The following is a 72089-nucleotide window of genomic DNA, read 5'->3' on the forward strand; positions in this document are numbered from 1 at the left end:
CCGGTTCTTTCATCTCGAAGAAGCACCCGAAATGCCCCGCCTCCATGAGTGTCCTCACTCTTTCAGCAAGCCTGAGTCTTTTCAATGTATCCCAGCACACGGTTCTGATTGGCCCAAACTCAAGCTGAGGAAGATCATCATAATATTTTTGTGTGGCGGCGTCCTTGAACTGGGAGAGCTTCTTTACTAATTTCTCGTCGGGAACAAATGCAACCATGCTTGTGCCCATCATTTTGCTCTTCCCCTTTTCTTTCTTTGTGCCCTCGATTTTAACTTGCTTTCCAGATCCTCGAGTCCTCATCCTGTGCTCAAGTCTAAATAGGGTTTCCCAACGATAACAATCACATAACATGTGGGGAACAGTGTGAAAGAGATGTGTGAAGGAAATTCGAATAAGGGTCCGTAATGTGGTCGGTCTCCTTAAGTAGGGAGAAGAATGAAACGGCCTGTTGCCTACCCATCATTATGACAGCGCTTAAATGAACGCCACCTGTACGAGTGGTTGGCAACAGGCGCGTTCAGTCGAAGAGACTCCTGGGTGGCGAACGGTCACTTTTCTAAATTTGAATTCACTACTCTCCTATCCATTTGGTTTTATCGAGAAAGGAGAAGTAGTAGAATATAATAAGTACTGAGTGACAGATGATTAGATGTTTACTTTTTTCTGTCCACAGTTCGCCTCCTTTTTCCCAAGGAACTCTTAAATAAAAATTTATTTCATTCTCCTACTTAGAACAAGTAAAACTGTAAAACTTGGCCCATATGGAAGGGTAAAAGTTTTACGTCTTTGCTTGCACAGGAATTACCGAAATCACGGACCATCATATGACACGAAATTGATCTTAACTACTCTAAATATTATTTGACAAAACTGGAAATGTAAACTATTTAAAATGCAATGTTACTTGTGCTACAATTGGTGTTTGTAGCGAACACCCTGTTTGTGCTTCTATTGGCTTGGGGGATCTTGGAAGTGGATTGTGTCGATCTTCCTTGTGTGATCATTCTCTAGATAGGATTTCAATCTTTGCCCGTTCACTTTAAAAGGTTCCTGACCCTCCTTGCCAATTTCGACTGCTCCATGACCAAACACCTTGTGTACCAGATACGGCCCCGACCATCTTGATTTCAACTTTCCAGGAAACAACATGAGTCTTGAATTGGACAAGAGAACTCTCTGTCCTTCGTGAAACGTCTTCGTCTAGATTTTTCTATCGTGCCACATCTTGGTCTTGTCCTTGTAATTTACAGCGTTTTCATACGAAAACAGCCTGAACTCTTCCATATCACAAAGTTGCAGTCTTCTCTGGTCTCCCACAGCCTGTTGCTCAAAATTTAAGAAGGTTAATGCCCAAAAGGCCCTATGTTCCATTTCAACCGGCAAATGACAGGACTTGCCGTACAATAATCTAAACGGGGACATTCCAATTGGTGTCTTATAAGCCGTCCTATACGCCCAAAGAGCATCGTCAAGCTTGTTTGCCGAGTCTCTCCTAGAATTTCCAACAGCTTTCTCTAAAATTCTTTTGATTTCTCGATTCGAAATCTCAACCTGTCCACTTGTTTGTGGATGGTAAGGTGTGGCAATTCTGTGAGAGACTCCAAGCTTGCCCATCAGCTTCTCAAATTTGGCGTTGCAAAAATGGGTTCCTTGATCACTAATGATCACTCGTGGGACCCCGAATCGGGCAAACAGCCTTTTCAGGAATTTGACAACCACACGAGCGTCATTGGTGGGACTAGCCATTGCTTCAACCCACTTGCTTACATAGTCGACAGCCATTAAGATATATTTATGCCCAAAAGATGTAGGGAATGGTCCCATGAAATCAATTCCCCATATATCAAAAATTTCACAAACAACAATGTTATTGAGGGGCATGGCATTCCTAGCTGAAATATTACCTGTTCGTTGGCACTCATTGCAAGTGCGCACAAACGAATTGGCATCTTTAAAAAGTGATGGCCAGAAAAAACCTGATTGGAGTACTTTGGCTGCAGTCCTGCTGGCGCTATGATGTCTTCCCGCTTCTCTGTCATGACAATGGCTCAAAACAGCCTATCCTTCCTCGTGAGATATGCATTTGCGAATAATTTGATCGGCGCACAACCTGAAAAGATAGGGTTCGTCCCAAAAAATAATATTTAATTTCTGTATAGAACTTCCTCCTTTGGTTAGTGGACAGGCTATGAGGTTTAAGAGAACTGGCTAGATAATTGGCGATGTCGGCAAACCATGGAGCAGGCTGTATGGTATACATATGCTCGTCAGGAAAATTTTCCAAAATCTCTTGTTGTTCCTGGCTGCTTTGGTGAGAAATTCTTGACAAGTGATCAGCTGCTACATTTTTCGTGCCCTTCTTATCCTTAATTTCGAGATCAAACTCTTGAAGCAATAGTAACCACCGTATCAATCTTGGCTTTGCATCCTTCTTTGCGAACAAGTAGCGTAGTGCAGCGTGGTCTTTGTGAACAATGACTTTTGACAAAACCAAGTAGGGGCGAAATTTGTCGAAAGCATACACTACTTCAAGGAGCTCCTTCTCGGTAGTGGTATAATTCTGTTGGGTCTCGGTCAATGTTTTTCTTGCATAATATATAGGCCTGAACTTCTTCTCAATCCTCTGCCCAAGAACAGCTCCCACACACGTATCGCTAGCATCACACATCATCTCAAACGGCTGTTCCCAGTCGGGACCTGCCAGTATGGGCGAGTTGATCAGCTTGCCTTTCAACAATTCAAAGGCTTTAAGACAACTTGTGTCGAATGAGAATTCTGCGTCTTTATGTAGTAAAGCTGACAAAGGCAGCGCGATCTTTGAAAAATCCTTGATAAATCTTCTGTAGAACCCGGCGTGTCTAAGGAAACTTCTCACATCCTTCACATTAGTTGGAACAACCAGTTTCTCTATCACTTCCACCTTAGCTTTATCTACTTCCATCCCCTTTTCCGAAACTTTATGCCCAAGAACGATTCCACCAGTAACCATGAAGTGGCATTTTTCCCAATTCAAGACTAAGTGGGTCTCCTTGCATCGCACGAGCACAGCCTCTAGGTTGTTCAGACAGTTCCCAAAAGAGTTTCCATAAACAGAGAAGTCGTCCATGAAGATTTCTAGAGTGCGCTCCACCATATCATGAAATATAGACATCATGCATCTTTGAAACGTGGCTGGAGCATTGCACAATCCAAACGGCATGCGCCTGTAGGCATATGTCCCATACGGACATGTAAAAGTTGTCTTCTCTTGATCTTCACTGTGGATTGCAATCTGATTGTACCTCGAGTATCCGTCAAGGAAGCAATAAAATGCATACCCTGCTAATCGTTCTAACATCTGATCAATGAATGGCAAAGGGAAGTGATCCTTCCTTGTAGCTTCGTTGAGCTTCCGGTAATCCACACAAACTCACCATCCTGTTATGGTTCTCGTGGGGACCAACTCGTCTTTCTCGCTGAGCACCACTGTGGTTCCTCCCTTCTTTGGCACAACATGAACAGGGCTTGTCCACACGCTATCGGAGATTTGGTAAATAATTTCGGCATCCAGTAGCTTGATCACCTCTTTTCGCACTACCTCCTTCATGTGGGGGTTCAATCTGCGTTGTGGCTGGATAGATGGCTTGTGATCCTTTTCCATCAAAATTCTGTGAACACAGACTGTTGGACTAATACCTTTGATATCATCAATTTTCCATGCTATTGCATCCTTGTTTCTTCGCAGTACCTCCATGAGTTGAGCTTTCTGATCAGGAGTTAACTTTGAAGATATAATCACTGGGCTCCCGCTAGGTGGTTCCAGGAAGGCATACTCGAGATGTGAGGGTAAAGGTTTTAGTTCGGGTTTAGACAATGGTACAGTGGGTATTTCAGGTGGTTCTTGATGAGTGGGAATAGTAGGATCTGGAGGAAGTGTAGGCAAGTTGGTTTCAATGGAACAGCCTGTTCCTTCACATAGGTTCACCTCTTCTCCCAAGAGAGTCTCTAGAGTGTCCTGTTCCTGTTCCTGCAAAGTGGAAAGACTTTGGAAATCATCTAAGAAACAACATGTGTCATCAATAGTGTTAGCTCGTCTCATCGCCTCATTCATTTTGAAAATGATTTCTTCTCCATTAATTCTCAAAAATAGTTCTCCCTCTCCCACATCGATCAATGCTTTACCCGTTGCTAAAAACGGTCTACCTAGGATAATAGGAACATGCAAGTCCTCATCTATGTCCATTATGATAAAATCAATAGGTAATATGAATTTTCCTACTTTGACCAACACATCTTCCACAACTCCCCTAGGGTAACATACTGATCGATCGGCCAACTGAATAGACATTCTGGTTGGTTGTGGTTCCCCTAATCCTAGCTTAGCATACACAGAATATGGCATAAGGTTTATGCTAGCTCCTAGGTCACATAGTGCATTTTCAATATTTAACTTGCCAATCGAACAGGGAATAGAAAAACTCCCTGGATCTTTTAGCTTTTTCGGAAGTTGCTGCTTATTCTGGAGTATTGAAGAACAATCCCTGTTGAGTTGGATCATTGAGATGTTTTCCAGCTTTTTCTTGTTTGACAAGATGTCTTTCAGGAATTTTTCATACGTCGACATCTGGGCAAGTGCTTCCACGAAGGGAATGTTGATATGCAACTTCCTTAAGGTGTCGAGCACCTTAGAATTTTGTTCTTCCAGCTTCTTGTTAATTAACCTCGTTGGATAAGGTACAGGTGGAACATAGGGTGGAGGTGGCTTGTACATCTTTCCTCGTTCCTCTTGATCTTGATCACTGGTGGATTTAATCCCGACGGTTTCTTCTTGACTAGGAACAGTTTGTTCCTGCTCTCCTTCAACTTGAGTTTGCTTACCAGATCTCAAAGTGATGGCCATGACATCGCCCTTGGGGTTTGGCTCTGTGTTGCTTTGCATTATTCCCTTTCCTTTTGACGTAGATGCAGCTAGTTGATGGACCTGTGTTTCCAGATTTTTATATCTTGGTTGTTCTTGCTGATTAGGCTGGCCTGTCCATCCGAAATTTGGATGATTTCTTGTTGCGGGGTTGTAGGTGTTTGAGTATGGATTTGGTGGATTTCTTTGATTATACCCGACATAATCACATTCTCCCTGCTCACATTTCCCTTGTTTAACTCCAGGGCAGTTGATGTTGAAATGACGCCCTCCACAAAAATCACATATGTCATTGAACGGCGGTTCGTTGTGAATTGACGACACATTTATCTTGCCGAGCTGTCTGGCAAGCTGTTCCACCTGGCTGGTCAATTTTGACACAACATCATCATTTCTCGTTCTTTTTCCTTCACTCCTGGCGGAGTGCCAGTTATAACTCGTGCTCACTACTCTCTCAATAAGGTCATACAAGGCTTGTGGTTCAAGATCTTCAGGGTTTCCATTGGCAATGGATTCGATCTGGATTTTATAAATGTTGGTGACTCCATTGTAAAAGTTCTGCACTTGCATCCATATGGGGATGCCATGATTGGGTACCCTTCTTAGTAGTTCCTTGTATCTTTCCCATGCCTCGGCTAAGGATTCATCCTCTTCTTGCACGAAATGGGATACCTCGTTTCTGAGTTTAATGGCATGTCTTGGTGGAAAATATTTCATCAGAAATGCGCTGGCCATTTCTTCCCAAGTGGTGATCGTCCTTGGTTGCAAGTTTTTCAACCAGTTCTTTGCTTTATCTTTTAGAGAAAAGGGAAACAACTTTAGCCTGATCACATCGTCAGAAACTCCTCGGTTTGATCTGAAAGTGTTGCACAGTGTTATGAACTCCTGGATATGCCCATTTGGATCTTCCGACTGGTATCCATTAAACTGTATTGCTGCCTGCAATATTTGTATCATAGATTCTTTCACCTCAAACATGTTGTTTCCTTCGTTGGGCAACACAATGCACGACGAATGTCCTTCCGTGGTTGGCCTCGAATAGTCTCTGATTCTCATAACAGGAGGATTGTTATTCTCTCCTTCTTCCTCTTGATTTGGTTGAACTGGTTGTTCCGGTGGTACCCTTCCAGCCATCCTTCTTTCTCTTTGTCGATCTCTCTGTCTTGCGCGTCGAGCTCCCACTCGGTTTCGTCTACACGTTCTCTCTAACTCGAGATCGATAGGAAAAACAGGAGGTCCAGCTCTGCGCATAAACAGTTAAAGAACTCCTTCTGGCTGCACTATTTAGCAAATAGATTAAAAACACCTTGTTTCACAGAAAATTTCGTATAAAATTTGTTGCTTTCAATCCCCGGCAACGGCGCCAAAAACTTGTTGTCTCCTAAATGGACTCTAGCAAGTGCACTAGATACAAGTAATAAAGTGATAAGTCAAGTATCGTATCCACAGGGATTGAGGACCAAAGTTTACAAGAAATACGTTGTAGAATAGGGTGTTCGTGGTGTGTGACTCTTTTATATTGATAGATGTTGAGAAATGTGAAGACTTGTGATTACACAAATGATTTCACGTATAAAAATAACTACTTGATAACGATAAACAAGTAGAACAGACTAAGCACAGCGGAACAAGTTACCGTAAGCTTCTAAACAACCTAATAAGTCATAAATGGTGCAACTGAAGTCAAGGTTTCTTCTTTAACTCTCACTTAAGTCAACTCTCGTGTGTTCTTAAGATTCTAAGACTTACTAAAACCAATAGCGTCCTAAAGGTTCATTTTTTCTTGCATTAAGATTGAAGCAGCATTTCAAATGAGAAAACCCTTGATAAAACCACCTAACATTTCTGCTTCGGGGTTAGATGTTTGATTGAGAGTTCGGTGAAGATGAAAGCAGTGTCCTAACATTCATCTAACACATGCATAAATGCATAAGCACTGAAATATAAAACCTCATCAAACACTTCATACATTAACACCATTCATTCATTGATAGACTTAGAAAGCTTACATTACCGGCCCCGACTGGCCGCGCCTATTCAAAAGGATTACTCACTCATACTGGCGAGTGAGTAATCTGCTAGTTCAAAGCTCTGAAACTCCATCTATGGAGCTTTCTTTCTTTCGGTTAAAGTCTATGTTTTTCTTTTACAAAAGATCTGATCCCCTATCTTTCCTTACTACATCTATTTAAAGGAAAGGCCAAGGTCAAAACGGTACCAGAAAAGTATCCGATCAAAATATATTATAATACAAAGTCAATTGTTCAGAAATCTAAAATTGCTAAAAGTAGTGAAGATCATTTTGTCCCTTGAACACTCAAGGGTCGAGCTTTCCTTTCATCATGTTGCTTTACGCCTGCACTTATCCGCCTCTCTGCCTGCAGCTACTGCCGTACCTACATCCCGTCTAGTCGCTGTCCATCATCAGAAGTTCCGGCGTTTGACCGCTGGATCAAAGAATGGCTCAATCCCCTCTTGGCATGTGCGAACAGGCTGCTTCCAGTCTGTTCGGCTCAAACTTTCCTTATCTGCATAAAAACACCTATAAGACCTTCCTTTTTGCAATAAAACACAACAAACGCCCTTAATTCATTATAATTAATACGTTAAAATGTAGTCAATTTCATGCCTAACAGTGGTTGAATACATAACATCCCGCAAGAAGGCGGTGTCCTCGGATGCACATAGGATGACTTTCCTTCTGATACATGGAGAAATTCCTTTCAAGATTGATCACATTCAACTTTAAAGTGATTAGTTAAGAGTTATTGTGCCAATCTTGTTCTGTACCATGAGACACATCCATCCCAAAAAGTCTGGACTTCCATTTCTCATCCCAAAAGGTATGGACTTCCAATATAGTGAGAAATTTCCGTCCAGATTCATCACGTTCACTTTAAAATGATTTGTTAGGAGTTTATTGTGGCAATCTTGCTGTAAATTTTGAAAAAGTTATGATTTTAATGTTAGAATCCCTTGTTGTTGTGCCTTTTTGTTGTTATATACCACTTCGCAAAAACACGTTCGGACTTCGCATATTGAGAAATCTGCGAATTGAAATCATCTAATAACCCAAACATTATCTTCGCAGACTTCGCATATCATGAAATCTGCGAAGTCAGACGGGAGGGAGACAGACGCGGCGTAAAATTACAAACATATTAAGGGTATTTTGGAAAAGTCATACAAACATAGTCTAGATATGTATAGTAGGTTGAGTAAATGGGTTAAATATATAAATGGGTCTCCTATTTGACCCAATTTTGTAATTTTCCCTTAAATGAAAAAGAATTGAGTTTGATCTATGAAAATTAACTTAAATTAATTAAGTAAAGATAATAATTTAAACTAATGAGTTAATGGGGAAATGGAAATTACACTTAACTAAATTAGTTATTTTCATTGAAACAAAATTAGACAGAAATTGAGTTAAACTAATTAGAAAAAAAGAAACTAAATTATACTATAGTCAGAATATAAACTAAAGATAAATTAATCTAAAACAACAACAAAAAAAAAAAACCTTCAGACGAAAAGCTTCAGTCTCTCCTCCTATGGCTATCGAACTTATCACAGCGGCAACCTCGACTGGGATCGTTTCTGTAACACCCATTTTCACAAACCATAAATATATAGACAATAATAAATTTATATTCAACGTATCATCAAATTGATGCGCACAAACCAAATAACATCATTTATGAAATAAAAGCAAACACTTAAGGACTGATGACTCCATATACTGGCCGATCCAAACGAGCATCGCTAAGCATTTAATGACATTAACCTGAAAAGAAAACTGGTGGAGAGTGTGGTGAGCTTGGGGGGCTTAGTAAGATAGCTAACTATATAAATAGCACAACCACACGCGCATACAATTCAGTTTACATGCACTTAATATTTATTAGTTATCAAGCAAAACGTTTATCAATTTACAATTTAATAGTCATTTTATTAAAGGGCACTGCTTATCCTAGTCTAGTAATACTCAATGGTTGCATGACCATAATCTCTATATCATGGGCATACCCTAACAAATACCCGATAGCCCAATAATATACCTCTAGGTACCCTATCGTAACAAATACCCGGTGTCAATATTTCATGTAATCACAATATTCACTTTTCTTATTTCAATTGCAACCATTGAATATAATATCCTAGTTTAAGCTCTTATTCTCATATCTCTGACCTTTTCTATAATCAAATTTACATTTACCATATATATTTCTCATTCTCATGTCATCATCGTCAATATTATTCTCAAATATTTTTCTACCAACATGATCATCATCAATGTATCATATATACATGTCAAACACATAGATCAAACCAATTAAACAATTTATATCAATTATTCAATATAGCAACAAACATACAATCAAAGTACCGTACATTTAATTAACTACTCACATTCATTACAAATATAACAGTCAATTACGATAGACATACAAACAAGCAAACAAGAAACTATACATAATTAATTACTTACCTCTAACATCAAAATCTAACCATACAATTTTCTGTAGTCTATTTTCTGTTTCATCCCCGATCTTGAAAGTTGAATGATCAAACCCTAAGAATTTTTTTGATATAGCCGGCCTGTAAGTTGAGGGAGGAGAAGAAAAATAAATAGAGTTTCTATGTATATAAAGTAAAAGAGTTTTAAATTGTAATTTTTTAAAACAGTTATTAATTATTGTGCCAAAATAATTAGAATTTTTTTTTTTAAGTTTTTCACTAGAGCACGAATTTATAAATTCAATAAATAAAAACTAATATTTTAATGAAATTTAACTGAAGAAGGGAGAGAGTATAGATAATGGAAGACTTTTAAACCAACACAATATTTATAACTAATTTTTATAATCTTTATCTATTAATTCCACATTTTCAAAGCACAAATTAAATAAAAGAAAATACGTTTTTTTTTTTCATTAATAGAGATTATCATCTTTAAAAACAGCTATTATACTCTTTTTAATTATTTTTTTTCTTATTGTTATTATTATTATTTCAAGAAAATACACCATTTAAAAGTAAAAATAATAAACAATAAAATATAATAGTTTTTTTATACGATAAAATGAAAGCATATGAAAAATGATTAAATAATTATATGATTTTTTTTACGGACGTTACAGTTTCTCCTTCTCACAACGGCGACGATGAACGATGTCTTATGTAGCGGTAACGCTGGTAGCAGTCATCTTCCGATTTCAACATGGTATTTCTTGTTTTCATTTTCTCCTCGTTTTTATTTCTTTCTCGATTAGAGCTATTGTTCTAACATTTTGGGCTTTCTCTTTTCCAGACCCTGTGGCAGGCATAGATAGACTGAGATCCTTAGATGAAGATTTCCGGGGTAACCCGAGTACGAAGGAGGACGGAGGATTTGGAAGTGCAAAATGGGAAGGAAATATGCCTATATTTATATATATTTAGATTTTAGGTTAGATTAGATTAGTTTTAAATAATTGTTAGCTTTTGTTATTTTTATAATCTGTCTGTAAAAAAAAATATAATGAAAAGAGATGTGACTGATCCGTGAAAGATCGGTGAAGGAGCTCGGTTGAACTTAGCCTAGGATAATATCTTTAAAATGATTTTAAAGAAATTAACCTTTTATAAAGTAAAAACTGTTTAAAAAAAACAAAATAATTTGTTAACTACTCTTTATAAAACAGGCTTTATAAAAACAAACCCAATAATTACAAACTCACTGTTTTTTACAGTAAAGCATTGCCCTAAAAGTTTTTATGAACTGAAATGTAAATTACAATTATTTAAATTTCATAAAGTAAAGACTACTTACATAATAAGTAAAAGCAGGTATTCCTAAACTAGAAGTAAAAAAAATGATAGAAATGGAAGAAGAATAGAGTTGGTATTGATGTTTAAGAAATACACTCTTAAAAAGAAACTTGCCCCCCTCTAAAGCTTAAAGCTTAAATCTTTCTAAAATTGGGGACTTTGCAAGTGAAGTGGGACTCTCTTTTTATACTAAAAATGAAAGCAAATGAGTGAATCTAAAGGTTGTTGGATTGAGTAAATTGTCTTTTTTGGTCCCTGTGGTTTAATTTGTTTGTCGAATAGGTTTGGACTGAATTCTGACCTGAAATTGATGTGAATTTGGATTGAATTTTGAATTATTTTTTTCCCAAACAGACTGTTGGACTTGTACAGACAGAACTCCGAGTTTTGGAATTTATTGACTTAGAACAGACAATACTTAGAGTTTTGGAATTCGTCAGAGTTTTGGAATTTATTGACTTAGAACAGACAATACTTAGAGTTTTGGAATTCGTCAGACTTATACGGATAATTCCCCGAGCCTTGGAATTTGTTGGTCTTGTACAAATAATACCTTAAGCTTACGTATTTGTTGGATTTGCATTGAAATAGGATAACTTGGTCATTTGAATATGATTTGATCACCTTATAGAATATTCGCGAGTCGAATGTGCATCACTATTTTGCTTTTGTCCTCAATTTTAAAGTGAGAATTTTTGGTATCTTTGGATATTGATGGGCCGACTTTCAGGTCTGCCAAAATTATTCAAAAATAGAAATAATTATAGTAATAATATAATATTTATTTATTAACAAATTTCATTTTTAAACGTTCAATTTTCATTAATTCGTTTATTTTTCCATTTTTTAATTCATTTGTCATAATTTATTATTTAGAAATCAAATATGTTTATACGTTTAATTATAATACGTTCTAAATTGTAAATCATAATGTAATATCACATAAAACTCATTATGATTTACAATTTAGATAATAAGTGTTTGCAAATATAATTTACGATAAATTAATAAAATTTGAGATATTAATCTGATTGGTTGATATTTAAACTTTAATTAATAAATCATAACTCAGATTCAATTTTATTCAAAATGCGAGGAACATATCTCGAATAAAATTCATAATATGTTAAAATTATACATTAAAGTCACATTTTGAATATAATTCAGTATTTTTACAGATTTATATCAAAATATGACAAATTAGCTTTAGTAGCACAATTTTTCAAAGGTAAGAACAAAAGCAATCCTCTTTGTGGTCAGATAGAGCACCATCTTCTGTTTCCAACAACGAAAATGAGCCCCCTCAAATGGAAATTGTTTGTTGACATCAACCATCTCATTGGTCTGTTCGGTAGTCAAAGCAGTAAAGAATGTCTTAAAATTGTTGAAGCACGAACAGAGAAAAAAGAAAGTTATCGAACATAGTATAATATGGGATGAGTCACGGACGAGGTCACTCTTTTTACGACGTTCATTAAGACTGCCTCTGAATTGTTCAATCAGTTAAAAATATGGGCCACCTTTAAAATAAAACATCTAAGAAAATACAAAAATTGCACAGCTCAGAATCGGTCTAATGTGCATGCACAAGAAAAATTACTCAGTTCAATTTTTCAAACACAAAGAAAACTATTCAAAAAAGTGAAAGCAGTATATGAAAAAGAGAAGTGAAGAAAAAGTGCAAAAGAAACTGAAGATATTTATAGGTGCAAAAAGCAGTTTATAATTACTAGATATTTTACTCAACTGAATATCATCATACTCAGTTGAGAAATCAATTATTCAATTAAAATGATTTTTGAAAATTTTAATTAAATAAATAATAAAAAATTTCTCTAAAAAATACAGTGTCCACACCAACCCAATCCGGTCGTCAGACTGATGGCGCGGGCAATTTGTACGCCGTGTAATGATCAAGCATCTCGCAAGTCTTTTTCCTTTAATAAAAGTGAGGTACCTCTTAGATACACCTAAGAGTGTGATGACACTTTTTAAAACTTTTATTTACAAGTGACAATTTTACACCATGGAACAAGATCAATGCCTATATCCCTTTGAAGGACTCAAAGAATTCTTAAGATTTTGGCACTGTTTGGGAATTAGCTAATAGCTGTTAGCTGATTACATTAGCTGATTTGACTAGCTGATTTGATTAGCTGTTTGTGTAGACCTGTTTGGTAAAAATTAGCTGATTGATAATAGCGGTTTGTGCAAAAAGACGAATAAGGGCATTAATTTTGGCGCAGGAGAAGAGGGAGTCTATCTATTAGGGTTAAAGAAGTCCATTAATTTTAATATTGCAAAACGCTAATTGAAAAAGCTCATTTTAAGAGCTTTTTCTAAATTAGCGTTTTCATCCCAAAACTCTCTCCCAAACCTCTCTCCACCAAACACTCCAATTAGCGGTTTCAGTGGTCAAACCTCTAAAGTTGGTGAAAACAGCTCTTTTTATCCCAAAACGCTTTTTAGCAAACAGGGCCTTTGATTTCGATAAAAATTCATACAGTTCTCTCTTACGATCGGATCGGAGTACAACAATAAATTTTTGCAGTACTCTTACAAACATATATCTGTCATATCGTCATAATTTGCAGTGCCTTCTAATTTAATGAGATTTTCCTCTCATTATGAGTTACAAATAGTTTGCATTTAGGATGACTTTTATAACCTTTAAAAAAAACAATGAAATTCCAACACCATTAATTGGACGGTGATTACAATGAAAACTTAAATCATCAAATTCAGCACCATGATTGTGAAAAACTTCTTTTTAATGAATGTGAAAGCCATTTTTTTATATAAAATATCATGTATCACTTTATTAGATCAAATCGTCAATAATAAAAATTAGGAGGAATAAGAAATAATATAAAAAATATATAAAAAGCAATAAAAACCTGTAAAAGGTACAAATAAAAAAAAACAAATTAGAAATTAAATCCTTCTCATAAGCTGAATCGTGTTGAAAAATTGCCGCAATTCATTCATCATATAAACTTTCCCAGACATTCACACCTGAATCTTTTATTTGTTTGTCTGGTTCTTTTATTTGTTTGCAACCTGACAGATCTATAGATATACACACAAGATAAACATTTTTTTTTGCTATTCCTGAGACCGAAACGAAAGAAATATAGTTAATAGATGTAGATCTAACAGAAAAAACTTTGACAATGAATACATATGTCAAACTAACAAGAAAATGTAAATAAGAAAATAAAAACCTATATGGATGGGAGGATGAAGGAAATCTGGTTAGAAAGCTAGAAAGCACAAAAAAAACCAACACCGACATGAAGTGAAGGAGGGTTGATGAAGCAGTTGTGGAAGAATGAAAGAGGAGATGAGGAACTGAATTGTTAAATCTGAAAGAAGCAACAATTTGAAGGATTGGAATGTGAAAACTTAGTTCTTAAGAAAAACACGTTTTTTTTTTTTTTTTAAATTTTCCAAATTTATTGTTACTACTATTATTAATGCTCAATTTAAGTAGACTTTTTTCACCAAAAAAATTTAAGTAGACTTTTTTCCAGATTGTACTTAATTAATGCTGTGGCACTGATACAACAAGAAGTGATAGATGTAATTAATGCATTCTCTCCTTAATAATTGCTCGTTGATTCAGAAAGGACCCATTATAGATATAAATGTATTTCTTATTTGCATTATTGTTTTTGCATAAAAAAAAAAAAAAAAAATCAGTATTTTAATACACAAAATTGTTCAAATAATGGCTACTGCCAGGGCAATATAAATATGCAGTAACCATATTGATATTCTTGCAAATTGAAAAATGTGGAAGCTTGAGATAGGTAATAATGGTGACAATAATAATTCGTTGCTATTTAGCACTAATAATTTTGTAGGCAGGCAGGTTTGGAAATTCCATGAGGATCTTGGCACTCCTGATGAACTTCAACAAATTCAATCTGCAAGAGATAATTTCACTCGTAATCGTTTTGAAGTCAAAGCAAGCAGTGATCTTCTCAAGAATCTTCAGGTACAAATTATTCAAATTTATTCATTTTTTAACATAGCTAATTATTTAAATTATTACACAGCTTATCAAAGAAAATCAAATTGATGTGTTCAACATACCCAAAGTTAGATTGGAAGAAAATGAGGAAATTACAGATGAAAAAATTGATACAGCTCTAAGAAAAGCTCTCAGATTCAGCTGTGCAATCCAATCAAGCGATGGCCATTGGCCTTCTGAATTTTCTGGACAATTGTTTTTAACTCCTCCTTTGGTATGTCTTAAATCATATGACAATGATTTAGTATTCTTGCTATTTTCAGATATCAGTAGTTTTGATCTTGTCAATGTTATATCTAGGCTCGTTAGAATGCTAGATCTAACGGTGACTGACGAGGTGAAAACCACCATTTAAGATATATGTCAAACATACAATTGATACCTATTTTGCATAAATTAATGGGTAAATAATTTATTAGTGTCTAAGTTTGTACATACTACACTAGTCATTCCTTATATTTTCAAACACAAATTATATATTCCTGTGAGTTTTGAAAAAACGATGTAGTTTCTTCATCCATCAATTTTATATAAATTGATAATTTTATTCTGATATTATTGATTAATTTAAATAGATGTTTTTAAGTAAGTATAAAAAATAATATCAGTATAAAATTATATTGATTTTTTATAGTAAAAATAGGTAATCCAATTTATAATAATATAATATTTTAATTTCAAAAATAATGAATATATCTTTTATATAATATTTATTTTATACAGTATTCATATTTAATATATATATTTAAAAATATTTTAATGAATAATTATATTCAAAATGATAAATTTATCTCTTTACCGTAGATTATTTTAGTGTTTTATAATTTTCAATAAATAATATATCAAACAAATACTAATTATTACATACATTAAAAAACAAATAATGTAACATTTAACTATTTTTTTTACTAAGCTAGAGATCTTGAGTTCGAGTCTTATTATATCGATAAAAAACTTTAATTATGAGAAGATCTACCTAAAGGGTGTTTAACGACTCTCGAACCAAGCAATCAGATGAATTATAAAAAAAACAACTATTTTCTACTAAAATACTATATATTAAAACTAATTATTAATTATTTCATAAACTAGAATTTTACTAATTAGATTAGAAAAAATAATTATTATTTAATTTATATATCATTTAGTTAATCCTTAATTAATAAACTAAAAATTCAATAACAAACACAGAAAATAAATATTATATGAAAAATCTACTTATTATTTCATTTTTTTTGACAGCACTTATTATTTCAAATTAAAATGCTAAGTTATTATAAATTTGATTACCTCTTTTTAATTAAAATGCACTAAATAATAATATAATTGTAGTAACGAAATTACTGTATCAATGTAATAAAAATTTACATAAAATTTAATTACATATATATGAAGATTATTAATTTGTGATAGAAGAGTAAACTTGTCATTTTATATAAAATTTATAGATGAATGGGCTAAGTAGTTAGTTTTACCAAAACTCATTGACTTTGTAACGAGTTTCTAACAAATAGAGGGACTAAGTAATGTAATATACACAAATTGAGGAAACTAAAAAATTATTTACCGTAAATTAATCTTGTTTCAACATCACCGACCACATAGTTCTCAGAAACATCTGGGATGGATTTAAAAGGGTGACGTTCGACGGTAATTCAAATGATAGATTTTCTGGGTATTATCCTATTACAGACACATGTTTCATGGGTGATTTAAAATTTTCTTGTGGTGAATAATAATGGATTCTAATTTTTATAGTTTTACAAAATTGCAGATTATATGTCTCTATATCACCAAAACGCTTGATACAATTCTCTCAAATGAACACAAGAAAGAAATACTACGATATATATACAACCATCAAGTATGTAATTATAAGATGTTGTACATAAATATTCTATATTTTGCAAAGTATGATTGATTTATAATGAGAGAAACAAAAACCCAGAATGAAGATGGAGGATGGGGATTTCATATAGAGAGTCACAGTACAATGTTGTGCACAACACTTAATTATGTTTTGTTACGTTTGCTTGGAGAACAATTACCTGATGAAATTGAAGATAATAGTGTTGCTAAGGGCCAAAAATGGATTATTGATCATGGAGGTGCTATCAACACTCAGACTTGGGGGAAGATATTCCTTTCGGTACTCAATATTACTTATTATGATTTTTCAAGCATAATATATTTGAAATCAAATAAATATCGCATGATAAGAGAAAAGAAAAACATAGAATTAAATAATGTATTGATTATATATGAAGGTACTCGGAGTGTATGAGTGGGCAGGATGCAATCCAGTGCCTCCAGAAATGATGCTTATCCCTTCATTTCTTCCTTTTAGCGCAGGTAAACCAAATGATTGTATTAATCTTTCTTTAGTTTCGTTTATTTTGATTCTAAACAAGAAAATCTTCTTGATGATAAGCTAGCAAAATAATGTCAAGAATTTTAGGGAAGAGTTAATTTATTCCCCAGATACAAAACAATACAATTTTAGTCACAATTTTGTCAAATGGCGTAACTAATAGCATCACTAATGGAAATTGACACATTAGATGATTGTGTTGTTAACTCCTTTACAACTAGGAGTCATAAATTCCAGAGAGTTGATGTAGAGTGGTTAATGGTACAATAATTTGATGTATCAATTTTTGTTAATAAGACATTTAATTGTGTCATTTGATAAATTTTGAGACTGAAATTGTATTGTTTTGCAGATAGGAGCTAAATTAGCTCTCCCAAAAATCTTGAAATTATTTTGGTACCTTATAGAAAAAATATCATATAATATATTTACCATTATTTTTTAATAATTAAAAGAAATCAATTCAGATTAATTTTTATATTAATTCTAATTGTTCAATTAGTTTATTTTTAAAAGGAATTATTAAATCTACCAATTAATTGTCTTTCAAATGCGAAAATAATAATAATAAAAAGAAATACAAGTGATTTCATAATTTTATAAAACCATATATGTGGTATAAATATTACAAACATGAATATGAGTTTTACCGTTGTTAGCAAATGCAGGATGAATAGCTAACACCCTTAAACTAATAATGGTATTTTTATATATTTTTAACTCTCCTTACCTTATCTTTTACAATGGTATTCACATAAACCATGAATGACGGAATGAATTTGATCATTTAGGATTCTAATAAGCTTAGATCCAACGATGAATAACCAAATTTATTTTTGTCATTCAGAATCTATGTGAACACTGCTATTTCTTTTATATCTCCTTAAAGTATCACTACTCTCTTCTCACTTGACCCCAACTCTGGCAACCTTCCTAGACAATGCTTTCTCTGTAAAATATGAATTCCTGAAACAGACATAGCAATCTCCAAACATAGAAAGTACTTAAAAGTTCCTAAATCCTTAATCTTAAAATTTGTATTCAAAGCAATGTTAATTCAATCAACCTCTCTAACATCACCACTTGTCATAATAATGTTGTCAACCTAAACAACTAAAACAATAACAAGAGGTTGATTATGTTTAATGAATATAGAATGATCAGATTCAAATTGTATATAATCATGAAGAAAAAGAAAATTGGATAATCAAGAATACCATTGTCTGCTTCCTATATAAGACCATAAAGGGAGTTTTTAAATTTACACACCATATTAGGTTCATGCAGTTTTAAACCTAGAGGTGGCTCCATGTAAACTTCCTCTTGTAGTTCTCCATGAAGGAAAACATTGTTAACATCACATTGAAATAAAGGCCAATCTTGTATAGCTAGATCTGAGCTACCTGGATCCCTTTGTCAGTAAGTAATGGAGTTAGAGTTACCTGGATTGAGACAGTCTGAAGGATTAGTACCCCTCGGTCCAATTCTAGCTGCTGTTGCTCTCTCAGGACTTCCTAGGTAAATCGAGTATGTGAAATAATTAAAAAAAAATTAGCACACATAGTCAAACCTTAGACAATAGGTTCTCAGTTTACATCGATAGTTGCTTGAAGCCGACAGTGGGTTTAGGGTATATAACAGCCCAAGCTAGTATCAATCTAACAATGCTCATTTTTATAATAAGTGAAAAGGTATCTATGTAATCGATACCTTCTACCTGGGTATAACACTTAGCTACAAGTCTAGCTTTATATCTTTCTAAAGACCCATCTCTCTTTAATTTGACCTTGAACACCCATTTACTGGTGGCAAATGGACTACAATCGAAGTTTTAGTATCATCTAAAGCTTGTAACTCCTTATTCATAGCTTCATGTCGACAATCATTAAATAGACTATTTATAATTCTTAGGCTCAGGAATAATTCTTAAGTTCATAACATAATTCTTATGAGAACCTGAAACTTTATCATAACTTAGAACATTAGTTACATGATATTTAACCTTAGATTGATCAGACATTACAAAATAAGAACCCAATTGATTAGAATGATAGTTAAGTAAATACCGAGGTTTAACCTTAATCCTAGTGGACTTCCTATTATCATTAATAGGTTGAACAACATTAGGATTAACAGGTTGAACAACAATAAGAGCATTCACATCAGATACTAAAACATCTTTATTAGTCTTAAAAGCATCATTCATATTCATGTTACTATCTATACTATGATCAGAAGAATTAGTAAATACACTATCCATAGAAATATCATTATCATATTTAGGAAAAATATGTGTATTATGAATAGTTACTACATCCTCTTCTCTTGGAATCAAACTAGTCAATAAATCTATGCTGATCAAAGGCTCGGTGTTGTCTAAGAGAACCTGCCATGTAATTTTATAGCGAAATATATGTTCTATAAACTTAACATCCCGAGACACATTATATGTATGTGGCTCAATATTGAAGATCTTATAACTGGTAACATATGGTTCAAAACCCATAAAAACACAAGGAATGGCTCGGGGGATCAAATTTGGACTTCTAATTCTTTAAATTTGTAATATAAACTAAACTGCCAAAGATTCTCAAGGCCTCTTACACAAGAGAATCTTAAAACAAAATACTATAAGGTGTTTGCTTATCCAAAAAAAAGTAGGAAATACATTAATAAGATAGGTTGTATGAAGAATGCAACCAACCCAAAAAGCCAAAGGGAAACCAGATTGGAATCTCAAATAACAATAAGAAGATGTTGGTGTTTTCTTTCAACAACACTATTCCCATTTAGGGGTATATGGATAAGAAAGTCGATGCAAAAGACCTTTTAATAACAAAAAACTATTCAACTGAAGTTCAAGAGAGTTATCACTCCTAAAATTTTTAGACTTTGAAAAATCAACATTGACATAATTATAAAACTCATTAATACACTTCGTGGCTTGTGCTTTTTTTTTTAAAGATATATCTGAGTATATCAAGTATAGTCATTAATAAAAATATCTATAACCAACCCTAGATTTAGTATTAAACGGACCCTATACATCAAGATGCACCAAATAAAAAATAGAGGATGTTTTAGTAGTACTTACAAGAAAGGGCGACCTTTTCATCTTGGGCAAAGGAATAATCAAATGATCATCCTTATTAGACAAGGTAGACAAAGAAGACGCCTAGCAATTCTGATTTGGTGATAGGAAAATTCCCTAATCTAAAATACCATAAGACCTTTTTAGAGAAAGGTTGAGATTTAATCAATTGGGAAGAAATAACAGAAATAAAACTAGTAGTACTAGCAAGCTAGACATCAGGAATCTCTCGTGCCAAGAGAGACAAATCATTTCACAACTTAGCTAAACCAATTGTCTGCCGAAGATTAGTGTCCTGGATATGACACATGTCATCAACAAAGACACAAAAAAATTTAGAATGTTCAACCAATTTGCTAACAAAAACTATATTGAATTTAAAACTTGGTATATAGAATACATTATGAAGCAGAATATGACTATTTATTCTAATTGTGCTTATTTAATTGACCATTAACTATTAGTTATGAGGTAATTTCATAGTCACACTATCAATATTATGCAAATACAAGAAAGAAGAAATATCATTGCAAATATAATCTATTGCACCACTATCTAAGATCCATTCACCATTTAAAACAGAATCGATATTAGCAATATAATATTGTTTAATAGGAAAAGATAGTTCACCCGACACCATATTAGTTATAACAGGACCTTGCTGCTCACAAATAGAATCATGTGTAGCCAGAATACCCATTTAACGAGTGTATTGTGACTTGGTCAATGTAAGATTAGCTGAAGAATCTCCTTAGAATGGTTGCATTGCAACTCGAACAACTACAGAAGAATCCTCAAAGTTAGTGGTATCAGATGTCACGTTCCCTATCATATTCTTCTTTCCTTTAGTGCATTTGAAGTTGGGAGGAAATCCATGCTTTCTATAATATTGATCCACAGTGTGACCAGGTTTGTCACAATGACTACACTTAGGACTTGCCTTCTTCTTAGTGTCATGATACTGTCCTTTTGCAAGATTAATGTAAGACTCCAAATGCGTACTATAATTATTATTTTGCCTCTCTAGTTGAATTAAAAAAGACAAAACAGATGTAATATCAGGCAAAGGCTTCATAAGAGAGATATGTGATCTTCCTCCAACAAACTCAACATTTAAACCCTTGAGGAACCTGACCACTGAATCTTCCTCTTGATAAGACTTAGCTAAAACCACAAGTGCCGCACATTTATAATGGAGAAAACTTACAAACTGATAATGGCCAAAAATTGATCAAATCTTCCCATATCATCATATTCTTAGTGTAAAGTCATAATCAAAGATCACTAAACAAAAGTCTAGATATGCTCTTGTAACTCAAAAATCTTCAACAAACCTCCCTAAGCAAAATTCTTCTCTAGATCACTCCATGCATCATTATAGTTATCAAACTAGTGAATGTTATTCACAATAGTAGGTATTGCTAATCTACTAATCCATGAAAAATCATAGTGTTGCATCATTCCTGGGCTGCTTGATTCACATTGTTCTTCTCTGGCATGGGTAAAGAACCATTAAGAAATGAGACCTTATTCTTCACACGTAATGCTCTTTTAAACTTACGACTCCATAAGTGATAGTAATCTCCGGCGAGAGACTGAGCGACTAACACAAAACTAGGGTTTTTATTGAACTGCAAATAGTAAACATTAGATGGAGTTTCAGAAAGACCGATTGTTCCTACAATCGGATTTACAAAGAACTTTTTGTCATGGACAATCCATATGTGATAACCTCAAAAAAACACAACAACAATGAAGAAAATATTAAAGGATTCTTAAAGAAAGAATCGAAGCAAAAAGAAATGAAGACGGAGAAGACTGAAACTCTAATTTCATTATAATTAAGAACAGTGAGAAAGGAAGAATTGAATATATTCCTGTGAAATATCCTTTGAAGATGAAGATTAAATGCATAAAACATGTTGTGATACCATAACAAGATTGAACACGAAAGTGATTGAAAAAAGAACTTTGTATATACTAAAGAACTTGTGAAGAATATACAAAGATGCAGAAGAAGGAAGAAGAAGAGGTGGAATGAATTTGGAAAAAAGAAATACAAAGTTAACCCTAATATGTTACAAACTAAGCTATATATATTGTGTCAGAGATTAATATAAGATCTATGATTGGGCCTTAACTATTAGCTTGAACTTTTACTTCAATTGGTTCCATGACATAGTATCAGGTCCTACAAGCCCAGGGGGCATTTTGCGTGTGGGAGTGTGTCAAAGATTAACATAAGTTCTATGATTGGGCCTTAACTAGCAGCTTGAGCTTTTAGTTCAATTGGTTTCATGACATATACCACACTTGAGACAATTACAAAATACCCCTGGGAGAATAGTTACAAACATAACCCTTATATTAACATATATTTAAAAATCCATTAAACACTAGTGACCTTCGTTATCTATATCGATCTCTAGGTTGGCCTGAACGACAAATGTGATTGTAAAATCACCACCTATGCCCTAATTGTTGCATCATCAAACTTAACCCAATTAGTGTACATAGATCCTTCACCATTTTTTGTGGCTTATTTCCCCTCTTCTACTCTCTTCTCTCACTCTCAATCATTAGCTTTTACATATTTCCCTTCTTTTAATCCCAATTATAATCTCCACCCATATTTCACTCATCGTTACTCTCTAATTCCTCAACATTTCCACTATCTATCTTTTTTTTTTTTACATCTCCACTATCTATCTTAATTCATTAGAAACTCTTATTCTTTTTTTAATATGTTAAATTCATTACTTATTTGCTAATGGCATAAAACTCATACTTGTGTTTGTCAACTTTTAAACCACATGGTTGACTTCACAAAAATCATGAATATATATATTAACTATTACTTTTCCTTTTTACAGATAAGAAATTTAATATAATTCATTTTTTTACTAAAATAAAAGCTTCAAATAAAGGATTAAGAATTTATAGATGTTATTTTAAATTCTAAGGTTTTTAGTATTTTATATTTCAAAATATATGATTCAATATCCAAAGCTAATATCTGCATATATGAACATGACAGATAAGTTGTGGTGTTACTTGCGCACTTTTTACAATCCAATAGCATATTTGTATGGAAAGAAATTTGTGGGTCCTATCACTGATCTCATCATTCAATTAAGGAAAGAACTCTATACACAACCATATGATCAAATTAATTGGAACAAAGCGCGACATTCATGTTTAAAGGTGAAGTACTTATTTATTACTATTGTTGTTGTTTATTTGTTTTTGTTATTGTTATTATATGTTTGTTGTTTCTATTAGAATTGTTTGCTATTAGTTGATTAATAATTAGTATTTGCTAAAATTATGATAACTTATTATTGTTAGTATATAAGATGCCCACTATGGATATTTAAGTTAATCAATAAATAAATTATAAAAGTAAATATATAATACAAAAATCAATAAAAAATAATGTAAATAACTAAGTAAAATTTAAAAAACGATGACCATATTTGGTAAATAGAGGTTTGAGGTAAAATTGGAGATTTGAACCAAAATTTTAGAGGGGTTGACTAGTCAAAATTTCTAATAGTGTTGCTTGGTAAAAAAAAAGTTTGCGAAAGCAAATCAGGCTTACAACACTAATTTAGAAAAAAAAAATGATTTTATGAGCTTTTTCTATTGGAGATTGCAACATTTATATTAAAATACTTTATTGTCCCTAATTACTACCCTTACTTATTAAGAGAGAATTTATTTGTTTATTTATTATTATTTTTGTTTAGAAATATGAACAAAATGAAATTAATTGAACTAGTTTTATCGAAAATGAGTTTTTGCAAACTCTTGAGAGATTTAATTTGAATAGCATGTATCAATTTAATAATATTTTATATTCTTCCTTTTACTAAATTCTTACATATTGTTTTGTTCAATTTAATATAGAACGTTATTTATATTAAACCACTATTTTTTCCTTAGCTTTTATGTATTAATAGAAACCTAAGAATATTTTCATTGTTTTAAATATATTTTTATTATTAATACAGACCTATGATATAACATGTATATGACTTTTTTTGAAGATGATTAAGAAAGTGATATATTGAACACTAATTTATACAAAGAAATTTATTTGTAATTTATAAAGATAAATATTTATCCATTTGCATAAAATTATATTTGTCAATTACTACTCACCATTTAAATATAAATTATTAAAGAAGCAAATAATAGCCATAAAAGATAAATGTCTTTATTTATTATTTTACACAAATAAGTATTAGTAATTAGCTATGTTTTATCAAACAAGTTTACACAAACAATTAGTCAAATCCGTTAAATAGAAGATAATCAGCTAATTACTAATGTAATATGCTAACAGATAAAGTGTAAACCTTATTTGCCAAACAAGGCCAAGAACTTATTAACTGCGAGGAGCAAAACTTCTTCCTTCAATAATCGTATTATATAGATTAAAATTACTTTAAAATAGAAACATGTTTTATGTAATTAAATAGAAAGGATAATCTTATCATAATGAAATAAATACAAAAGCTTCTCCTAAAAAGCTATAAAAAATATTTTTTCATTAAAAAAGCTAACAACTATGGTTTTATATGAAATAGGAGGATATTTACGTCCATCATTCCTTTGAACTTGATTTGATGTTTGATGGCATTCATTACGTTGGTGAAAGACTTGTGAAGTGTTGGCCATTTTCCAAGCTAAGAGAAAAAGCTTTGCACAGAGTAATGGACATACTACACTTTGAGGATCTACATTCTAGATTTCTCACTCATGCTTGCTTGGAAAAGGTATATATATATATATGCTTTCTTAATTTATTACACATATGATTAAGCACAACATTAATCTTTAAGTATATATATTCAGGTTTTGCATATGTTGGCATGTTGGGCAGAAGATCCAAATCAAAAAGCTTTTAAGTTTCACCTTGCTAGAGTTCCGGATTATTTATGGATTGCTGAAGATGGAATGAAAATGCAGGTTGACATAATTTCCCAATTTGATTATTATTAGTTACTAATTAGTTCACTAACAATGACACTATTAAATTACTGCTAATTAATGCAGAATTTGGGCACTCAATTGTGGGATACAACTTTTTACATTCAAGCAATTCTAACAAGTAATCTTTCAGATGAATACGATTTTACTCTAAGAAGAGCTCATGAATTTATCAAGCAAACCCAGGTTTAATTAGTTTGAGAGTATATAAATAATTAAATAAATAAAGTTTTCTGGATTACAACAATTAAGTTAGTTTTTTTTAATATCGTCGATTTTCATGTATTACTAAGATACGAGAAAATCCACCTGGAGATTTCAAAAAAACATTGAGATATATTTCAAAAGGGGCATGGCCTTTAGCTGAGCAAGATCAAGGGTGGCAAGTCTCTGACTGCACAGCTGAAGCTCTATTGGTAATTACTCTACTTTAGTTAACCTATGTAGCTATTTAAATTGAAACACAGATAATTTTTACTAATTTATTATTAATTACCATGATTCCATGTATTATTGTAGGTTTTAATGTTATTATCAGAAAAGCAGGTTGAGGTTGTTGGCAACAAAGTTGAATCACAAAGATTATATGATGCGGTGGATTTTCTACTTACATTGCAAGTATGATAAATATAACTTTTTCCTTTTCTTCAATTGCTTTGAGACCATAAATTATCAAGGACTAAAAGATTAATTCATTACTAACTTGAAATAATAACGTATTTAATATTTCTAGAGCAAAAATGGTGGTATTTCAGCTTGGGAGCCACCTTCTTCTCGTCCATGGTTGGAGGTACGTATAAGAAATAGCAAAAAGGATGGGTAAAATAGTCTCTATAAATAATAAAAAATGTTCTCTATATTTTTCGGGATAACTTTATCGTCATGATATGTCATCCTCATTTTATGGGACAATTGCCATCCCTAATACTAGGGATAACTATTTTCCACATTCTGATGGACGGTTGTTGTCCCATGTAAAGAAGAACTTTTGACTTTGGAATATAAGACAAGTTTTTTATCCTAAAATAAAATAAACAATTGTCACCTCCATGCAAAGAAGATAATTTTTATCCTTTCATTAGGGGATTATCCTTCATATGAGCCGACCATGATCTTATAAAAAAATGACAATATTTATCCTTAAAAAATCTGCCAAAATTTTGAAAGAAAACTAAAAACAAATAAGAATTTTTGGATTAAAATTATTACAAAATGTCTCATTCCAAATTAAGCAAGTAAATATTATATTTAGCGATTAAATAATTATTCTAATTCATCCAAATCATTTTATATCACATTCGAATATCAAAATACACACTTTTAAAGTTTCGATATTACATATTGACACAACAATAAATACACACTTTGACGTATTGGTACTGAACAAGATAGATTTAGTAGAAGAATTTAGGAAGACATAAAGGGGGAAGATGCGATAAAAAAAATTCTTAACATTTGCATGACCAAAACATTACAAAAGCATGATCTAAAATAGTAAAGGTTGCTGATAAGGTGGCAAACCATTACAAAAAATACAAATGTGAAGTGTACAACTGTCCTATAACTCTTAACAAACTTTCGGAAAGCAATAATAACATAAGAATTTCCCTTTCGAGCCATTCATTTATACATGACAATATGCCCATTCTCTTTTCAAAAAGGGATTTATCTTGATGGTTCCACGGTGACTAGAGGTGTGCCAGTACTCGACTAGACTCAACCAATTAGTAAACTTTTAAGGGGATAGGAAACACATAAACTAACTTGATTTCAATCCTATTAAAGGAAATATTAGTGCTCCCTCTGAAATAGTTGAACTATTGAAGGAACACTAGTGTTTTCAAGGTGACGATCAGCCTCGATCATAGAATCCATTATAAGATTTATGGAGTGTGTCTCACAAGAAATATTATTAGAAAATAAAGTATTATCATTTTCCATACCAGAAAAATCTACAAAACCAACATTAGGTAAACATATATGTTTCATAATATCAACTTTAAATTGAGTGTATCAAAAAATGAACTCGTCAAAAACAACATCTCATGAAACTATAGCTTTACTATGAACCAAATCAAACAAATGATGACCTTTCATATTGGATTGATGACCAAGAAACACACATGGAAATTTTCTATTACCAAACTTTTTTTTTGTGTACCATATCATATAGGCCAAACATCTAAACACCCTCAAACATTCATACTCGGGGTCGTTTTTATGCAAAATAAAATAAGGTGACTGGTCATGTAAAACTGGAGTTAGAAGCATATTAACAAGATTTATTGCATATAAAATACAACCAGGCCAAAAGGACATGAGTAAGTCTCCTGTATTCACAAAGCTTTAGCAACATTCAACAAATCGTGATGTTTACTTTCTATAATGACGTTATGTTGTGGAGTATAGGCATATGACTTTTGATGCAAAACACCATGTTTTGCAGAAAAGAATTTTTGAATACAATTCATAAGCATTGTCAGACCGTATAACCTTAATATTTGTTTCAAAGTGTGTCAAAATTAAACTATAAAATTTTTGAATGGCTTTGGATGCTAAAAAATAAATCCAAGTCTACCAACTTTTATCATCAACATTAGTAAGAAAGAATCTATAACTAGAACTAGATGGAACAACCATAGGTTCCCAAACATCTAAGTAAACTAAATCAAAATAATTTTGTATATGAGACTAACTAACAGGATTACAACCGTTTTTTCTTGGCCAAAAGACAAACATGACAAACATAATAACCATATTTATCATACTTTGTAATAGTAGAATGATACATTATTTGCAATCTAGAATCAGACATATGGCCTAGCCTATAATTCTAAAGAGGAAATGTATGTTTATCAAACTACTATGCTGAAACCAAATAATGTAATAACTTGTGAAGATTGAAAAACATGAAAATGATTGAGTCCATTATACACCCTAGTTGTACCAGTCTTCTTCGTGGTGTGAAGATCCTAGAAAACAAACTCATTAGCAGAAATCAAAAGTACAAGGATTATCACAAAAAAAAGCTTACTCACTAAAATAAGATTGAAGGTGAAATTAGGATTAAAGGTGAAATAAGACTAAACGTGAAACTAGGTAAATGCACTATTTTCTCAAGTATAACAATTATAGAACTAAAAAAGTTAGAAGAATTAACAACATGAGTATTGTGAAAAATAGTTAAAGAAAATCTTACCAGCATCTCCAACCTCAAAGTTGTAATTTAAAGCATTAGTTATGAGTTAAGAAGAAACAACTCCTCGGCAATTGTAAAACAATTTAAAGACACATCTGCATTAGATTGATCTACATTTTACAACACACCAATAAACTTTACATATTGTGTGGAGTGATATCAACAAGATTCAAAGATAGCAGAACTAGAGTACTAAGATCTAAATCAATAATAACATTTGTAGTAAAATGTCTCTTATTCTTGAAGTTTGGAGGATATCCATATTTTTTGAAGCATTGATCAATTGTTTGGCCTTCTTTATCACAAAAAGAACACACAACTCCTTTCTTTCCATAAGACTTCTTAGCATTATAATTCTCTCATCACCAATGATTATCACCCTTATGTGTTCTATTAAAATTGACATTTTAATCAAGACATGTTCTTGAACTCCTTCGATTTGACACACATGTTGTAAGAAAATATTAAAAACTAGATCATAAGAATGTAAAGGATCTATCATTAATATTTGTGACTTCACCATTCCAAATTTAGCATTCAATCCTCTTATTTTTTCATGATGAAATCATGTTCTTGTTGTGCATGAACTATATTGATAGCAGCTCAACCCTCAACACTCACATTAGTACAAGTATAAAATGGAATGACTCTAAAATCAACAAACTCCTCCCAAACTATACGCAATTTAGTATATAATCAGTGACAAACAAATATACATACATAATAGCTAAAACTTCATCTTGTAACTTAATAATGTGCAACACTCCTTGTGAGAACCGATTCTTCATTTTTTTTCCAAACTTGAGTTGTTGCATCAAACCAGATCATGCACTACAATTGAAGGTGAAGGAGAATATTTTATCCAATACAAAACCATCTAATTATATATAAGCCAAACATGCTGGTTCATTTCAAGAATAATATATAAAGACAAAGATCCATCCGTAAAGAAGTTTATTCTTGGCTATAAATGAGCCTTATTGAACAACTTTAGGAAAAGTAATTCCTACTAGTTAAAGGCTACGTAACCAAGACTAGGGTAGGGTGTTCATAAAGATGAATGGAAAAGAGATTGGATGGATTTTGTGATACATCAGTAAAATTATGATTTGATGAACTTTTTTGCTTGCATTTGGATTTGATGTATTCTCAAGATTTATAAGTGGATTATTATGATTTGCATTCCGATTCACATTACTGTCATTGACCCTAGTAAATGTTTTGATGTAAGACATGCTTGAAGTGGGAAGAAATATCACAAGAAAAATAAAATACAACAGAAGACACTAATCAAAGCAAGATGATATGTAGTAGATTGAAGAATAATCGATGAAACTATAGCAGATGGCCCTAAGTGGCGATGGCCCTAACCGCCCTCCATCGCTGATCGCTGCTTGTTGTTCTCTACCGCCGTTTGTCACGGTTTGCTTTTGGCTCGGTCTGCTACTCTTCGATGTCTGCTTTTCTCGGTCTGCTTCTCTCGGATCTTATTTTCTCTGCGGTTTGCTTCTCTCAGTCCGTTGCTCTTAGTCTGCTTCTCTCCTTCTCTAGTTTTTTGCTCCTCATGGATTGCTTTTGTCTTGGTTATTTGCTCTGCTGTTTTGCTCTTCTCTGTCTGCTATTCTTAGATTTCGATCATGATGGCTTGTTCCCATGAGGATTATTTATACATCGGAGTTCTCTTCAATCCTAATCGGATATTTTCTCAGTCTTCATGTATTGGGAATGCTCCAATTCCACCGATTTCGAAGCCCTCTTTCTCCTCGATTTTGCACCATCATGTGGTGGTGGCGCCTCCCTCCTCTGTTGTTATCTCAGACATTGGTGGTCTGAAATCAGTTCGGATTTCTCAGGATGCCTTTGAAAGGCGTATTGCTCTCTGCTCTCATGCTTTGATTGGCCATCTGGTGCTTTTTAAAGGAGATAAGTCATGGTAGGTTGCTGAATTCAAGCTTGGACTTTCCTCTGCTCGGGGCCTTAGTGCTTCATGGAGGTTAGTCTCTATTGGGAGAGGTCTTTTTCAGGTTATTCTTCCTTCGAAAGAGGCTAAGGAGAAGGCTCTGGGTCGTGGGGTTCTTAATATGCATCCATGAACTTTCAGATTGCGATCTATTGGGTTCCGATTTCGATCCGTTTGTTGAGAAGTCCACTTATAAGCAGGTTTAGGTCAGATTGTTTGCTTTGTCGTGGGAGTACTAGGATCTTCAAATTTTATCGGACATTGCTAAAGGTATTGGAGGACTTGTTCGGATTTGATAATGCAACTTTGGATGGTGATTTTGGTCACTATGCTCGGATGTTGTTAGATGTTGACATGGCAGGGGATTCGTCGACTCAATTGGGAATTGAAAGAACAGGTAAACAATTTTGGATTGAAGTTGTTTATGAGAAACTGCCAAGCTTTTGCAAAGTGTGTTCCTCCATTGGTCATATGGCCTATGATTGCAGGAAAAATAAGAAGCCACCGAGTTCCAAACATGTGGTTGCGGATGAGGCCACTCATAGGGGGTCTCAATCACCAGTTCCGCGGAACAATGTCTCATTGGTAGCTTGGGATATGGTTCTGGAAGAGTTTATTGTGGTTCCTAATATGGTCTCTCAAAATTTGGTATTGGCTCAGAATTCAGTTCCGGTTAGAGAGGTAACTAGTAAAATTATTGAAGCTACTTCATTGGCTTCGTCAGATGTGGCTAAACAGATTTCTTCGGGAAGTCCTATGCGAGATGATTTCTCTTTGGAGGAAATTGAAACACCAAAATCTCCTGGTAATAAAAACATACCTACTGCTAAAGTCTCATGGCGGATCAGATGGAGCTTGAGGAGGGAGTTTGGCACACTGTTTCTTCTTCTAGACATTGAAAAGAGAATTCTACTGTTGATGTTTTGATGAGCCGATCTAAATGGGCCAATAAACTACCTGCTCGTTTTTTTATGAAATTCTTCTTTTGGAATTGTAGGGGACTCCTCGACCCTCATACGTAGAGGTTTTTATTTGATTTGTGTTTTTCTCATAAGCCGGATCTTTTGTGTTTAGCCGAGCCTATGATTGATTTTGATTCTATCCTGAGTGCTTTTTGGGTTAGTTTGGATAGTATGTCAGTTTCATTTAATTTGCATGCAAGGCCTAGCTTGTGGATTCTTTGTTCGGTTTGCTTGAATGATCCTTTCTCGGTTGTCAAGCAACATGAGCAGTTTGTGGTTTGCAGTATTAGTTTACAAGGGGTTTCTAATCATATTTGTTTTTCTTATGGTAGCATCTAGTCTAACTGATGTACTGATATGTTTGATAGTGTGTGTTCACTTAAGGCTGAGTTGCAGGGTCGCTGGTTAGCCATTGGGGATTTCAACGCGGTTCTTGGTGCTCATGAAAAATCTGGGAAGCCTCCAGCTCTGCGGCCTTGCCGTGATTTCCAGAAATTTTTTGATGACTATCATTGGATGGATGTCCTTTTGACTAGCTATTTTTTTACCTGGTGTAATGGTCATCGTGGTCTTTCACAGGTTAATTTTCATTTGGATAGGAATCTTGTTTCGGTGGATTTTGCTGAGGCATGGGATTTTAGTTGTGTTAGGTTACTGAGACATAATTCGGATCATCATCCTTTATTGTTTAATTTTTCTATAGGGCCTGGTAAGCCTTCTAGATTTAGATTTCAGAAAAATATGTACCGATCATCCGGACTTGTAGACGATTGTTAAAAATCATTGGGGAAAGTCCTTGTCCTGCTATTGCTCCTATGCCTTTGTTGATTTATAAGCTTCGGACTCTTCGACCGGTGCTTCGTCATTGGAATAAATTTATTTTTGGTAACTTCAACCGGGACATTGTGTCTATGCAATTGGATCTCTCCTGTATTCAGTGGGATATTAGTGGGTCTGGTTGGACTAAGAACCTTCATGCATAGGAATTGGAGGCACACTCTTTACTTGACCGGTTATTGCTCCATTGGGAAATTTATTTTAAGGAAAAAAGTAGGGTCCATTGGCTTTTGGAGGGTGACAGAAACACGACCTTCTTTCATAGAATGGCTTCGGTTAGGAAGGCCATTACGGGTATTTCTTCCATAAAGGTTGACGGTATTGCCACTTCGGATCAGAGGGTTATTTTTGATCATGTTACAGACTTCTATTCTAAGCTTTTTGCTAATCTTGCTGATTCTCGAGCGGATTTATCAGGTGTGGCTTCTATAATTCCTAGTCTGGTTTCTGAGGATGAGAATGAGTCGCTTTTTACTTGCCCGGATGATTCTCAAATTAAGCATTCGGTTTTTGACATAGATCCTTGCCGTTCTCCTGGTCCTACTGGTTTTATGGGTCACTTTTTTCAAGTTTTTTGGGATATCGTGGGTCATGATATTAATATGGTTAAGTGGTTCTTCCAGACTGGAATAATTACAACGGGGCTGAATTCTATTCTCATAGTCCTTATCCCCAAGGTCCCTGGTGCTTCATCTATTGAGCAATATTGTCCCATTGTTATGAGTAACTTCAATTTTAAAATCATTTCTAAGATTTTAGCTGACAGGCTAGTGTGGATTGCAAGTCGTATTGTGTCTGCCAATTAGTTTAGGTTCATTCACGGTCGACAGTTTCATCATTGTATTGCCATGGCTTCGGAGGGCATTAATATGTTGAACAAAAAGAGTTTTGGTGGGAATATGAGCCTCAAAGTGGATATTGGAAAGGCTTTTAACATTTTGGATTGGAACTTTTTGTTTAAAGTTTTGCAGGCCTTTGGGTTTACCCTCCAATTCAGGGATTGGATTCTTAATATTCTTTCTTCTGCTAGAATTTCAATAATTACTAATTCAGGTACCAATGGCTATTTTTCTTGCTCTCGAGGTGTTTGCCAAGGAGACCCGCTCTCCCCCATTCTTTTTGGTTTAGCTGAGGATTATCTCAGCATGCTTCTTTCCTCTTGGGTTGCTGATGGTTTGATTGTTCCTATGAGCTATTCTAGGGTTTTTAGGATGCCGACCCACTTCTATATGTAGATGATGTGTTAATTTTTTGTTAAGCCAGTGTTGCTAATGTTAGTGAGCTCAACCGAATTTTTCTTGAGTATGGAACTATCTCGGGGCAACGGGTCAACTAGAGTAAGTCAGAAATTATCTTCAGTTTGTCTATTAGTGCTAGACGTCGCTCTCGATTGGCTGGCATCACCAGGGTTCGATTTGGCTATTTACCTTTTAATTATCTTAGGGTGCCTCTTTTCCAAGGGACCCCCCGAGCAAGATATCTAGGGGAAATTGTTGATAGGATTACTGGGATTTTCTCTAAATGGAAGGGTTCTACTCTTTCTATGGATGGTCAGCTTGCTCTAGTTAACTCTATTATTAGCGGTTCGATGGTTCACTCTTTTATTATTTATCGTTGGCGTGCTAGTTTGCTTCGGCGTATTGCTGGTTGCATGAGAATTTTTATTTTGACTGGTTCAATTGTGTCTAAGAAACTGGTTGTTGTTCCTTGGAAATTTTGTCTCCGGCCTTTTCGAGAAGGTGGTTTGGGAATTAAGCATCTTCATTCGATGAATATGGCTTTAAATGAGAAGCTCGCCTAGGGTCTTATTGCCGATAATTCTTTTTGCCTCGACCTGCTTAGATCATGTTTTATTAGGAAATCAGGTATGGCTTGGGCTGGTTATTTACATTCCTCGATTTGATCTTCTATTCGGCCTGCTTATCTTATGTTTTGTAATAATTCCTTTTGGATGATCGACTCTTCTTCTCAGTTGTCTTTCTGGAATTCAGAGTGGTTGGTTCCTCCTTTGGCTGAGCAACTTGGTCTTTCTCATTCTGATCGAGCTAGGCTTTTGGATAACATTTCTGATTTTCGAGAGCATCGTATTTGGAGCAATCTTCATGATCTTCCTTCTCATTTAGTTCAACAGATTTCTAGCCTTCAACCTTGCAATCTGGATTCTGGTATCTGTTTTTGGTGTCTGGCTAGTAATGGTATTTTTTCTCCTCGTTTATTTTATCTATGGTTTAGGCCTGCTCCTACCCTTCCTCCTATGTTTGGTTTCATCTAGCGCCCTAGTATTCAGCCTTCTCATTCCATAGTTATGTGACAAGCTTTTTTGGGTTATTTACCTACTCATGATGCTCTTCGGGCCCGCGGGTTAGTAATTGTTTCACGATGTTGTTTTTGTCATTCGGACTTTGAATCCTTGGATCCTCATGTCTTGTAGTTTTGCTAAGCAAGTTTGGCTTAGCATCTCATATTTGTTTGGCAGGAGTCTTAAACTGAACTCATCTTTGAATGAATTGTTATTACATGCTTCTTCCCTCTGGTTCAGCTCTAAAATCTCTGTTTTATGGGGTAGTGTTGTGGTGAATGTTATTTGGACTATTTGGCATGCTAGGAATGCCTGTTTTTTTTTTCAGGATGTTCCTCCTAATATTCATGTTTTACTTCGGCTTTTATGGGCTTATATTCATGAGGCTAATTCTAGGGCGTTTGGTTCCGCTTGGAACTCGTCTGTTGAGCTGCAAATTCTTCACACTCTTGGTTTACTTTTGCGGCTGCACTCTGCTCCATGTATGATTTCTATTTGTTGGAAGTCGACTATGTTTGGCTAGGTTAAGGCTAATACTGACGCCTCAGTGGTCTCAGGTTTGGCGGGCTGCGGGGGTGTCTTTAGGGATCATCGTGGTTGTGCTGTTGGTGCTTTTGCTTTTCCATTTGACTGCTCTCTGGTGCACATGGTATAATTTAAGACTGCCATTTTTGTTGTTCTGACTGCTCATTCCATGGGTTGGAGATGTCTTTGGATTGAGAGTGACTCTAGTTATGTCATCCATCTTTTTCGCTCTCGTTCTACACTGGTACCTTGGACTTTGCGCACAGGGTGGTATTCCTGTTTAGAGATTATGGCTGATATGATTGTGGTTTTTTCTCATGTCTTCAGAGAGGGTAATCAGGTTGCGGATGCTCTTGCTAACTTTGGTCATGTCAACACCTGCCGTCACTCTTGGGATTCAACACCTAGTTTCTGTTCGTTGCTCATCCGTGATAATGCAATAGGACGTCCTTTATTTCATTTTACTTAATTTCCGTTATTCATTGTCCCTTATTTTTCTTCGTCCTTTGAATAATATTCAGGTTCAGTTTTCTGTCCCTAGCTTTGAATAAAAAAAAAAAGATGTAAATCTTAATCTGAAAGAAAAACATTGAATAAATGGCTCTGATACCACCATATCAAGAATGAAAAATTGAAAATTTTCTTATTAAATCAATTAAGTGAACAAATAAAAGGCTCATGTTTATGTAGCCTTGGTCTATAATGATAACATTGGTTTGTCAAGAAATCAACTCTAGTTAACACTAATTGTCTCTAGGAAATAATCATGTAACCACAGTTAATTGACACACATGTCACTCTCTATTAGTAATGTGTAACTTTCATTACAAAGAAAAATCGATGACTAATTGTGTTTTACAATTCTGGATTCACAGATGTTCAACCCTGCGGAAGCTTTTGCTGGAATAATGGTGGAATATGAGTATGCATGCTTTGAATCCTTAAATTTAAGTGGGGAGGTGAAATTCAAAATGATTTTGATTATCTATCAAATGATGTATTTTCAGGTATGTTGAATGTACGGCATCTGTGGTTGAGAGTTTTGTGTTGTTTAAAAAGTTGCATCCTGAATACAAGAAGAAAGAAGTAGAAATTACATTGTCTAAGGCAACTCATTATCTAGAAAATGCACAAAATTCTGATGGTTCTTGGTATGTACATATTCAACTATTAATTATGTAATTTAGTTCAGAAATGTAAAGTTCAACTTTATAATAAATTATATTTCTTATTATTAAGTAATATTTTGGGGTGCAGGTATGGAAACTGGGGAATTTGCTACATATATGGTACATATTTTGCACTAAGAGGTTTGGCTGCCGTTGGAAAGACATGTGACAATAGTAAAGTAGTCAGAAAAGGCTGCGAATTTCTACTTTCCAAACAACTCAGTTCTGGAGGTTGGGGAGAGAGCTATCTCTCATGTAGTAATTTGGTAATCTAATCAATTACTTATACTATATACAAAATTATTCTTGTAAATTTTAACTCCAAGCTTTATATTAAAACTATTTATATAAGTTTTATTTAAAATGCTATTTATATTAAGCTTTTATTCAATAAACTAATTTATTTTGAAAGTTTCATGTTAATCAGTCTCAATGATATAATTAATTGTATTTTATATATACATTTTCTTTTCAGGAATATACACCATTAGAAGGAAACAAATCACATCTGGTACAAACTGCGTGGGCAATGATGGGCCTTATTCATGGAGGACAAGTTAGTTTTATATTTTAATTATTAATTTTAAAAATATTTAATATTTTAACTCTTTATTTAATTGGTTGTTCAAGAAGCATATTTGATGATAAATAGGTTAAGAGAGATCCAACACCATTACATAAAGCAGCAAGATTATTAATCAATCTACAACTTGAAAGTGGTGAATTTCCTCAACAGGTAACATAATATATATATATATATTTATATATCATGAAACAAATATGATAAATTAAACTTCTTTTTCTTTTGTAAAATTAAAGTACTCATTAATTTTTGTATATATGTAGGAAATAACGGGAGCATCTCTGCGGACTTGCATGTTGCATTATGCAGCATATAGAAACATATATCCACTTTGGGCTCTAGGTCTATATAGAAAACACATGAGTAATTAATATATTATAATAATTATTTGTTAATTTCATATCATAACTAGTTAATTAATAAGTTTTTGCTCGTCATAGTTATAAAATAAACAATTGATATTCTCGAAATATGTATAAAAATATTTATATAAAATCATACAGCGATTAAGACATTAATGAATATTATTTTTTATTTTATTATCAAAGTTTTAGTATATTGTTTACTTACAATTTTTTTTAAATAGAATCATCATTACTATATTATCTTATTTTTTATTATTATTATTTTATTATTAAATTTGATGCAATTTTCATACATCTAAATCTAGATGTAATTCTTAGTTATAACCACCAATGTACTAAATATAGATAAACCTTGTTCATTTTTTAATTATTTAATTTTTTTTCTATTGTTTCCATTTTTTTCTCTGTTTTTATCATTTTGTCCATTTTTTGTTTTCTCTTTGTTTTTTTATTGAAACTGTATCATGCGTATTAATATTTTTTAAATTAACCACTTATTTTTAATATTTATCAAGCAATCACAATATTAATTAATGTGATGTAGAGTGAAATCGACTGAGAGTTTTAATCGTAAACTCACAAAGAATGCAATCTTTCCAAGCTAAACTTGAAGGATGAATGAACCCAAACAAGGATGAACCTTGAGCTCCAATGGAGGCTTTGAGATAAATTTCATAAAAAGTTAAGTTCACATTACAAACAAAAGAGTTTATATACTCTCCCAGATAATAAGGTAAATGACCCTAAAGCCCAAAGTAGGTTTCTAGGTTAGCTTTAAGGATAGGGTCATATTGGGAAAGAGAATAGCAAGGGTAGTATAGATAAATAGTAGTAGTGGCAAAACAGTAATTTCAATTGGGGCAGAAAATGGTCCCCCAATGGTGAGAACTTGAAGAAGAAGTATCTTTCAGGCAGGATACGCCCCGCGTGGACCTTGGTACGCCCCGTGTAACTCAGCTCCTGAACCTGGAGAGTCTTCGATGAGCATTTTACGCGTGGCGTTCCTGGAGTCACGCCCCGCATATTGGAGCCCCTGATCTTGGGGACCCTTGTTGATGATCTTCACATGTGGCGTCCTTGATACTACGCTCCGCGTAGTTGACCTCCTGGGTTGGTTTCTTCTCGGCTGCCCAATCCACGCCCCGCGCGTTTAGAGGTACGCCCCGCGTTCCTGAGTTTCTAGGCAATTCTTCGAAAACTGGGTCCTTCACACCCCGCGCCTTGGTGAGCACGCCCCGCATACTTGGCTGGTTACCCTGGCTCTCGTTGTTCTCGTCTCTTGGCTCCGGGCTCGGGCTTAGGGAAGGGATGCCCTCATCATTCTCCCCTTCTTTGAAAGAGTCGGACTCCGCTTCCGATGCCTTGGTTGGCAACGTTCCCTCCGGTTTCCACAAGCTAATGTCCTGCACATTAAAAGAAGAAGACATCTTCCCAAGTCAATTAGGAAGGGTTAGTTGGTAGGCATTGGCGCTAATCTTCTTCGGCCTCAATTTGATGCTAGTAGCATGCATGAGTCGCTCTTTTCCCAAGTACACCATCACCTCATCCCCCACCTCAAACTGCACATCTCTCCGGTGTTCATCAACCTTGGCTTTGGTCTTACTATTTTTCCCTTCAATGCTATGCCGAACTTCTTGGTGCATTTGATGGTAGTCGTTGGCCAAATTGTGTGCCGCTACACTCTTCTTCTCCCCCTTCGGAACCTCACTCAAATCAAGCGAATGGTTCGGTGCTTTGGTGTACACAACCTCGAAAGGTGACTTCCCGGTGGTGGAACTCACGGCGGAGTTGTAGGCGAACTCGGCTTGGGCAAGCACATAATCCCACATCTTGGGTTTGTCCCGACACTTGCTTCTTAATAGGTTTCTCAAAGTCCAATTCACCGCTTCGGTTTTCCCATCCGTTTGTGTGTGAGCCGTGGTACTAAACTTCAAAGTGCTCCCGAGGATAGCCCAAAAAGTCCGCCAAAAGTGGCTAACGAACTTGGTGTCCCTATCTGACACTATGCTCTTCGGAACCCCATGTAGTCTCACCACCTCATGGAAGAAAAGCTTAGCAATGGCGGTGGCGTCATTAGTCTTCCGACACGGGATGAAATGAGCCATCTTCGAGAACCTATCCACCACCATGAAGATAGAGTCCATACCACGTTGAGTCCTCGGTAGCCCCAACACAAAATCCATTAAAAGGTCCTCCCAAATAGTTTCCGGAACCGACAAGTGCATACGTAATCCGGCGTTAGTAGCATACCCCTTGGAGGTTTGGCAAATCTCACATCGCTCTACGATGTACACCACATCTCTCCTCATCCTAGGCCAAAAGTAACGGGAGCTAACCGCGTCTAAGGTCTTATCTCTACTAAAGTGGCCTCCTAACACCCCTCCATGTAGTTCCTAGATCACCAGTTCTCGTATGGACGTGTTCGGGAGACACAACTGACTTCCCCTTATAGGAACCCATCCACCAACTGATATTCGCCTCCCCCGGCTCCGTTCCTACACTTCTCCCATTCGCTCCCAAAGTCCAGATCGTCAAAGTACTCCCCCTTGATGTGCTCAAAGTCTACTAACTCCAAGGCTACTATTTTGAGGAGTGCTACCATTCGGCTCAAAGCATCCGCTACTTTGTTTTGTTGCCCCGCTTTGTGGAGAAGCTTATAAGGGAACTTGTCCACAAAAGTAGACCATCTAGCATGCATGGAGCTCCGGATTTGCTTTTGACTTCCCAAGTACTTGAGGGCTTGGTGGTCGGTGTACAATATAAACTCCTTTCGGATAAGATAGTGCTCCCACGTCTTGAGAGCCCGCACCACCGCATAGAACTCCTTGTCATAGGTGGCCCACTTTTGTCTCGAGTCACACAACTTCTCACTAAAATACGCAATGGGCCTCCTCTCTTGCATCAATACTCCCCCAACTCCTACTCCATTCCCATCACACTCAACTTCGAAAAGCTTATCAAAATCTGGAAATGCTAAAACCGGAGCGGTGCTTAGTTTTTCCTTTATCAAGGCAAAACTGCTCTCTTGTTCATCTCCCCACTTGAAGCCTCTACCCTTCTTCAAACACTCGGTCATAAGAGCCACAATAGCGCTGAAATTCCGGATGAACCGTCTATAGAAAGTAGCCAACCCATGGAAGCTTCTAATATCCCCAACGGTCTTCGGAGTCGGCCACTCCCGAATAGCTCTAACCTTCTCTTCATCAACCCGGATCCCATTACCACTAACCACATACCCGAGAAACACCAAACTCTCCATCACAAAGTCACACTTCTTAGTATTGGCAAAGAGTTGATTCTCTCGGAGTAAGGCTAACACGGTCCTCAAGTGCTCCACATGTTCTTCCAACGTCTTACTATGGATGAGAATATCATCGAAGTAAACCACTACAAACTTCCCAATCACCGGACGCAAGACTTAGTTCATCAATCTCATGAAAGTTCTCGGTGCATTGGTCATCCTGAATGGCATCACTAGCCACTCATACAATCCATCACGCGTCTTAAACACCATCTTCCACTCATCTCCCACCTTGATCCGAATTTGGTGGTACCCACTCCTCAAATCAATCTTCGAAAAGACCTTGGACCCACCCAATTGGTCAAACATATCATCAAGTCGGGGAATCGGGAACTTGTACCATATGGTGATCTTGTTGATGGCTCGACTATCTACACACATCCTCCATGAACCATCTTTCTTTGGTGTCAACAATGTCGGCATTGCACATGGACTCATACTCTCCCTAACATAGCCCATTCTTATCAATTCTTCCACTTTTTCCTTCATCACTTCACTCTCCTTGGGACTCATCTGGTAGTAAGGAAGACTAGGCAAGCTAGCTCCCGGCACAAGATCGATATGGTGTTGGTTGTCCCGTAGGGGTGGTATTCCATATGGTAACTCCTTTGGGAACACATCACGGAACTCATTGAGCAAATTTCCCACTTCTTCCGGAACTTCTTCACCTTCGCTACCTACCCTTTCCGACGGTGTACTAGATTTCACCATCACTATATAGACCGTTTGACTTTCCTCACACTCGTTAATAAACGCCTTGTGAGTTGGGCAAACGATCAAAGTAGATTTCCACTTGGCCTTGGACTCCCCTACAAGAGGCGTGAGCATATAACGAACCCCTTCCTTCACAAACCGATAGGTGTTCTTTCTTTCAGAATGGGTAGCATCCCTATCAAATTGCCACGGGCGTCCCAACAATAGGTGACAAGCATCCATCTCCACAATGTCACAATAAACCTCATCCCGGTATTCTCCTATCTCAATAGGTACCATACACCTTTGGGTGACCTTCATCTCTTCTACATTCTTGATCCACCCCATGCTATACGGACTAGGATGCGCTTCAATCACCAACCCAAACCTCTTAGCCGCGGTGTCGCTAATGATGTTCTCTTGGCTGCCACTGTCGATGATCACATTGCATTTCACCCCTTGCACTAGACATTGGGTTCGGAACAATTGATGTCTTTGATCCGTTTCCACTCTACTCGAGATCAAGAGTCTTCTTACAACATGTATGGCTTTCCCACCTTCATACTCCCCTTCATAATCATCATCAATCGGGTCACAACAAACATCCCCTTCATCATCGTACTCCCCATCATCGTCATACCGCTCAACCATGTTGGCACTTCTTCTTTTGGGACACTCATTAGAACGGTGACCCGGTTCATTGCATCAGAAACATTTGAATGGAGCCGGTCTCGCATAGGGGTTGCTTCCCCTAGGGGGTTGCGTCGCCTTAAAAGGCCTCACATCCCCACTAGGTGCCTTTCCCACACTTGGCGCCTTGGGATCGCTTGAACTTGTAATTCCCTTGCCCTTATCAATCCCCTTGGGAGCTCCTTTCCCTCCATAAGTACTTTCAACCCCGGCCCTCCTATAGCCCTCACGTCCTCTTACGTTCATTTGTGACTCGGCCTTCAAGGCTAAATTGCGGGCGTCTTGCACCCGAATCACCATTTGTGTTCCGATCCGATCTTGGATATTGTACCTCAATCCTTCAAGATACCTTGAAGTCTTTTGGCTTTCGGTTTTCGACAAGTTAGCCCTTACCGAAAGCCGCAAGCTCGTGCACACTCCTTGTACTTTGAGAGCAATTCCGATAAGAACTGTATATGTATTGCTCGTAGTCGGGTGGTATAAAACCTCTCCCTTAACATCGACTTCATTCTAAGCCAAGATCTAATCGGCTCCCTTCCTCCTCTTCTTCTCCCTTCTTTCACGTTATCCCACCAAACTGAAGCTCCTCCTTTCAACCGATAACCCACTAAACGGACTTTTTGATCCTCCGGTATTTCCGCATAATCAAAGAACCGTTCCACCTCTAGCAACCAATCAAGAAAGCCCTCTATGTTGAGTTCTCCCCCAAACGTTGGTAAATCCACTTTTAGTTTGAAGGCATCATCCCTCTCAAAGTTTCCCCCATAGGCCATTCTCAAATTTGGCTCGCCTCTATATCCGCCTCTTTCATTACCTCGACCCCCATACGGGTCATTCAAACCAAAATTCTCCCTCTCATAACCACCTACAACATTATCATGCACAATATCCATATTCTAGGCACGCACATGTGCGGGACTAACAACATCATTCACATGCATATTATCCCTATGCCTATCATTCAAAACATCATCATCCATTCTAATCCCCATATTCCTAGCAATCCTAGGCATCTCAAAATCATCAAATAGATCTCCATCGCTATCACTATTGTTGAAACATCTTTCCACATGATTTTGATTTGACAAAATTATTTAAGTAAATTTAAATATATTCTAAACACACTAAGTTTAAATGCTTTGATTTATTACACTAATGTGTTTGTTCAATGTTGAGTTAAATTGTTTATAAGACATAAAGACTAAAAGGCTTAAAGTCCAATACGGAAGTCAAAGCCCAAGTCAAACAGATCAAGATCACTCGGCCCGTGTGTGCAAAACGCTGCCGTTATGTACAAAATGCAGCTCAGCGGAAGAAGGATCGAGAAGACCTTCGTTGGACAACTTCGGAACGAAGCTGCTGAGTTGTATCGACAAAGTGTACAAGACAGCAGCTGAGCAAGAACAACTTCTAGACAAAGTATTTCTAGTTTGGGTAAAGTTCAGAAGACACAGAAAGCTGTCTAGTTGACCTTACCCTAAATGGAGAGACATTCTGTTGGACTGACTAAAAGCTGCTCAGCACTGACCGAAGATAGAAGATACTTGAATCTGATTGGCCAAGAGCTCTGAGCAGGACTGAGTGACAACGACAGGAAGCCGTTTCCCTCCAACGGTTATTTCGAAATTCGAAATGACTGATGCCTCAGACGTCTCTATAAATAGGGCCCTTCAGTTGCTTCATTCTATGCAGATTTTCAACTAGCCATTACGCTGACCAAATTCACACTTGAAGTTCTGTGAGAAAGAGCAAAGCAAATACTTACACCAAATTCCATATCTTTCATGTAAAAGTCTAGAGTGATTATTCAATCATCTAAGGTGTCTTAGCAATTGTTGTTTAGGACAAATCTTTATCATTTCTAGAGATTAGAAAGGAGAGGCTGAGTACTCGGTTATAGTACTCAGCGAGAGATTAGGAGTGAGTAGAGGTATAGAGGAAGGTACTCTTGTTATACTCAGCTTCTGAATTGTAAAAGGTTTGATGCTCTACCGTTAAAGAGCTTAGTAGAGAATTCGAAAGCTCGGAACGTGTTCCGGGGACAGGACGTAGGCTTGGAGGCCGAACCTGGATAAATCTGCTGAGTAACATCTTTCTAACCTTAAGCTCCTTAATATATATATTGCTTGCTTAAACAAAACTGACCAAGTAAAGAGGTCACGCTGAGTTGTGTGTCTTGAGTATCTGAGTTCAGGAATAGACTCAAGTGCTATCTCCTGACTCAAAGAAAGAAGCTGACTTATTCACCAGTTGACTAAGCTAGTGTCTTAATTTACTCAGCGCGCTGTGTAATCCTTTTTCAAAGAAAAAGAAGTCAGCCTTAACGTACTAAAATTTTAAATAGTTCCTATGCCCCCCTTGGAACTAACTTGTTACGTTATAAGGGACCAACAAGTGGTATCAGAGCCTAAAAACTCACTGTACAAGGTTTAACTACCTTGAGCTGATCCCCACTATGGCTGAAAACAGCACTCGGTTTCTCCCAGGAAATCTGACAACTCAGATTCTACCTGAGGGTCTGTCCATAACTCGGCCTCCCTTATTCTTCGGGTCTAACTATACCTTCTGGAAGAATAGGATGAAAAATTTCATTCAGGCTACAAATATGAGTGCATGGCTATCTATAGTCCAAGGCCCGTTTGTTCCTGTTGAAACTGTTGATGGCCAAACAGTTGTTAAAGCTGAGTCCAAATGGACAGAAGATGATCTCAAGAAGCTACAAAATCATGCTTCGGCTATAAACATGCTTCATTGTGCGCTCGATGCTGCAGAATACAACAAGATTTCAGGTTGTGAGTCAGCGCAGGAGATCTGGAAGAAGCTGGAGGTCACCTACGAAGGAACAAGGTGAAAGAATCCAAGGTCAACCAGCATATGAGATTGTATGAGCTGTTCGAAATGAACGATGATGAAGGGATCTCAGACATGAATGCAAGATTCACAAACATCATCAGCGAGCTCAAGAGACTTGGGAAGATCTTCACTGAGGAAGAACAAGTTAAGAAGATTCTTAGGAGTCTTCCTAAAAGCTGGCAAGCAAAGAAGACCGCTATTGAGGAAGCTCAAGACTTAACCACCTACAAGTATGATGAACTCATCAGCTCACTGCTGACCCATGAGATCTCGATGAAGAACTTCGAGGTGAAGGAAAAGTCTGATGACAAGAAGCAAAAGTCTCTTGTCATGAAAGCTGACTCCACTGATGGGAGCTCAATAGACGATGAAGAGATGGCTATGTTTACCAGAAAGATGAAAAGGCTGTTAAAAAAGAATGACAAATATTCTAAGAAGCCTTATAAGAAGTTTGATAAGTACAAAGCTGACTCCAGCGACAGCAAGTACAAGAAGGACATCTCAAAGCCCATAACTTGCTTTGAATGTCATCAAACTGGCCATATCAAGTCAAGCTGTCCCTCGCTGAGGAAAGAAAGAAAGAACGACAAGAAGGCAATGGTGGCAACCTGGAGTGATAGTGATGATTCATCATCATCTGAAGCTGATGCCACTGAGTCAGCAAAGATTTGTTTCATGGCTGACGAACTTGTTGAGCCATGTGTTTCTGAGCATGCTGACCCTTCCATTGCATCTGACGATGAGGAACATTCAACTGAGGTAATATCACTACCCTTGCTTAGAAATGAAATGATTAATGCCCTGAGTGACCTCTACACACTTGTCAAAAAGTGTAATAAAAAGGTTAGAGCACTCAGCAGGCGATGTGACGAAGTTGAGGAGGTCAAACTGAGTGACCTTCGATATCTTCTTCAGGACAACTCAGATTTGCATAGTAACATTGGAATTATGCAAAAGCTTGTCTCTGAGGTCCAATCAGATTCTAAGAAACTGAGAAAGGACGTCACATCTATTAAGAACCAACTAAAGGTTCCAAACAAAAGAAATATTCCTTTGAATACTCAGTACCGAAGTACTGGTCAGCAGAGATGGAATCCTCAGCGGAATGTCCAGTGTGACTTCTGTGGGAAGAAAGGACACACCACAAAGGTGTGCTGGCATGCTCAGCACTGGGGTGCTGACCAGTCAGCGAGATATCCTAAACGGAAAGTCAGTTGTGACTTCTGTGGAAAGAATGGCCATACTGTCCAAGTATGTCGCCATAAAATAAAATATGATGCTTTACCTGTTGAACCTAACAAGCCAGGACCCAAAAAGAATTGGGTACCTAAAAGTAACTAGTTACATTGCAGGTAAGCCTGAGGTGTGCTGAGAAGTAAAAAATGTGGTATATTGACAGCGCATGCTCGAGGCATATGACTAGTGATGAAACTCAGTTCATCACATTTGAGCGTAAACGAGGAGGAAGTGTAAGTTTTGGAGACAACAAAAAGGGTAAGATAGTAGGGTCAGGAACCATTGGTGGTAATCCTACTATTGAGTCTGTCTCCCTAGTCAGCGGACTCAAATATAACTTACTCAGCATAGCTCAGCTATGTGACAATGGGAGAAAAGTTATATTTGATGACACTGGATGTAAAATATTCGAGGGTAATACTAATGAGTTAATTTTAACTGCCCCTCGCATTGATAATCACTTCATGCTGAACTTAGAGAAAAAGTTTTCAAAAACTGTATGCTTAGTATCAAAGGAAGAAAATTCCTGGCTATGGCACATGAGACTTGGTCATGTAAGCATGGACCTCCTGGCCAAATTAGCAAGAAAGCAATTGGTTAAGGGACTGCCAGAACTTAAATTTGAAAAAGATCAATTATGCCACGCCTGCCAAGCTGGGAAACAAACCAAACAATCCTTTTATAGTAAAAACATTGTCTCAACTAAGCGTCCATTAGAGTTACTACACTTGGATCTCTTCGGTCCAGTCCAGCCGCTGAGCTTGGGTGGAAGAAGATTTTCCTTGGTCATTGTAGATGACTTTTCTCGGTACACTTGGATCATCTTGCTCAGCAGCAAGGATGAAACCTTTTAGACATTTTAAAATTTGGTAAGAAAACTTGAAAATGATAAAGACCTTAAGTTAGCTCACATCCGAAGTGATAATGGTGGAGAATTCAAGAACCAACAATTTGTTGAATTCTGTGAAACCAACGACATTGACCATAATTTCTCTGCTCCTAGAACGCCTCAACAAAATGGGGTTGTTGAAAGGAAGAACAGAACCTTGGTTGAAATAGCCAGGACAATGCTGAGTGAGCATAGGCTTCCAAAGTACTTTTGGGGAGAAGCTGTCAACACAGCGTGCTATATTCTTAATAGGGCTCTTGTTAGACCTATACTAAAGAAAACCCCCTACGAACTTTGGAAAGGACGAAAGCCCAATATTGGTTACTTTCGTGCCTTTGGCTATAAATGTTTTATATTGAATACCAAAGATAGCCTAGCTAAGTTTGACTCAAAAGCTGATGAAGCTATCTTTTTAGGCTACTCAACAAACAGCAAAGCATATAGAGTTTTCAATAAGCGAACTCAAGTCTTAGAAGAGTCAGTACATGTTGAGTTCGATGAAACTAACCCTGCAGAAAGATACAAGCCGCTAACTGAGGATGATCCACACTCAGCACCTGCTGACAAAGAAGCTGCTGCTAAGTCATTTCCTCAAGGGCTGACCAAAGGTAAAGGTGAATCTCAAATTGTTTTCACTGACCAATCTAAACCTGCAGAAACTGTTGAAACACAACTAGCACAAGACATTAACCTTCCAAAGGAGATCAGAATACCAAGAGGACACTCAGAGAGTGCCATTCTTAATGATGTTGGGAATACCCTGATGATAAAAAATCAACTCAGGAGATACCTACCAACGCAAGACATCAATTCGTCAAAGGAGATCAAGATACCAAGAGGATAGTCGGAGAATGCCATCCTTGACGCAGCTGGGAATACCCTGATGACGAGAAGTCAACTCAGGAAGTACCTCAGCAACGTAGCATTCGTCTCAGTTCAGGAACCAAAGAACTTCGCTGATGCTGAGCACGATGAATTCTGGATGAGCGCAATGCAAGAGGAACTTGATCAATTCAGAAGAAACGATGTATGGGAATTAGTGCCACATCCAAGAAGTCAGAAGACCATTGGAACAAGATGGGTCTTCCGAAACAAGCTGGATGAACAAGGAAATGTAGTCATGAACAAAGCAAGACTTGTAGCTCAGGGCTACAGTCAGGAAGAAGGTATTGACTACGGTGAGACCTTTGCCCCAGTGGCAAGGCTAGAGGCTATTAGAATTTTATGAGCTTATGCAAGTTATATGAACTTTAAACTGTTTCAAATGGATGTTAAGAGTGCATTCCTTAATGGAGTTATAAACGAGGAAGTTTATGTTAATTAGCCTCCAAGGTTTGAGGATCCTAAATTCCCAAACCACGTTTATAGACTCAAAAAGGCTTTGTACGGCCTCAAGCAAGAACCACGTGCTTGGTATGAGAGGCTGACCAGTTTCCTGCTGACTAGAAATTATGTCAGAGGCAAAGCTGATACAACCTTATTCATTAAGAGAAAGGGTAAAGACACCCTGCTGGCTCAAATATATGTTGATGATATTATTTTCGGTGCCACTAATGAGTCAATGTGCAAGGAATTTAGCAAGCAAATGCAGACTGAGTTTGAAATGTCAATGATGGGAGAACTCAACTTCTTCCTTGGACTCCAAATCAAACAAGGGAAAAATGGCATCTTCATCAGTCAAGCTAAATATGCCAAGGAGATATTGAAGAAATATGATCTTGAAAATTGCACGCCAATATCCACTCCTATGGGCACTGACACTGTCCTATGCGCTGACGAAAATGGTAAGTCGGTAGATAGCAAATTATATCGAGGTATGATAGGCTCTCTACGTTACTTAACAGCAAGTAGACCGGACATTCAGTTCTCAGTATGCTACTGTGCTAGATATCAATCTAACCCTAAGGAATCTCATTACATCGCTATAAAATGAATCCTTAGATACTTGCAAAGCTCAGTGAACGCAGGTTTATGGTATCCCAACACTCATGATTTTACACTCGTTGGATACACTGACGCTGACTATGGACGGGACAAGCTAGAATGAAAAAGCACCTCTGGAGGATGTCACTTCCTAGGGAGCTGCCTTGTATCCTGGTTCAGCAAGAAGCAAGCGTCAGTAGCCTTGTCTACCACTGAAGCTGAGTACATTGCTGCTGGACACTGTGTTGCTCAAGTCCTATGGATTAAGCAACAGCTTGAAGACTATGGTGTTCAAATAAAGACAATTGAAGTCAGATGTGACAACAAAAGTGCAATTGATCTATCAAAGAACCCAATCCAGCACAGCAGAATGAAGCATGTCAGCATCAGACATCACTTCATTAGAGACCATGTACTCAAAGGTGAGATCAAGCTGACCTTTGTCCCAATAGATGAGCAGCTTGCAGATATCTTCACAAAGCCACTGGCCCGTGAGCAGTTCAGCATACTGAGAGAAGCCATTGGTATGTTTAATCCTCTTCAGTAAATTCCAGCTCTTAAGATATATCCATGCTGAGTGAATTACCATGCTTAAAGACTTATGCTATTACTTGCTGAGTGAATAGATGTATGCTGAGTGTTTTAAATGCAAAATGACAAAATATCACATACTGAGCAAATATGCGCATTGAGTGGTTATCTCAAGCTGAGCAACCAATCACTTAAACCATCCATTTATGTAAAGCTGACTAACTCGGAATTTAGAACGATTAGGATTCCAATGCCGAGTAAGAGACCCGTCGCACTTAATGCTAGAGCACGCGAATAGCCACCTAGGATGACGTATGCGCCGAATGTGTCATAAATGCTAGGATCCTTGTCGGTTGACAATCCCAAGGAAAAACTGACACATGGATTCGATAAGATCCACCTTTCACAGCTATAAATAATGGGCAAATCCCCATTTTTATTTCTTTACACTTACCGAATTCTCTGGCATAAGCATTTTCTCTCTAAGAACTCTCAAAACTTCCAAACCTCTCTCTGAAACTATGACTAAGGTTTCCTTGAACATTTCCGGTGCCGGTCACTCTAAGACCAGTTCCGATGAACCCTCTGGGCATTCTACTCCGCCTGAAACGACTAAGGCCACCACACCGAGCAAAGGCAAAGCTGGCCAAGCCACCTCCTCTAAAGGAAAGCCGACCAAAGTCAGAACCTACACTAAGGTCTACGAAAACGTAAGAGAGTGCAAGATAGACCACTCAAGATGGTTCTCTGAGGCCTTCGTAAAAACCGAGCAACCATTCTGTGAATGGATATCGAAGAATGGGTGGACCGAGCTGTTCTCAATCCGAGATCCAACTTACCCTGACCTAGTAAGGGAATTCTACCATAATCTGCGGGTTGCTGACGATAACCAGGACTATCTAGTAACCGTGGTAAAGGAGAAAACAATCTTTATCAACCCTACCTACCTTGCCAACTTGCTGAAGCTGAAGAATGAAGGAACAAAACTGAGAAGGATTAGTGATCATGAAGGAACTGGGTACTCTACCACCTTCTGCAAGCCCGCTGGCCATTCTGGAGAAATCTCTAGTTCCTCAATGGGTCAGCACCAAAAGATGGCATACTACCTGCTGACCTATTACATCTTCCCGAAGATAAACTGCACCAGCTCAGCAACAAATTTTGAGCAATGCTTCCTATGGCATATGCTGACCTACAAGCCCATCAACATGCCAGTATTCTTAATTGCCGGATTCCAAAGGAGCACTGGAACTCTAAGGTTGGGTTCACTCATAACTAGAATCCTCAAAGACCATCAGATTGACCTAAACGATGAAACTAAGGCCTATGGCTCTGAGATCACAGCTGCCGCGATGCGTGCCTTAAAGTTTGATCAGCCGATCAAGAAAGGAAAGGTTCTTGCTGACCCTAATGCTGAGGGGACTGTTGTCCAAAAAGGAAAAAGAACTAAAGCTCCAGCTGCCCGCAAAAGGAAAGCTGTTGAGACTCCTTCAAAAGATGCTGAGTCTCCGGCTAAGAAGCAGAAGTCAGCTTCTCAAAAAGGTCAAGTGAGACCTAAGTCAGCTGTGAAACGAACCAGGCAAGATGAGCCTGATACAGAAGAAAGAATAGATGATGATGTTGGGGTTTTGTGTCCTATAGTCAATTGTTGCAGGATACAAACTTATTGTAAATGAATTGTTCTTTATATCATTTGTTTTAATGAGATATATGTTTTATAACTATATAAAGGCAATCCCTTTTAAGCACTAAATAAAGTCTAATAAAAGGAAATCCGTAAGTTTGTTTAAAGTGATTATAAAGTGTTCATACAAACATGAAGTGAGACAAAACTTTATAATAAACTAATAAACTTAAAACCACCCCAAGTCAAGTGATATATTTAGGATTGATATATCACAGTTGAGACTTGTATGTAACAATGTCTTCTGTCCGATAGAAAGCTGATCTCACAAGCTTCACATATATAGATATCTGGACAGTTACATAGATCCGGTGAAACGTTGTTCATTATGATTGGGGATCCGACTTGAGATAACAGGATGGGTAGATTCATCCTTGTTAACTGTTCATCTCATTGGTATTAATAGGTATAACTAATCCTCAGACTCAAAGGAATGTTAATTGGTCATCCTGAATTACTGAATGTGAGACTTTGATCCTGTGGTCCCACGATCCTTAACAGAGATGACTCTGGGGTGTGAACTGCAAAGGTTGGGTGTCACAGGAAGTAATTTCAGGGTAGTTATACATTGGATTGAGCATTTATCACTCCCGATTAATGGGAGATACATCCAAGGATCGCTTGTGGAAGACTCGACTCTAAACCCTTGCAAGGTGATAGCTTAAGAGTAGAAATTCGGATTTCACTTAACCTATCTTTTTGAGTTGACTCGGCCAATAACAAGTAAAACAAACGTCTCGCTATATGTGACTTAACATTACCCATAGTCATAAGATTCAGTTCAAGGATGTAGTTGATAAAGGATCGTATTATACCGTAACTAATACGGAAGGGTTAACGACAGAATCAACCTGTCTTCTTAACGGACTCTGGGGGAATGATTACGGACTTGCCAATAACATACTCTGTACATCATTCCGTTATGCAAGGGATTAAATATAATTCTTGAAGAAATTAATTTAATAGGTTGCATACGGCCAGAAGTAGTAAGGACTTAATGGATCACACATAAGACTTGGAACCAAAAGAGAGATGGATATGATTAATAGATGGAGGCCCAATTGAGCCCAGTAAGGCCCAAATACAAGGAGGGGGCCGAAATTTATATGTATTAGTAAGGAATTAATTTTATTCCACTAATCCTAATTAGATTAGGATTATGAATTAAATTAATTAAGAGATAATTAAGTTAGGAGTTTTAATTAGATTAATATACTCCTATTATTATCCAATTAGGTTATTTATTATTATCCTAAATGTATTTGATATATTATAAGATAATAATTAGGAATCCTATTCCGAATGGAATTCCTATTAAGTAACCTATTCCTATCTAACTAGGGTTTAGATACAAGCGACTATATATACCCCCTCCCTATGAGAATTTCGACTAAGCTAAGCCTAATCCCTCCCCCTTTAGTGATTTTCGAAATTGCTATTTAGTGAGAGAAAAAGAATTTCCATCCCCTAGTTCGTGGACAAGAATTCATACGGCATCCCATCGATTGATTAATCTTATTCATCCCTCTTTCTCTTTGATCTTGTGTTGGTTTATTAGAGGCAATCTATTTTGGTTGCATCTCATAAGGGTTGATTCTAACTTAATCTCACCGTGTTCACGAAAGAAGGAAAAACAATCAAAAGGGAGAAATTCGTTTTTCTTCGCCTACATCAGGTCAGTTCACTATTTCGAGGATTCCCGGAGATTGAACCGTCGGATCGTCGCGATTTTTGGACAGTAGCTTCTAGACATATTCTTCCACGTTTCCACCGAAGGGATTGTCGTTCGGAGTTCTGGAAGGCCTGTTTCGGATAGGAGCAGATTGGTAAACAGTTTACATCTCCTTTGAAGTTGTGGGCACTTCGTTTGCAACGGTAGATTGATCATCGAAAGGTATTTCTTCTTATCCCTCTTTATATGAAATAACGATTAACGGATCCTATGGTTAAAAGGAAGTAGGCTAAAATTTTTATATTTCCGCTGCTATACCTTAGCCTTAATTTCTTTCAGTGGTATCAGAGCCATCGTTAAATCTGTTATTTCATATATGAAAATATAGAAGTTTTCAATAGGATTGAATAAATATTTATGGTTAGGATTAATTGACAAATAGTATTGATTGATTAATTCTAAAGATAAATAAAGTTTTGATTAATTGTTAATTAAAACTGATTATGCTTATGTTCCTAATTATTTCGGTTGATAATCATTATAACAAAATCTATTAGTTTTATAGTTAGGTTGATAAAATTAGTTTTATTAATTCTAAATGATAAAACGGAAATCTATTGTAGATTATCCTATTTCTGAAAACCGTTTTAAAATTGTTTTAGAATGTTTTCAGAAACTAATAGTTTTCTGTTTTGATTATCGAATGAATAATTCGTTTAAATGTTTGTTTTTACCAATATGTAAATCAATGTGTTAAATGAATTAAAATCAAAATAAATGGGACGAGCATAATCAACGTTTTATATGGTTATATTAATCTAAGGATTAATATAAAGATACAAAACGATTAGAAGTAAAATTGGATGAAAGTTAATTTGACGAGTTAATGTGATTAACCTAAATATTACATAAGCCGGTTATGTAATCAACCAATTAAATTTATTTAATTGAGTCTATGCATGTTTGGAGTTATGGACATATTTGGACCCTCTTTGAGTCTTTTGGTATTTTTGAAATAGGGCCTGCGCGTCCTGCCTTTCTACTATCTATTGTAATTTCTCCTCTCATCTGATTCCCTTCAATTCAATTGAAGTTTTCTTATAGTAGTATAGAAATTAATATGTAATTTCAAGGCGCCATGGAGAAGACGGAGGACCTAAAGAGAAATATGTAATAGTTAGTATTTCCTTAGGTTTGGCCTTTTATTCCGTCTCTGGCTCGACGGAATAATTTAGATGATATGTCCATAACGCCAATGTATGTATGTATGTGTGTCTGATGTATGCTAAAGCAAATCAAGACTAAGTTAGATTATGAGACTTAAATAAAAATCCCTCATTAAAAAGTTAAGTAAATAAGCAAGTTATTAAAATCGGTTGCCCCTCCCTAATATTATAATTCAGCCGGCAGTACTGGGGGCCTTTGAGTTGTTGGCTAAAGTCAAGCTCGGGGTCTTATGGTAACACCTGGATTATCGAAAATCATTCTTTCATGAATATGGGGTAGTACTTAAATTAGATTATGATAATTGGATGAGCAAACTCATGTTGTCATAAACTAATGGGCAAAATGGTTGGGATTAATATGAATGACATATTAGTTACTAATGTGGTTAGTAACCCAATAACCTCGGAATCACATTCGAGATGTGATTGATTGCATGAATCTACCTAACAAATGGGACTAGCTTGTTGGCTAAAGTCAAGGCGAAATCTCAGGAGTTAGGATCCTAGCTCACTAAAGGATTTGTGAAATTCTTCGAATTAATATGGAGGGTTATTAATTTGGCAAAATAGTGGGAGCAATCTGAAATAAATTAAAAAGCCTATAATTTTAGATTGTTATACTTTAAAGCAAATGAATGACATACGTTTACTCTTTCTCACTCTCAGGTTTTGTTTAAACACACACTCTTAAAATCATGACTAAAACCAATCTGCAAAACATTCTTACCGATAACAAACTGAATGGTTCAAACTTCACCGACTGGTTTCGCAACCTCAAAATTGTTTTGAAGTTCGAGAAAATTGGGTATGTATTTGATACATCGATACCCCATATCCCTGAGGATGATGCTCCCAATCAATGCTTATCAGAAGCACAAGGCTGATGACGATCATGCCGGATGCATCATACTTGCATCGATGACATCGGAATTACAAAGGCAACTATGCATGTTCCATCATCATGCACCTAAAGGAACTGTTTGGGAAACAGACCAGGTGCGAATGCTACGAGATATCCAAGTTGCTATATCGTTGCAAGATGCAAGAGGGCACATCTGAAATGACACATTGTGTCAAGATGATTGGCTACATTACCAAACTTTCTAGTATTGGATTCGCGATGGATAACGAACTAAGTGTAGACTTAATTCTTCATTCCTTCCCAAAGAGTTATTCATAGTTCATCATGAACTATCAGATGAATGACTTGCAAACCTCTCTTGAAAAGCTTGAAAATATGCTCAAGTCAGTTGAGCCCAATATGAAGAAAGACAAGGCAATACCGGCTATTGTCATAGAGGGATCAAACAAGTGGAAAGGGAATTCTCCCAATCCTAAACATCCCAAGAAAGGTAAGAAAGCCATGCCCACTAAAGTTAAGGGAAAGGAAGTGAAGAAGCCTAAAAGAAAGTGCCACTAGTGTGGTGACGTGGGGCATTAGAAGAGAAATTGTTCTTTGTACCGAGCTACCCTCCAGAAGGGAAAAGCCGGTACTCCAACGTCTGGTATGTTCTATAAAGAACAAACATTGCAATTTTTATAGAGATTCGATTTTCTATTTCTCAGGAATATCACAAAATGGGATTTATGTGTTGATTTCTGTTTTCGCAATTGATACCAAAAGACATAAGCTAGATAATTCAACTTACTTGTGGCATTGTCATATAAACAAGAGACGCATGCTAAAGCTACATTCAGATGGGCTTATAGATCTAATTGATCCTGAATCATTGGAAACATGTGAATCATGTTTAAAAGGTAAAATGACAAAGACACCCTTTAGCAATAGAGGTGAGCGTGTATCAGACACTCTAGGACTTATTCATTCAGATGTATGCGGTCCTATGTCAGTCCAAGCAAGAGGAGGATTCAGATTCTTCATAAGCTTCATAGATGACCATATTCGATATGGTTACATCTACTTGATGAGGCACAAATCGGAAGCCTTTGACAAGTTCAAATGCTTCAAGAATGAAGTAGAAAATCAATTAGGAAAGAAAATAAAGACACTTCGATCCGATCGAGGTGGCGAATATCTTTCAGATGATTTTCTGAATTATCTAACTGAATGTGGCATATGCTCACAATGGACACCTCCCTATACACCACAACACAATGGTGTATCCGAGAGGAGAAACCGTACCCTATTAGATATGGTACGATCCATGATGAGCATGGCCTTACTTCCAAAGTCATTCTGGGGCTATGCCTTAGAAACTACCCTCTTCACCCTAAACCGAGTACCAACTAAATCCGCTAGTTCCACACCATATGAATTGTTCGTTGGTAGGAAACCCGTGTTCTCTTTCATGAGAGTATGGGGTTGTTCAACATATGTCAAACGCGTTGCGTCCGACAAATTAGATTCTAAATCTGATAAATGTTTCTTCATTGGATATCCCAGGGAAACCATAGGGTATTACTTCTATCATCCAGATGATCAGAAAGTAATAGTATCCAAACACGCAACCTTCTTAGAGAAAGAGTTTCTCGAAGAAACACAAAAGGGAAGCGTGATTGAACTCGACGAAGTTCAAGAGGAAGAAACAACGACTGAAACAACAGAAGCGGTTGAGGTACCCGAAGAAGTCCCATTAGATGAGACTCCAGTGGCACCTATTCGTAGATCACGAAGAGTTCGTGAACTCCCAGTTAGATATGGTTTTCTAGTGGGAGATGATGATGAGGTTCCCGTGTTAGACGACGAACTCGAAAACTACGAAGAGGCTCTTACTAGTCCAGATTCTAAAGCATGGCTTGAGGCCATGGATTCTGAAATGGATTCCATGTATATTAACCAAGTTTGGACTTTGGTTGATCCACCCGAAGGGATAAAACCCATAGGGTGCAGATGGATCTTCAAAAAGAAGACTGACATGGATGGAAAGGTTAGCACCTACAAGGCTAGGTTGGTAGCGAAAGGATATCGTCAAAAACAAGGTGTTGATTATGACGAAACCTTCTCTCCCGTTACTATGTCCAAATCAATCAGAATCATGCTTGCAATTGCCGCTCATTTTGATTATGAGACTTGGCAAATGGATGTGAAAACAGCTTTCCTAAACGGAAACCTGCTTGAGGATGTATACATGATGCAACCTGAAGGTTTCATATCAAAGGATGCAAATAAAGTTTGCAAACTTCAGAGATCCATTTATGGACTCAAGCAAGCATCTAGAAGCTGGAACAAGCGTTTTGACGAAACCATAAAACAATTTGGTTTCGAACAAAATTGCGAAGAAGCTTGCATTTACAAGAAAGCAAGTGGGAGCTCTATAGCATTTCTCATACTATATGTGGACGATATACTGTTAATGGGAAATGACATTGCTCTTTTACAGTCAGTGAAAATATGGTTATCCGGTAACTTAAATTGTATGAGAAATGTAAGAGAGTGCAAGATAGACCACTCAAGATGGTTCTCTGAGGCCTTCGTAAAAACCGAGCAACCATTCTGTGAATGGATATCGAAGAATGGGTGGACCGAGCTGTTCTCAATCCGAGATCCAACTTACCCTGACCTAGTAAGGGAATTCTACCATAATCTGCGGGTTGCTGACGATAACCAGGACTATCTAGTAACCGTGGTAAAGGAGAAAACAATCTTTATCAACCCTACCTACCTTGCCAACTTGCTGAAGCTGAAGAATGAAGGAACAAAACTGAGAAGGATTGGTGATCATGAAGGAACTGGGTACTCTACCACCTTCTGCAAGCCCGCTGGCCATTCTGGAGAAATCTCTAGTTCCTCAATGGGTCAGCACCAAAAGATGGCATACTACCTGCTGACCTATTACATCTTCCCGAAGATAAACTGCACCAGCTCAGCAACAAATTTTGAGCAATGCTTCCTATGGCATATGCTGACCTACAAGCCCATCAACATGCCAGTATTCTTAATTGCCGGATTCCAAAGGAGCACTGGAACTCTAAGGTTGGGTTCACTCATAACTAGAATCCTCAAAGACCATCAGATTGACCTAAACGATGAAACTAAGGCCTATGGCTCTGAGATCACAGCTGCCGCGATGCGTGCCTTGAAGTTTGATCAGCCGATCAAGAAAGGAAAGGTTCTTGCTGGCCCTAATGCTGAGGGGACTGTTGTCCAAAAAGGAAAAAGAACTAAAGCTCCAGCTGCCCGCAAAAGGAAAGCTGTTGAGACTCCTTCAAAAGATGCTGAGTCTCCGGCTAAGAAGCAGAAGTCAGCTTCTCAAAAAGGTCAAGTGAGACCTAAGTCAGCTGTGAAACGAACCAGGCAAGATGAGCCTGATACAGAAGAAAGAATAGATGATGATGTTGGGGTTTTGTGTCCTATAGTCAATTGTTGCAGGATACAAACTTATTGTAAATGAATTGTTCTTTATATCATTTGTTTTAATGAGATATATGTTTTATAACTATATAAAGGCAATCCCTTTTAAGCACTAAATAAAGTCTAATAAAAGGAAATCCGTAAGTTTGTTTAAAGTGATTATAAAGTGTTCATACAAACATGAAGTAAGACAAAACTTTATAATAAACTAATAAACTTAAAACCACCCCAAGTCAAGTGATATATTTAGGATTGATATATCACAGTTGAGACTTGTATGTAACAATGTCTTCTGTCCGATAGAAAGCTGATCTCACAAGCTTCACATATATAGATATCTGGACAGTTACATAGATCCGGTGAAACGTTGTTCATCACGCAACCTTCTTAGAGAAAGAGTTTCTCGAAGAAACACAAAAGGGAAGCGTGATTGAACTCGACGAAGTTCAAGAGGAAGAAACAACGACTGAAACAACAGAAGCGGTTGAGGTACCCGAAGAAGTCCCATTAGATGAGACTCCAGTGGCACCTATTCGTAGATCACGAAGAGTTCGTGAACTCCCAGTTAGATATGGTTTTCTAGTGGGAGATGATGATGAGGTTCCCGTGTTAGACGACGAACTCGAAAACTACGAAGAGGCTCTTACTAGTCCAGATTCTAAAGCATGGCTTGAGGCCATGGATTCTGAAATGGATTCCATGTATATTAACCAAGTTTGGACTTTGGTTGATCCACCCGAAGGGATAAAACCCATAGGGTGCAGATGGATCTTCAAAAAGAAGACTGACATGGATGGAAAGGTTAGCACCTACAAGGCTAGGTTGGTAGCGAAAGGATATCGTCAAAAACAAGGTGTTGATTATGACGAAACCTTCTCTCCCGTTACTATGTCCAAATCAATCAGAATCATGCTTGCAATTGCCGCTCATTTTGATTATGAGACTTGGCAAATGGATGTGAAAACAGCTTTCCTAAACGGAAACCTGCTTGAGGATGTATACATGATGCAACCTGAAGGTTTCATATCAAAGGATGCAAATAAAGTTTGCAAACTTCAGAGATCCATTTATGGACTCAAGCAAGCATCTAGAAGCTGGAACAAGCGTTTTGACGAAACCATAAAACAATTTGGTTTCGAACAAAATTGCGAAGAAGCTTGCATTTACAAGAAAGCAAGTGGGAGCTCTATAGCATTTCTCATACTATATGTGGACGATATACTGTTAATGGGAAATGACATTGCTCTTTTACAGTCAGTGAAAATATGGTTATCCGGTAACTTAAATTGTATGAGAAATGTAAGAGAGTGCAAGATAGACCACTCAAGATGGTTCTCTGAGGCCTTCGTAAAAACCGAGCAACCATTCTGTGAATGGATATCGAAGAATGGGTGGACCGAGCTGTTCTCAATCCGAGATCCAACTTACCCTGACCTAGTAAGGGAATTCTACCATAATCTGCGGGTTGCTGACGATAACCAGGACTATCTAGTAACCGTGGTAAAGGAGAAAACAATCTTTATCAACCCTACCTACCTTGCCAACTTGCTGAAGCTGAAGAATGAAGGAACAAAACTGAGAAGGATTGGTGATCATGAAGGAACTGGGTACTCTACCACCTTCTGCAAGCCCGCTGGCCATTCTGGAGAAATCTCTAGTTCCTCAATGGGTCAGCACCAAAAGATGGCATACTACCTGCTGACCTATTACATCTTCCCGAAGATAAACTGCACCAGCTCAGCAACAAATTTTGAGCAATGCTTCCTATGGCATATGCTGACCTACAAGCCCATCAACATGCCAGTATTCTTAATTGCCGGATTCCAAAGGAGCACTGGAACTCTAAGGTTGGGTTCACTCATAACTAGAATCCTCAAAGACCATCAGATTGACCTAAACGATGAAACTAAGGCCTATGGCTCTGAGATCACAGCTGCCGCGATGCGTGCCTTGAAGTTTGATCAGCCGATCAAGAAAGGAAAGGTTCTTGCTGGCCCTAATGCTGAGGGGACTGTTGTCCAAAAAGGAAAAAGAACTAAAGCTCCAGCTGCCCGCAAAAGGAAAGCTGTTGAGACTCCTTCAAAAGATGCTGAGTCTCCGGCTAAGAAGCAGAAGTCAGCTTCTCAAAAAGGTCAAGTGAGACCTAAGTCAGCTGTGAAACGAACCAGGCAAGATGAGCCTGATACAGAAGAAAGAATAGATGATGATGTTGGGGTTTTGTGTCCTATAGTCAATTGTTGCAGGATACAAACTTATTGTAAATGAATTGTTCTTTATATCATTTGTTTTAATGAGATATATGTTTTATAACTATATAAAGGCAATCCCTTTTAAGCACTAAATAAAGTCTAATAAAAGGAAATCCGTAAGTTTGTTTAAAGTGATTATAAAGTGTTCATACAAACATGAAGTGAGACAAAACTTTATAATAAACTAATAAACTTAAAACCACCCCAAGTCAAGTGATATATTTAGGATTGATATATCACAGTTGAGACTTGTATGTAACAATGTCTTCTGTCCGATAGAAAGCTGATCTCACAAGCTTCACATATATAGATATCTGGACAGTTACATAGATCCGGTGAAACGTTGTTCATCACGCAACCTTCTTAGAGAAAGAGTTTCTCGAAGAAACACAAAAGGGAAGCGTGATTGAACTCGACGAAGTTCAAGAGGAAGAAACAACGACTGAAACAACAGAAGCGGTTGAGGTACCCGAAGAAGTCCCATTAGATGAGACTCCAGTGGCACCTATTCGTAGATCACGAAGAGTTCGTGAACTCCCAGTTAGATATGGTTTTCTAGTGGGAGATGATGACGAGGTTCCCGTGTTAGACGACGAACTCGAAAACTACGAAGAGGCTCTTACTAGTCCAGATTCTAAAGCATGGCTTGAGGCCATGGATTCTGAAATGGATTCCATGTATATTAACCAAGTTTGGACTTTGGTTGATCCACCCGAAGGGATAAAACCCATAGGGTGCAGATGGATCTTCAAAAAGAAGACTGACATGGATGGAAAGGTTAGCACCTACAAGGCTAGGTTGGTAGCGAAAGGATATCGTCAAAAACAAGGTGTTGATTATGACGAAACCTTCTCTCCCGTTACTATGTCCAAATCAATCAGAATCATGCTTGCAATTGCCGCTCATTTTGATTATGAGACTTGGCAAATGGATGTGAAAACAGCTTTCCTAAACGGAAACCTGCTTGAGGATGTATACATGATGCAACCTGAAGGTTTCATATCAAAGGATGCAAATAAAGTTTGCAAACTTCAGAGATCCATTTATGGACTCAAGCAAGCATCTAGAAGCTGGAACAAGCGTTTTGACGAAACCATAAAACAATTTGGTTTCGAACAAAATTGCGAAGAAGCTTGCATTTACAAGAAAGCAAGTGGGAGCTCTATAGCATTTCTCATACTATATGTGGACGATATACTGTTAATGGGAAATGACATTGCTCTTTTACAGTCAGTGAAAATATGGTTATCCGGTAACTTCTCAATAAAAGACCTCGGTGAAGCAGCCTATATACTTGGTATAAAGATCTATAGGGATAGATCACGTAGACTGCTTGGTCTTTCATAGGCTACATACATTGAAAAGGTGCTAAATCGGTTTAGCATGCTTGAATCGAAACGAGGTAACTTACCCATGGTACATGGAGTGAAGTTAAACAATCATCAATGTCCTAAAACTGATGATGACAAACGACGCATGGCTGTAGTCCCGTATGCCAGCGCGATCGGTTCGATTATGTATGCTATGCTATGCACTAGACCTGACGTAGCGTTCGCGTTATTTGTAACGAGTCGTTACCAAGGGAATCCGGGAGACGAGCACTGGATTGCCGTCAAGAAAATTCTTAAGTACTTGAGAAGAACTAAAGATATGTTTCTAGTGTACGGAGAAGGAGATCTGAAAATACAAGGATTTTCAGACGCTAGTCATCTCACAGATGAGAATGATTTTAAATCCCAATCAGGATACCTGTTTATCCTAAATGGGGGCGCGGTCAGTTGGAAAAGTTCCAAGCAGGGAAGCGTAGCTTTCTCTACGACCGAGTCAGAGTACATCGCTGCTGCGGAAGCAGCAAAGGAAGCAGTTTGGATTAGAAAGTTCATTACAGAACTAGGAGTGGTGCCTGACATTATCAATCCCATTACTCTGTACTGTGATAACAATGGAGCCATTGCGCAAGCAAAGGAACCACGGTCTCATAATGCATCCAAGCACTACCTAAAGCGATACCACATCATTAGAGAGATTGTGGCTAGAGGAGATGTGAGAATAGAAAGAGTACCTACAGAGGACAACGTTGCAGATCCGTTGACAAAGCCTTTAACCCAGAAAGTACATGATCATCATTTAACTTCTACTGGGATAAGTTTTAGAAACAATTGGCTTTAGTCCAAGTGGGAGTATGTTGGGGTTTTGTGTCCTATAGTCAATTGTTGCAGGATACAAACTTATTGTAAATGAATTGTTCTTTATATCATTTGTTTTAATGAGATATATGTTTTATAACTATATAAAGGCAATCCCTTTTAAGCATTAAATAAAGTCTAATAAAAGGAAATCCGTAAGTTTGTTTAAAGTGATTATAAAGTGTTCATACAAGCATGAAGTGAGACAAAACTTTATAATAAACTAATAAACTTAAAACCACCCCAAGTCAAGTGATATATTTAGAATTGATATATCACAGTTGAGACTTGTATGTAACAATGTCTTCTGTCCGACAGAAAGCTGATCTCACAAGCTTCACATATATAGATATCTGGACAGTTACATAGATCCGGTGAAACGTTGTTCATTAGGATTGGGGATCCGACTTGAGATAACAGGATGGGTAGATTCATCCTTGTCAACTGTTCATCTCATTGGTATTAATAGGTATAACTAATCCTCAGACTCAAAGGAATGTTAATTGGTCATCCTGAATTACTGAATGTGAGACTTTGATCATGTGGTCCCACGATCCTTAACAGAGATGACTCTGGGGTGTGAACTGCAAAGGTTGGGTGTGACAGGAAGTAATTTCAGGGTAGTTATACATTGGATTGAGCATTTATCACTCCCGATTAATGGGAGATACATCCAAGGATCGCTTGTGGAAGACTCGACTCTAAACCCTTGCAAGGTGATAGCTTAAGAGTAGAAATTCGGATTTCACTTAACCTATCTTTTTGAGTTGACTCGGCCAATAACAAGTAAAACAAACGTCTCGCTATATGTGACTTGACATTACCCATAGTCATAAGATTCAGTTCAAGGATGTAGTTGATAAAGGATCACATTATACCGTAACTAATACGGAAGGGTTAACGACAGAATCAACCTGTCTTCTTAACGGACTCTGGGGGAATGATTACGGACTTGCCAATAACATACTCTATACATCATTCCGTTATGCAAGGGATTAAATATAATTCTTGAAGAAATTAATTTAATAGGTTGCATACGGCCAGAAGTAGTAAGGACCTAATGGATCACACATAAGACTTGGAACCAAAGGAGAGATGGATATGATTAATAGATGGAGGCCCAATTGAGCCCAGTAAGGCCCAAATACAAGGAGGGGGCCGAAATTTATATGTATTAGTAAGGAATTAATTTTATTCCATTAATCCTAATTAGATTAGGATTATGAATTAAATTAATTAAGAGATAATTAAGTTAGGAGTTTTAATTAGATTAATATACTCCTATTATTATCCAATTAGGTTATTTATTATTATCCTAAATGTATTTGATATATTATAAGATAATAATTAGGAATCCTATTCCGAATGGAATTCCTATTAAGTAAGCTAAGCCTAATCCCTCCCCCTTTAGTGATTTTCGAAATTGCTATTCAGTGAGAGAAAAAGAATTCCCATCCCCTAGTTCGTGGACAAGAATTCATACGGCATCCCATCGATTGATTAATCTTATTCATCCCTCTTTCTCTTTGATCTTGTGTTGGTTTATTAGAGGCAATCTATTTTGGTTGCATCTCATAAGGGTTGATTCTAACTTAATCTCACCGTGTTCACGAAAGAAGGAAAAACAATCAAAAGGGAGAAATTCGTTTTTCTTTGCCTACATCAGGTCAGTTCACTATTTCGAGGATTCCCGGAGATTGAACCGTCGGATCGTCGCGATTTTTGGACAGTAGCTTCTAGACATATTCTTCCACGTTTCCACCGAAGGGATTGTCGTTCGGAGTTCTGGAAGGCCTGTTTCGGGTAGGGGCAGATTGGTAAACAGTTTACATCTCCTTTGAAGTTGTGGGCACTTCGTTTGCAACGGTAGATTGATCATCGAAAGGTATTTCTTCTTATCCCTCTTTATATGAAATAACGATTAACAGATCATATGGTTAAAAGGAAGTAGACTAAAATTTTTATATTTCCGCTGCTATACCTTAGCCTTAATTTCCTTCAGATGATGAGCAACCTCTGAAGAAGAAGAAGTCTTCAGAGCTGACCCCTATTGATGCTATCCCCACTGACTTCATTAATCCCACTGACTCTCACTTCTCACAATGTTAGGGAACTGAAGCCGAACATCAAAAAGACGATGTACAACTGGATGATCAGTTCATCGCACAGGTTGAAGAAGAGCTAGACGAAGATGAAGAGGATGATCAGAATGAAGAGGAAGAAGAAAGTGGTCAGGATGACACTGAGGAGACCAGTGGAGAGGAAACTGCTGACCCAACTAATACTGAGTTGGCTGCAGAACAAGGACAAGAAGAACAAACTGACCAGCTCAACGCTGATCAAGAAGAAACTTCTCCTCCTCACTCAGTAGAGTCTATCCCTGCTGACACTCCTCGAAGAAGAAGACTCGTAAAGGCAAGTCAGACAACTGTCCTTGACCTTCCTGTTCAAAAGCCGACCAAAGATCGTTCTACACTTAAGCTCAAATTCTTCCGTAATCAAACTCCTTCAGCTTTAGAAAAGCAAGCCTCTGTTTCTTCACTACAGGAACAAGCCGACTTGAATGCTTCTGCCAACCCCCCAAGCCAACCCGAGCAAGTTCTCGAAAATGCTGTTGTTCCAAGCTCTGTGCTGACTCAGTACATTCCAGCCCCTGTCAGCACTGAACCCAGTCAGCTTATACCTGCACCAACAATCATTCCTGCCGATAAATCACCTCTCCAAGAGAACCAAGTGCAGATTGAAAACCCCCTTCCAGTCACTGACCATGTCATCACTGCGACAAACTCGACTCCTCCATCAACTGGTCACACTGAGGAAACTAGGCAAACTGATGAAGGATCACTCAGCCATCTGCATGCCACCGAGTCTGGTAGACAACTCATCAACTCGGTGCAGTTATTAATCAAGGATCTTCATCACAATGCTGAACCTACTGCTGGGTCTACCCTCAATGAGCCAACTCAGTTGTCCCAAGTCACTCATCTTCTAAATGAAGTTAAAGGACTGAAGGATTTGCTAAGTGATATGATCTCGATTCAATCACAACAGCCCAAGCAGGACTCAATAACGAAGCTGGCTGAGCTCCAACTGACAACGGTTCAACATCTCAACACTCTTCAAGGCCAATTCCAAACCTTGTCAGCTGCAAACACTCAATATGCCACTTCTGCTGAAGTTAAGATGCTTTTTGAACAACTTCATACTGAGCAAACCAAGACCAACAATCAGCTTGCTTCCTACTCTCAATGCTCGGTGGAGCAAATTAACGAAGCCGTTCGTTTGCTGAACTTGAATAAGCAAGAAATGGACACTGACCAAATGAAGCAGAATGAAATACTGGTCACTACCAGACAGACCTTCACCCATGTGCGTCACTCCAATATCCAGCGTCAATATTATGACTCAGCCCTGCTTAACATTTCATCAAATTTTTGCTGCACTGTCAGATACAATTACTTGGGTGGGTAAGTCTCAAGCCTACATACTCAGCCTGCTCAGCGCAGCTGAACTCGGCATACCTAAGGATGTCTTGGATGAAGGCGTTATTGTCTTCGACGGTATCAATGAAAGTGCCGACAAGCTTAAGGAGTTGTCCGTTGCACTGACCACCGCGGTCTTAACCGACTCCTTTAAAATTCCTCCTCCTCCCGATGCTGACAAAACGGGGGAGAAAGAACAAGCTAGAACTCAGCATGAGGCTGCTAGAAGTAGTCAGCCTAAGCATAAGAAGAAGAAATAGAAATAGGCTAACTCAGTCTTGTACTTTACTTTGTAGTTTCTATGTTTCTTCTTACTTATCTTTTTGTTGTATATGCTGACTGCTTTATTTCAATACAATACTTGCATCCTTTATCCAAACCTGAGTTATTTTATTTGATGCTGAGTATTATGTTATTATGTATCTTCTAATACATCAACTGTGTTTACTGCTCAAAATACTTGTTGATTGTATGCTATGCCGATAAACTGTTTGACATTATCTTGGATATTTATTAAACACTGTCTTATAAGACCCATTGAACAATAAAATACTCAGCGCTCTCTGAATGATAAATCTTCCGCTTCACACTGAGTAAAATAGAATATGTTCCATGAACTGACCTATATCTGAAAACTGACCTTAGACTCACTCGATTAAACCTTAAAATGTTCAAGAGTAAAACTAAGTCAGTAGCTCAACCCTTATGGGGGAGTTTATTAAGTTATAAAAGGTCAACTATCATGGGGGAGCTCAACACTGAGTTCTTCGCTGAACAGTTTTGCCAACATCAAAATGGGGGAGTTTGTTGAAACATCTTTCCACATGATTTTGATTTGACAAAATTATTTAAGTAAATTTAAATATATTCTAAACACACTAAGTTTAAATGCTTTGATTTATTACACTAATGTGTTTGTTCAATATTGAGTTAAATTGTTTATAAGACATAAAGACTAAAAGGCTTAAAGCCCAATACGGAAGTCAAAGCCCAAGTCAAACAGATCAAGATCACTCAGCCCGTGTGTGCAAAACGCTGCCGTTATGTACAAAACGCAGCTCAGCGAAAGAAGGATCGAGAAGACCTTCGTTGGACAACTTCGGAACGAAGCTACTGAGTTGTATCGACAAAGTGTACAAGACAGCAACTAAGCAAGAACAACTTCCAGACAAAGTATTTCTAGTTTGGGTAAAGTTCAGAAGACATAGAAAGCTGTCTAGTTGACCTTACCCTAAATGGAGAGACATTCTGTTGGACTGACTAAAAGCTGCTCAGCACTGACCGAAGACAGAAGATACTTGAATCTGATTGGCCAAGAGCTCTGAGCAGGACTGAGTGACAACGACAGGAAGCCGTTTCCCTCCAACGGTTATTTCGAAATTCGAAATGACTGATGCCTCAGACGTCTCTATAAATAGGGCCCTTCAGTTGCTTCATTCTATGCAGATCTTCAACTAGCCATTACGCTGACCAAATTCACACTTGAAGTTCTGTGAGAAAGAGCAAAGCAAATACTTACACCAAATTCCATATCTTTCGTGTAAAAGTCTAGAGTGATTATTCAATCATCTAAGGTGTCTTAGCAATTGTTGTTTAGGACAAATCTTTATCATTTCTAGAGATTAGAAAGGAGAGGCTGAGTACTCGGTTATAGTACTCAGCGAGAGATTAAGAGTGAGTAGAGTTATAGAGGAAGGTACTCTTGTTATACTCAGCTTCTGAATTGTAAAAGGTTTGATGTTCTACCGTTAAAGAGCTCAGTAGAGAATTCGAAAGCTCGGAACGTGTTCCGGGGACAGGACATAGGCTTGGATGCCGAACCTGGATAAATCTGCTGAGTAACATCTTTCTAACCTTAAGCTCCTTAATATATATATTGCTTGCTTAAACAAAACTGACCAAGTAAAGAGGTCACGCTGAGTTGTGTGTCTTGAGTATCTGAGTTCAGGAATAGACTCAAGTGCTATCTCCTGACTCAAAGAAAGAAGCTGACTTAGTCACCAGTTGACTAAGCTTGTGTCTTAATTTACTCAACGCGCTGTGTAATCCTTTTTCAAAGAAAAAGAAGTCAGCCTTAACGTACTAAAATTTTAAATAGTTCCTATCCCCCCTTGGAACTAACTTGTTACGTTATAAGGGACCAACAAATGGTATCAGAGCCTAAAAACTCACTGTACAAGGTTTAACTACCTTGAGCTGATCCCCACTATGGCTGAAAACAGCACTCGGTTTCTCCCAGGAAATCTGACAACTCAGATTCTACCTGAGGGTCTGTCCATAACTCGGCCTCCCTTATTCTTCGGGTCTAACTATACCTTCTGGAAGAATAGGATGAAAAATTTCATTCAGGCTACAAATATGAGTGCATGGCTATCTATAGTCCAAGGCCTGTTTGTTCCTGTTGAAACTGTTGATGGCCAAACGGTTGTTAAAGCTGAGTCCAAATGGTCAGAAGATGATCTCAAGAAGCTACAAAATCATGCTTCGGCTATAAACATGCTTCACTATGCGCTCGATGCTGCAGAATACAACAAGATTTCAGGTTGTGAGTCAGCGCAGGAGATCTGGAAGAAGCTGGAGGTCACCTACGATGGTACCAACAAGGTGAAAGAATCCAAGGTGAACCAGCATATGAGATTCTATGAGCTGTTCAAAATGAACGATGATGAAGGGATCTCAGACATGAATGCAAGATTCACAAACATCATCATGTTGGGGGCGGGTTTGCTCCTCGTGTCACCGGTGAGGTTCTCCGGTGAGGAGGGCTTGAGTGTTTCGACCCTCAAGCATTATCCCTTCAATGACAAGAAGGATATCTCGAGTACTCGTGGCATATTTCTCCTCCAACGCCCTTAGGGATTCTGTTAGATACTTCACATTGCCATCTAGCGCGTCAACTCGTTGCTCCATGGATCTGGTGGCTTCGTTTGTGATACGTGGTTGAACCATTTCCGAGAAGATGTCTCCGGGAAGGAAAACGACTCGGCTCTGATACCAACTGATGTAGAGTGAAATTGACTGAGAGTTTTAATCGTAAACTCACAAAGAATGCAATCTTTTCAAGCTAAACTTGAAGGTTGAATGAACCCAAACAAGGATGAATGTTGAGCTCCATTGGAGGCTTTGAGATAAATTTCATAAAAAGTTAAGTTCACATTACAAACAAAAGAGCTTATATACTCTCCCAAATAATAAGGTGAATGACCCTAAAGCCCAAAGTAGGGTTTCTAGGTTAGCTTTAAGGATAGGGTCATATTGGGAAAGAGAATAGCAAGGGTAGTATAGATAAATAGTAGTAGTGGAAAAACAGTAATTTCAATTGGGGCAGAAAATGGTCCCCTAATGGTGAGAACTTGGAGAAGAAGTATCTTTCAGTCAGGATACGCCCCGCGTGGACCTTGGTACGCCCTGCGTAACTCAGCTCCTGAACCTGGAGAGTCTTCGAGGAGGATTTTACGCGTGGCGTTCTGATGGCTAGTTTCGTCTAGTGTAGTGTTTTCTACGACAAAATGTATGTTATGATAAGTGCGTTACGACTATGGATGTGATCTTTCTAAAGGCTCTATGTTTTACTAGACGTCACTACTTAGGGGCAAGTGTACCCCGTCGTATCAAGTAATAATCCGGTTAAGACCGGGTATCGAATCCAAGGGATTTATAATTGCAAGTATTAAACGACTCGGTTTTATACGTTATTTAAGCGGTGAATACTTTGAGGTTGATATGGGGACCAACTACAAACTACTCCTAACTACGGGTGAGGCAAATTTATATAACGAAACTCTAGGAAATGATGCGGATGGCGATAAGTTATAAGTATGATAAATAATGACTCCTAATGCATATACGGTTAATGTTTTGCTCTTGCAATGACGACTATGTGTAGTGTGACCGACCCGTGAAGTACTTAGACTACGTGGTTCCTAGTCAAGGCGTGTCTAATGCTTGGGACCAGAAATTAGGGCCCGTAAGTTCCATGGCTTGTCAATTCCTACGGTTTCCAGAGCGTCACTTCTGGTAAGGCAACACCTATATGAATCCCTAAAGATAGCCCGAATGGCGTCGGAAATCGCGTTCTCCTACACAATAATCAATTATGAGTATCAAAACAAGTAACAAACATCAACACATATATAGAAAAAGAGATTATGAATCATAAATTATAAATATGGAGAATGTAAATATGAATTACAACCAAGCCTAGTACATAGGATGAGTGCAAGCTAATTAGCAAGCGTAAAGGGAAGAATCCACCCTCGGAACTAGCTAACCGGACTCAAAGCCGTCTCTTAGGACTTGGATGGTGGAGCTTTCGAGCTTGGTGCATGGAGATGGAGTGGAACTTTTGATGGAACGCCGGAATCAACGAACAAGCTCTCAAGGTGAAAGAGTTTATCTATATAAAGCCTAAAAACAAAATCTAAGACTACAATGACAAGAGTTTAATCTCAAGAAGGTATATGTTACAAGGTGTGTAAAGGTGTGTGAAATGAGTGCTAGTCACTCTTATTTATACACATCAAGCTAGGGGTAAAATTGTAATTCCACAAGGTGCAAGCATGGAGGAACATGATTTTGTGCAGAATTCCCATGATACGCCTCGCGTAGGGTGTGGAACGCCCCGCGTGTTTGCCCATTCCGTCAGAAATCTCCTGCATGTGGACCAATTCCAGATCTTGTTGTCTCAAACACGCCCCGCGTAGATTGGGATGCGCCTCGCGTGTTTGAGTCTCTGAGATTTTATTGCTTGAATTGGGTCTTTTACGCCGCGCGTAGCTGAAGCACGCCCCGCGTAAATGAGTCTCTGAACTTTTTGTATTGAGGAGCTTCCTTACATGCCCCGCGTGTAAGGTAGTACGTCCCGCGTATGGATAGTTGACTCAGGGAGACCATGCAGTCTGACTTTCAGGATTAGGCTAATCATTTCTGACACATGTTCCACGCCTCGCGTATGGTGGTACACGCCTCGTGCATTGGTGACTAGATCCCACGTGGTGCTTGTGGATAAGTCAATTATTTTTGATCCATTGTTTCACGCCTCGCGTGAAGAGTGATGCGCCCCGCGTATATGGTAGATTTTCATTCCATGCTCGTACCTGAAATACAATTCTCGAGAGCCGAGTTAGCTTGACGTTTTATTTTCTAATATTAGTTAAAAATAAGGAAAATTACCCGAAAGTACGAAATTTATTTTTATTTCATTATTTTATTAAAACACTCTATTTTTGCAATTAAACTTATTTATTTCTTCTAAAATTAACCCGTAAATCACGCTAAAAGATAGGGGTAAAATACCCCTATCAAACCTCCTCGGACTTTAAAGTTTTACTTGTCCTCAAGTAAAAGAAATCGAAAGACAAGGGATTGAGATTATTAAGAAACAAACCGTCGGTTGGTTTTACCAAGTGCGTGATTTCAAAGTTAAAGTTTTATGCAAAGTTTTCGGTAAGTACCTACGCAAACAATCGAGTGACCAAAACTTGTTTGAAACCTCCATGATCAAAATTAATAGGCAATATTAACAAGGGTCGATTATCTTTTGAGAACCCGATAGTACCTCACCAAGGGATTTCACTCTTACGCTCAAATTTTGGTGGGTCGGTGTTTTGGCACTCTTCTTTGCACTTACTCGAGATCATTTTGAGTTTGCATTTTTATCCAGGTTTTTCCTCATATGTTATGGTTTAGACAATATTAAAAACGAACCCGGAGGGGGGTTTGTAATGTGGGTGGATTTTTTTAGTGGTTAGTTTTTGGAAACTCGAGTTTAAATACCATCTTAATGATCGCACCGTATTTTATTTTGGCCTTGGCGAGTTCATAAAATATACTCGAAATTGCTCGGGTGGAGCTTGAGAATGCCTTTTTGCTCTTTATTGTCTTTTCTTTTTCTTTTTGTTTTAAGAGCGGCACAACAATGATTTCGAAATCTTTTGGTGCTTACTTGTCAAGGCCTTTGGCTTATTTCGGGTGCGAATTGATTTTGTTGGTATTTAATCAAGAGGAAAAAGGGTTAAATGTTTTAAAAAGGTATTAACAAAAAGTTGGTTAATAGGCT

General features: G+C 37.2%; 1 protein-coding gene and 1 non-coding gene across 3 annotated transcripts; both read left to right on the plus strand.

Annotated features, from left to right (window-relative positions):
- The first annotated feature begins 5478 nt into the window (after positions 1-5478).
- Positions 5479-5585, plus strand: LOC136231541 (small nucleolar RNA R71). The gene has a single exon (XR_010689914.1). It is a non-coding gene; the product is annotated as a small nucleolar RNA R71 (small nucleolar RNA).
- Positions 5586-14471: 8886 nt separating this feature from the next.
- LOC136229517 (beta-amyrin synthase-like) lies at positions 14472-37286 on the plus strand. Of its 2 annotated transcripts, XM_066018368.1 has the most exons (18): positions 14472-14712; positions 14774-14962; positions 16523-16612; positions 16697-16897; positions 17016-17100; positions 23248-23414; positions 24803-24991; positions 25071-25184; positions 25272-25391; positions 25499-25621; positions 25725-25823; positions 25939-25995; positions 35863-35909; positions 35995-36138; positions 36245-36422; positions 36632-36712; positions 36809-36892; positions 37003-37286. In XM_066018368.1, the coding sequence occupies exons 1-18, from the start codon at positions 14506-14508 to the stop codon at positions 37108-37110; spliced, it is 2283 nt and encodes a 760-aa protein (XP_065874440.1). In that variant the 5' UTR covers positions 14472-14505; the 3' UTR covers positions 37111-37286. The 2 variants fall into 2 exon arrangements, with proteins under 2 accessions (XP_065874440.1, XP_065874441.1); XM_066018369.1 differs by lacking the exon at positions 14774-14962.
- Positions 37287-72089: the final 34803 nt, after the last annotated feature.

The sequence above is a fragment of the Euphorbia lathyris genome, chromosome 5, assembly GCF_963576675.1.
Source record: "Euphorbia lathyris chromosome 5, ddEupLath1.1, whole genome shotgun sequence".
Lineage (NCBI taxonomy): Eukaryota > Viridiplantae > Streptophyta > Magnoliopsida > Malpighiales > Euphorbiaceae > Euphorbia > Euphorbia lathyris.

What these genes read in the sequence shown, in the direction of transcription:
- LOC136229517 (XM_066018368.1), top strand. Translation starts at nt 14,506, where the DNA reads ATGTGGAAGCTTGAGATAGGTAATAATGGTGACAATAATAATTCGTTG. An exon ending in TGTTTTTAACTCCTCCTTTG is followed by an intron (nt 14,963 to 16,522) that starts GTATGTCTTAAA and finishes ACAAAATTGCAG; the next exon opens with ATTATATGTCTCTATATCAC. An exon ending in GCCTTATTCATGGAGGACAA is followed by an intron (nt 36,713 to 36,808) that starts GTTAGTTTTATA and finishes GATGATAAATAG; the next exon opens with GTTAAGAGAGATCCAACACC.